At 46.5% G+C, this 68901-nt stretch overlaps 5 protein-coding genes across 9 annotated transcripts in view; 2 read left to right on the forward strand and 3 right to left on the reverse strand.

Moving 5' to 3' along the window:
* Window positions 1–3965: 3965 nt before the first annotated feature.
* On the forward strand, window positions 3966–16915 carry TCTN1 (tectonic family member 1). Of its 4 annotated transcripts, none has more exons than XM_065646484.1 (15): window positions 3966–4173; window positions 5507–5627; window positions 7471–7601; window positions 7845–8011; window positions 8426–8513; window positions 9368–9477; window positions 11462–11482; window positions 11903–12028; window positions 12593–12718; window positions 13097–13179; window positions 13505–13645; window positions 13923–14079; window positions 15151–15276; window positions 15617–15761; window positions 16356–16915. In XM_065646484.1, the coding sequence occupies exons 1-14, from the start codon at window positions 3984–3986 to the stop codon at window positions 15758–15760; spliced, it is 1731 nt and encodes a 576-aa protein (XP_065502556.1). In that variant the 5' UTR covers window positions 3966–3983; the 3' UTR covers window position 15761; window positions 16356–16915. The 4 variants fall into 4 exon arrangements, with proteins under 4 accessions (XP_065502556.1, XP_065502552.1, XP_065502553.1 ...); XM_065646480.1 differs by having other exon boundaries at window positions 3984–4173; window positions 16654–16915; XM_065646481.1 differs by lacking the exon at window positions 15151–15276 and having other exon boundaries at window positions 3984–4173.
* A 55-nt stretch (window positions 16916–16970) lies between these two features.
* HVCN1 (hydrogen voltage gated channel 1) lies at window positions 16971–22891 on the reverse strand. 2 transcript variants are annotated; one of them, XM_065646486.1, is made up of 6 exons: window positions 22869–22891; window positions 20915–21144; window positions 20249–20353; window positions 19534–19765; window positions 17783–17895; window positions 16971–17456 (listed from the first exon to the last, which is right to left on the reverse strand). In XM_065646486.1, the coding sequence occupies exons 2-6, from the start codon at window positions 21107–21109 to the stop codon at window positions 17391–17393; spliced, it is 711 nt and encodes a 236-aa protein (XP_065502558.1). In that variant the 5' UTR covers window positions 21110–21144; window positions 22869–22891; the 3' UTR covers window positions 16971–17390. The 2 variants fall into 2 exon arrangements, with proteins under 2 accessions (XP_065502558.1, XP_065502557.1); XM_065646485.1 differs by lacking the exon at window positions 22869–22891 and adding an exon at window positions 22799–22864.
* Window positions 22892–26127: 3236 nt separating this feature from the next.
* Window positions 26128–41503, reverse strand: PPP1CC (protein phosphatase 1 catalytic subunit gamma). Its single transcript, XM_065646187.1, has 7 exons — window positions 41370–41503; window positions 32405–32536; window positions 31083–31313; window positions 29393–29497; window positions 28175–28398; window positions 27791–27925; window positions 26128–27353 (listed from the first exon to the last, which is right to left on the reverse strand). Exons 1-7 carry the CDS (start codon window positions 41422–41424, stop codon window positions 27264–27266), a joined length of 972 nt encoding a protein of 323 aa, XP_065502259.1. The 5' UTR covers window positions 41425–41503; the 3' UTR covers window positions 26128–27263.
* Window positions 41504–60271: 18768 nt separating this feature from the next.
* On the forward strand, window positions 60272–65462 carry CCDC63 (coiled-coil domain containing 63; the record flags this gene model as incomplete). Its single annotated transcript, XM_065646676.1, has 10 exons — window positions 60272–60444; window positions 60577–60766; window positions 61872–61991; window positions 62570–62751; window positions 62983–63164; window positions 63450–63670; window positions 64131–64205; window positions 64373–64565; window positions 64958–65155; window positions 65347–65462. Coding segments are annotated over 10 exons (1650 nt in total), but the record flags the coding sequence as incomplete, so codon positions are not given.
* Window positions 65463–66002: 540 nt separating this feature from the next.
* Window positions 66003–68901, reverse strand: part of MYL2 (myosin light chain 2) — a 3564-nt gene continuing 665 nt past the window's right edge. Inside the window, exons 2-7 of the mRNA XM_065646416.1 lie at window positions 68464–68553; window positions 67706–67781; window positions 67243–67347; window positions 66483–66558; window positions 66352–66400; window positions 66003–66229 (exon numbers count right to left, since the gene is read on the reverse strand). Coding sequence (XP_065502488.1) covers window positions 66131–66229; window positions 66352–66400; window positions 66483–66558; window positions 67243–67347; window positions 67706–67781; window positions 68464–68553 — 495 coding nt within the window. The 3' untranslated portion in view covers window positions 66003–66130. The remainder of the gene's footprint in view (window positions 66230–66351; window positions 66401–66482; window positions 66559–67242; window positions 67348–67705; window positions 67782–68463; window positions 68554–68901) is intronic.

Consider the following 68901-nt stretch of genomic DNA (forward strand, 5'->3'; position numbering starts at 1 on the left):
CTGCTCTGAGTTAGTTTTAATGGCTGCAAATAAACTGTTTAATCCAAAGGATATGTGTCCATGGGCAGAATCTCTGTCATTGTCCCACTGCAGAGACACATGTTGACTTTGCGAGTTTATTCACTCAGATTTGCAGATTCGTAGCTACGTTCAGGACAGATATTGGTGTGCTGTTCTGAGAACTCTAGTGTCTTTTGTGCTGAGGAACAGCAGTGATTTTGTATGTGTAAAAGTAATTAAATTATTTAAATCGCAAGTAATTTTAAAAGGGAAGGGCTATGGTAAAAGTTATACAGTTAAAAATTTTAATTTAACTGAATTATTAAAATAAGCCTGGATGAGAGAAACTGAAATATAAATAGGGCTTTTTGCTTAGTCTTAGCATTTCATAAAAGACATCTGCATTAGTTTTATTGGTGTTTATAATCAGCTACTTCCCCTGTACTTGATGGGACTTAATCCTGCAATGTTTGGATTGCAAATGCCATGCTCTAATGCTTAAACGCACATCAAAATCTTGATGCTTAAAATATAATTAAAATAGTAATACAGTAAATCCCTGAACATGTTTTTTAATAGACAGCAATCTACTGCATCTTAAACTGCTTGAATTTTCATTTTATAGGACCTCCCACATGAGGATTGCAGTGCCCTTTTTAATTATGAATTAACTCATGTTGATAGGATAAATTTAAATCTCTGTGATGGACAACATGCATAATTTATTTATGTCCTGATCTTGTCCTACACACTGTGGAGTTTGCTCTTTGGAACCTGCTTCAGAAGTCTAACACAAGGGTGTTTCTTGTGGAGATGGGATTATCCAAATGGTTTCTCTTACACTCAGCTTCTGTCTTGCCTTTCTTCTCTGTAAGACAAAGGTAGTTGTTTATTTATATATTTCTTTATGTTTCTTTCTGCAGAGACTTACTGCATTCTGTTTGTATGTATTTCTGGAGATGCTTCATTACTTTATTGAACTATCACATCCTACAGTTAAGGAATTCAGAGTTAGTCACTTTAATAAAGAGGAAACTGAAGTGACACAACAGCGATGTTCATCTTCTTCTTCTTTTAAAGCAGGTACTGGGGATGGGGTCAGGTGAACTGTGGGTCCAAGTAAAGCCCTAAATTACTTCTGGAAAAAAAAAAAAGTCGTAAGAAAAACATATTAATTACTCCATACTTTGCTATTGAATGGTTACCCGGTTCTGTTCTATTTCAATGGTAGATGCAGTAAGAAATAATACCTCCTTATTCATCCAGCTCCTGCCCACATGCATTCAGGGAGCAATCTGTGCTGCGGAATAGCTCGCGGATTTCAGCGAGGCTTGGCTTTCCTCTAGGAGTTGGGTCCCCTGTGCACCATCAGCTTTGCAAAGTAATTCTGGATGCAAAAAGAATATATTAAGTTATGTTTTCCCTTGTGCATTGTCAACAGCCCTCTCTACTGATTTTATATCCATCAGAAATGTGTAAACTAACAAGCAGGGATGCTTAAATATTAATTATCTCATCACGCTGCTGTTGAACAAGTGATACAGAAGACAGAACAGGACCAGTGATGATAAACAGTAAATTAAGCACCACTCTCCCTCCAAGCCTGCAAACTAAATTCCAAGTTTCAAAATCTGCAGGACTTCTAGGCAGGAGAAACTTCTTCATCCTTGTTAACTGACCATACGTGGTACCAGGAACAGATTAGTCAAGGAAGTTCAAGGGACTAAGCCTCACCCAGAGAGATGTCTGACCTCCAACCCACGGCAGCGAAGGACAGAGCAGCCACGGGCTCCAGTTGTTCCTTCCTGCAGGTTTGTCCCTCCCAGCCGGGACAAGCACCACAGCAATTAGAGTAAAACTCCAGATTCTGTTTTACTTCCCCTCAAGCAAGAGGATGTGGAAACTTCACTCACTTAATAGTGACAAAAGTAGAGCTTTACTCACCTTTTAACTCACCTTAAAACAAAAGCTGCTTTTACTTCGAACTGCTCCCTGCCTAAGGCCTCCTCCTCTTGAAGCTGCAAGACTTCCAACTCTGCCAGCAGCAAACACATCCTCAGCTGATGGCTACAACCTGTGCCAATCTGCTTGATTACAAAGGGCCAAAGACACAAGAGTTTTCAGAATAGTGCACCAGTATCTAGCCTGAACATAGCTAAAAAGACACAAATCTGAGTAAGCTGGCAAAGTCAACATTTTTCTCTGCTGCGGGACAAGGAAAGACACTGCTCTTTTAAAGATCCCATAACTTCCTCCAAATACAGGCACACCCTCTCCTCGATGGCTGCTGCCAGTCCTGGTGCAGCCTTAGTGAGAAGAAAAAGAAGGAGCCCTATGATGTCGCTTTTACAGTAACTTTTCAAAATGGAAGTGGACTGGAAGTTACTGCTACTCTTCAAGCCTGAAGAAAACCCCCAACACCAGTAACATCATTTAGGAGCCGTGATTGAAAGGAAATGTGTGAATGCTTCCAATTGAAGCAAAATAATCTCAGAAACAGCAAAGAAACAAAGAGACTAAACACATCAGTTGTTCCTCCCCAAGGAAGAAGGTAAGTACAGTAGCTCTGAGTTATTTTAACAGAAGGAATGCAGAAGGGAGACCCAGGTGAGACTATTATTGGATGTGACCACACAGAGGTCTGAGGTACAATGCTGTACACTGGATCCTCACCTTCATGTCACCATGTCCTTAGAAGAATGAGGAGTTTCCAAGGAAAAGGATGATTCCAGGACTTCCACGTGATATCCATCCTGTAACCAGCTCAAATGACCTTGGTAGCCTTGTACTGTGTGAGGCAGACAACAGTCTGTCTCGCATAACTCACCAACACCTTTGTCAATAATTGGCTCTTGTGCAGCAGAGGACGGTGCGAAGAAGTGACAAAGACACTGTATGCACTGTGGAATTATTTCAGTTTTCAAGAGAAGCAGCTGGACCATTCACCAACATACTAAATCTGCACGTCCGTGTGAAGTTGCGCTGTTCAGATGTTGTGACTGGCACAGGGAGCAGTCAAATGTATTAAAAGAGAACATGCCCTCTTGTGGTCTTAAAGCTTTTGTCAGCTTCCCTTCACGACAATAGGAATGAACCTGGTCAGAAAAATAAGAAACACTGTGCGACGCTGTACTTGTCGGCTTGATGCAGGAACAAACATTGTAAAGTTGCTTTTGAACAGATAAGGCAGAACACAAACTTCAACAACTTTAAAACATCATCTCTGGTTGGAACTGAAGCCTGGATGTGAACATTTGTATGATAACCTCAAGGAACCTTGACCACTCACTCTCTAGCTCAGTTTTTCCAAAATAGTAGAAAAATACCTGTATATACGGTAAGATTACTAACAAGATTGATGAATATGCACACCGAGTGTTAAGGACTTGTGGCATTTTCAAAAGGACAAAGAAAATGGTAAGACTTTGAAAATAAAGTTTAAAAAAGGCAGATTACTAAAAACAGAGTTGCAAAAATACACTGAACAAAGGATTCCGTAGCTCACGAGGGGCCATTCCCCACATTTGGTTTTTTGTGTATAGCCCTCCAGTAGCATTTTTGCCCCAAAACAGGTACGTGGCCTACACTTAAATCCCTACACCTTAAACCTTCTCTCGTCGCCCTTGGGCTGGTACTGCCGGGCCACTCGCTCCGGGTTCCCGCCGCGCTGGGCTGTCTCTGAGGGGACACCTGAGAACACCACGATGGCGAGTGGAGTGGCCTCACAGGAGGCCACGTCCAGCCGAAGGCCCAGTGTGTGGCCTCACCCCAAGCCGCCCTCCGCTGAGAGGGGCTGAGGGAGGCGGGAGGAGGCGGCCACGCCCGGCCGCAGCGCTGCCCCGCCAGGCCCGGCCTCCCCGCACCGCCCGCCATGCTGCCCGGGCTGCACACCCCCTCCTTCCCGTCATGCCCCGCGGCGGGCGCGCCCTTCCCGTGATGCTCCGCGCTCCCTAGTAACCGCACCGTTGCTAGGGGCGGCCGCCATGGCGGCGGCGCTGAGCTGCTGGGCCCCTCTCCTCCCCCTCCTGTTCCTGCCGCCGCTCCGGGCAGCAGAGCCGAGCGCCCAGCCCGCCCCCGAGCCTATGGCCAGCGCGGAGGGCCCCGCGGAGCCACCGGAGACCCGCGCTGCCGCCTGGGCGCGCCCCCGCAGCGGGCCGGCCCCGGTCACGGACGGTGGGTGCCCGGCGGGGCGGGGGCTGCGGGACACCGGCCGCGCTTCCCGGGCCAAGGGAAGCCCCGCTCACGGCATCTCTCGGGCCGCCGGTCGTCGTTGGGCCCTTGGTCCCCCTCCGGCTCCCATTGCAGCCACCCGGGGCGGGGACAAGCTCTGTGGTTACATAGTGGTGCTATGGCAATATTGATCACAAGTTACTGTGCTATCAGAAGGTGTTTCCCGCTGTCTTCTGCTTGGCAGGGATTCTTTTATTTAACTTTTGATTTCCCAGAGTTGTTGCCGTCGGTTTGGCTCCCTTAGATCCCTTGCCAAATTAAACATGGCCCGGTGCGTTTCTCCTTAGGGAAAAGAGACTTAAATCAGCGATCCTAGAGACATAACTGCACAATCTAATCATCCGTGTTTAAACTTCTCTTGTTTACGAGGTGAACTAAGGATTCCAGTGCTAAACTCAACTAATGGAACAGTCAGAACTTCAGAGATTCCAGGAAATGCCTGGATACTGTTCAGATGGTCAGAGAACAGCCAGGAGGCTGTACAGAAGTGGGCAACAGTCAAGTTGAAATGAAAGAAGCACTGGTTATGAAAATAAACCTCCTTTGATTGTCCTAACTATGGAGCATTGGTCTTAATTTTCTTCTTTCTGTGCTATTCTTAAGTCTAGATTTATTATAGAACAGCAACTCTCAAAAACAGTTCAGTAGAGTAATCTGTTCTTTAAGTTTATAAACCTGAAAACCTAAGAATGTTTTAAGAAGTTGCTGAACGTATTTTATCAAGACAGTTTACAGTATTGCTAGCGGTTACTTTCTGTATTATTACAATATTTCACAGTATCTAAAGACAGAGAGAAAAAACAACTTTGAAGAAGTCAACTATAGTTATATTTTCCTGATGTGCCAACATATTACTGGACCCTGGGACATGCTCGATACTTGAAACATCTCACTGCTCTATCAAAATGTTTCTTTTTAATTTCTTTTTGCCCAATAAGCTGAAACAAGCAGATAAGCATACCTTGTTTGTATTTTTTTCCCTCTGCAGGGCTGAGTATATTTTCATAACTTCAAAATTTTTATTAAGTTGCCTTTTTAGATTTCAGGGAACACATAATCAGATTTTAGCATGCTCTTGGTTTTGTTATTGTGTTCCAAATACATTTGCTAAGTAGCAGCAAAGACGGCTTTTAAAAAGGACTTAAAAAATAAAATACATGAATTTGGATATAGACTTTTGACCATTGTCAAAAGCAGGGCGAGGTGAAAAATGGAAGTGTCAGGGAACATGCTGTACCGTGTAAGGTTCTAATTCTAATTTAAATCTCTCCTCCAGTTGCCAAGCTGTGTGTTTGTGATCTGTTGGTGGCACAGTGTGATGTAAATTGCTGCTGTGACCCTGACTGCAGCGCAGCAGATTTCAGTCTCTTTACTACGTGTTCAGTTCCTATTGTCACGTAAGTGGATAAAAAGCTATAAGAAATAAATCCCGTTTTATTTGCTGAGTGTATTTGTAAGGGCTCTGTGCTCTCTTACCAATTCCTAACCCTTCTCCTCCTGCCAACCCTCTCACCACTCGTTCCTGCTCAGGCCTGTAAACTTTTGGCTCCAAACAGCTAAAACAGCAAATTGGCCTCTCAGCCCAGTTTCTCACTCACTTATTCCCCATTTCCCGAACTTGCACTCCTTGTTTTTTCCCTGTTTCCTTGTGCTGGCATCTGTGGGTGTGTAGGTACTGATGCTGGGGAAAGAATAATGCACCTTTAGCCTTTAATCAAAATAATGCAGTGTCTGAAAATTAAGAAAGCTGATACCAGGGGACCAGCTGGCCACTCCCATAGGTCATCAGCGTTTTATCAGTAACCTCTTTCATGTTAGTTTGTGATATCAGCTAGAAACTTGATCCATTTGGGGCTTAATGTAGCAGTGCAAGCATCGTTCTGATCCTAGTTTTCCAAGTCAGCATCCCAACCTGCCGCCTCACTGCCAGTCTGTCACTTTACAAACAGTAAAATGTAACATATGAACAAAGTAATGCCAATGGTTGTTTCTTTGCTGTTTAGTTTACCTGAAAACACCTTCACCCAATTTCATTTTCTCAAAAAGGAGTTAAGAAAGTTCACTTCAAAATCATAATTAAAAAAACCCAACAAAAACCTCTCTGTGACTTCTCAGAACACTAAGTACAGCTCTTCAACCCACCTTCTGTATAAATTACGCTAATCTGAACACTAGGGTTTATTCTTGGAGCTTTGAAATTTGAATTAGCAGTCATCCCAGACTGAGGTTTCTTATTGTTCTTGCACACAATGACTACTGCTATCCATTTATAGATATTTATATATATATATATATATATATCAGAAAGGTCTAATCAACGCCTTCCTGAGTGACAGTTTAATTCTCTCAGGTGACTATTCTGTCTTTGTCAACTAGAAATGCATAAAATCAAGTTGTGTTTCTTTCCTCAAATTCTTCTGTGTAAAATATTCATTTTGCATGAAAAGTCCATGGGATTTTCAATTACTGCAAGTATTGTGGATCTCATTTGTACATCTAGATTTATATACATTCGCATAATTGTGTTAGTTACTGAAAGGGTTTGACAGATCACAAGAAAGAGGCTATGTGGTCTCTGAAACAGCAGAAAAAAGGTGATTTATGATGTGATCCTGCTAACAAACGATTCACCTCATGGAAAAGTTTAACTCCATGCTTAAAAAGTAATTTCTAAAGGTCATTTCACTTCTTCAATATCTGTCCTTGACTGTTTTAACTCCGCCTAAGTACCAGTTTGCCAAGGATCATCATTTTGTATTTCTGGCATGTAGGACGCACCAGTTCTCTTCAGGGTATGAACTGGCACATTCGCTGCGCAGCCGTCTGCAGTTCTGCTGTTGGTGAGGAACCCATGGCTCATCCGCAAATATTTTTCCTGCATTGGATGGGTTATTTCACCTCCCTGTTTCTCACTCTGCCATTTCATTTACATGCATCTCAAGTAGGACTTTTTCCCCCGTACCCCTCAAAGTGAATTTTATTCCAGTGTTCACAAAACTGACCTTTTTTCCTGGCCTACATGCCATTACATTACCCTAGAAGTCACACTTCCCACTTGTGTTGTATAAATAAAAGTGCTTCTGAGCTGTACATAGCCTGTGGTACACCCGACACAGCATAAAACAATATAAACCTTCTAAGGAGGCACAATTGATGCTGCCTCAATACATGAAAAGAACTTTAAAATATGGTCAATACTAATTTCTAGTGACTTACTGATTTTATTATCGTTGTTTGCAGAGGTGACAGCCGTCTTTGTAGTCAGAAAGCTGCTACATATTCACTTGATGTTGAAGCAAATCCACCAGAAAGGATATTTAAATTAACTGACCAAGTCAATCCCAGTGTTTTCTGCATTCATGCTACAAACTGTAAGTGGAGTTGTTTTTATAAGCTCTTTAGGTACCAGAAACAGACTAAAACTAAAAGTAACTCAACCTGTCAGAAAACTGGTTATTCTGTATGTTCACAGCCCTTAGTCCTTTCACTTGTAAAACTAAGGGGTTTTTTCTGTTACTGAGTTTTTAACAACTCCAGAAAAAAAATTTTTACTAAATACCATTTCTGTATGTTTTATCCTAAAAGTTATCACATTTTTAAAAATGTTTTGACAGATAAACAAGCACTCTCCTTCAGGCCCCCTGAAATGCCTACTTCTGAAAATTTTGATCTATTGCTTAAACGGTTTGGAAGTGCTGCTTTCAGTGCTAAGCCTGACAGCTGGAACATGAACACAGATGCTCAAAATCCTTCTGATGCAAATGAAACGTATAGATATGAGGTAAATAATTATATGACTCATTTAGTATGAGGTTCCATAAAAGATCAAGGGAATATTGTTTGCATCTGCTCGTAAAAATAAATAAACAAACAAATCACAGTTCTTCTGGAAAAAGCAAACATTATTTTGATCTTTAAATACAGAAATGTAAAAGTAAGTGTAGCATTTTGTGTTAGCTTATTTAAAAGTGAACTGCATTTTTAAGATCTGTGAAAAATAAGCAGCTGTTTTGCTATTGTAAACATAAAGCTGTTAGCATTGGCTTAAGAACCGATGCACATAGTATGGAGTATTGACAGATAGAGTAGAAATAAATACTTCTTTTACGCAGATTTATAGTTAATACAAGTGCTCTAAAACTTTCCATGGACCAAAACACACCTACATACTTGAATGTGTTGCTTTATTTCACAGTACGGTGTTCCTATACAGACAGCGGATGCATTTCTAAGACTTCCTAGTCCTGTTGTCTCCTCTTGGTGCTCCGACGCAAATCCTGCAGGTTGGAAATTGCTTTTGAATTCCAGTTTATTCGCTTTAGAGTGTTCTGCTCTGACTTGAGCTTAATCAGTCAGTAAATTTGCACACGCACAAGTGTAAATTCAGGTAAAGATTCATGAACAAACATTTTTCAAATAGCTTCTGTTTCTCTGGGAGTTTTTTAGACATAGGTTGGAAGTTGCATTGCATCTATATTAAACATTCAAAGTTAGATGTGTAAATCCTTGAGAGTCTTGTTAATGAGTTGTTTATCCAACAGTAAAACATCCTAATTGGCTTAATAAAATAATACAAGGGTGACACCATGAGGGAAGAGGGTATTACACAAAGCAAGACCTCACTGGGCAACCTTTTGTAAGTTGTCCCTCTGGTATAATGAGGTTCCTTTCATAGCCTCAGTGCAACTCAAGTCAGACATGCTTGCTTGAGCTGTACATTTTAACCTTTCATACAATTTTCTGAAAATCTGAAGGGGGGTGGGGAAAGCAGCCACATCCACAACCACACATCTGCATTTTCCAAACCCCACTGTTATTATTAAATATGGCATCATAACTATCATGATGATGATCATAGGAAAAGTCTCTTGTGAAAGAAAAAAAAAGTCTTATGAGATCTCAAAAATGAAGTAATAAATCTTCTAGCTTTTATTAAGCTTCTGTTGTTAAGAAGTAAGACTTTTGACTCATAGCATTTCTGGAGAATCTAAGAAAGTATCATTCTTCACAGCTCACATAAAACCTTATCTGCAATAGAAATCAGGTTTACTTTTGCTTATACTTGAGGTTCTTATATTTCTGCTTTTCATAATTACTCTTTAATTTCATTCAGTAATACTTTGTGACTTTTTTCCAGGGTTTTTAGTAAACCAGGCTACAAAATGCACTAGATCAGTAAGCGTGGAAAAATGTAGCAACATTCAAGCAGTTAGTATGCTGTTCTATATCAACTCCAGCATTTTAGCAGTAAGTATCATTTGAAACAGTCATATAGCTGACTGTTGATATTACATATCTTTTTGTGTCCCCAGAATTAAGTAACTTCTATTTAATAAAGGATATGGTGTTTTATTTGGATTTTTAAATCGTGGGTTGGGGAAAAAGAGAAATATCTCTGTATGTAACAGACTTCTATGCAGAAATCCTTTGGAAGTGTTTTTACTTCAAGCTTGGGTAACAGAAGCATTTACTGTTTTCTGCTTAGCCAGCAAAAATAATGGTCTTGAAGAGACAAGCTTGTGCTGCTGAGCTAACGCTTGCCGCAATGGCAGCAGTTTTATGCAAGTCTAAGCTTTTTCCAAGCAGCCTATTACCAGAGTGCCCATTTCTAAGAATTCTGGGTTTTAAAGAGTTGGCAAACATTTGTACTTAAAGAAGAGCCTGTAAGGTTTAATCCTCTGCGTATATCCTTTTCTTACAAGCCTAAATTTTTAACAGCAAGGTGCAAAGCCTTCCTTATACTCCTCAAATAACATGAACTTTTACCCTACTGAGAGCAAATTTATTTGTATCCAGCCTACTAACAAATCCAGTCTATGGTTATTCTTCAAAACTAAACTTACTTTTTCATTTCTTTTTTGAACTGGAGGATGATGCCTTATGTGTAAATAAACACCTTTTATAAATATTCAGAAAGACAAACCATACATGGAAAATTGAAACTGAAATACAGAATACCTTATCCTGGTAGCTCCTTACTGAAGGTTGTTGAAAACCAGCATAGTCTCCACTATTTAAATAGATTTGATTTACATAATTATTTAAATTAATTTAATTAGTACTCTATAGTGAGTCACTTCTTAAAGACCCTTCCAGTCTCCTCAGAGATTCCAAAGCTATCAGCAATAAAGGAAACCTGCTGAATACTTCACATTCTCACAGGTGGGATCATTCTGATTGTTGAGGACAAATCAGCAAAGGGGTGCTCGCAGGTGTTACCTTTTCATCATCCTGCTGTGGAAGAGGTAGGGAAAACTCTCCCTCAGAAAGGCTTTGAGTGTTTCCATGTGCACCCAAAATTAGAGTTCTGGGTGGCTGCAGAACCAGAAAAGAAAAAGCATGCCTCAGGACAGACTCCGAGCAGCTGAACGTTTTTGAATTGAAAGATGAATTCTCCTTCATCAGTAGGACCGTACATAACACGTTACCCATGTGCTGCTTGCCAGTTCTAATGGCCCAGCTTAGGAGAGGTCAGATCTCTGTCCAAAGGACATTGGACATTCAGGAAGGACCAGATGCAAGAACTGGAGAAGGCTGAATAGACGCTAGAGATGGTCTGTAGGAACCAACCCCCTTCCCAAAGGCAGCTGAAGATGGGATGTGACAATGGAAAAGTGACTTGGTATTGGGGACAGGGCGGTCACCCTTCCAGTGCCAGCAGGTGGAGCTGGCAGCAAAAAAAACACATCAGCCCAGGGAATCAAACACTCATTGAGGAGTCACAAAAATAAAACTTTTGACAAAATGCTGCTCTGAGTATTTTGCAGGCCTGATTGATGACCTTGGCTTGACGTTTCTGCCACAATAACAGTCATGCCAAGCTGAGATCCTTTTCTTGAGTCGCCTTTCTGATACATTTTTTTCAGTGTTTCTGAAACACTAGATTCATCTACTACTTATTGCATGCATGGTATATTTATTGGGAATGTAGTCAAAGCTTGGCCTGATAGAAAATTATGGAAGGCACTGAGAAATTTTCCATTTACTGTCAGGGGAAGAAGAGTCTTGGACTGTAAGACTTTGCCTACTAACCACAAAGAATAGCAGTTATTTTCACCCTGCCTGGATACTGTAGTGTATATCCAATCACTTCCACAATGTAAAAGTTATTGTAATGATAGAGAGTTAAATAGACAAAGCAATTAAGCTTTAACAGCTTTATTTAACTGCTACTTGTAATAGGCCATATGCCTTTGCTATTGTTTGAATTTGTTCTTTTATTCTCCCCTAGGTGCCCAAATCAAGTCAGATGGTAAGTGTCCTTCTAACTTACCCGGAACAACGTGGGGCAAAAGTCTTACTCAATTATAGTTAGAGAGAGTTTTTCACTGACTTTGTCAGAACAGGGACTTTATCCTTAACCTTTGAATTAAAAAATTTCTATAATTTGCTATCAGTAGTGATACTTAGCAACTCCAAGATAACATGCTACCTGCAAAGATTTAAGCCTGATGCATTCCCCTCAAATAAAACTCTCTCTTTTTAAGTAACTCTCTCTAGTTACTTAAAAATAGAGCTGTTCATTGAACTTCAGAACATAGCAGTTGTTCAGAAGATTATTGCCTGCTGTCCCTGTGGAAAAGAACCTGGAGGGGTCACAAATATAATAATATGGAAAACGCCAAAAATAATTATACACAATATTCAGAAATGACATGAATTTGTTTTTCAGGTTAATATTACTGTCCAGTCCATAGTTGTCCAGTCCCTGAATGGAATGCGGACTTTACTTAATGGGAGTGATGTCCTCAGGCCCCCTGTGACTTTGGATGAACTGTGCATAAATATAGTTCTTGGGGTAGGTATGACAGTTCTTTTCTTCCTCATGTTTGATGGAAAGCACGGATGCATCAAATATTTTCTGATTCACAAATTACAAAGATGTGAGAAGGGCCTTGCACAGTTTTCATATATTGTGACATCTCCAAAGCGAATGTGACAGGAGAAACGCTGACTTTGGGATAAAAAGAGAGTGTTTTGCAACAAAATAGTAACTGTATGCAACATAACACAGAGACAGGATGAAATCCTTTTCTATTATTACTGTGCATTTATGGCATAACAGACAATAACATGAGTTTAGAATCTACATTATGCTTGGGAGAAGATGACTTCGGGCACAGGGGTGGCACAGACGGGACTACACAGTGCAAATAATCTCAAATAGGTGAATGTTGGGCTTGTGCTTAGAAAAGGTTTATCAACTACAACTGAGGATATAGTATATCTCTCCCATGTAGCTGGGTATTTCTTCAGCAAGGAAGAAAACGATACTTACAAAGCTTTAAGTTCCTTTTTTTTTTCCTAGTTTCATCCTCTTTTGTATTTGTTCTAATTAATATCTAAAATGTTTAATTTTCAGGTGAGTTATCACATTACATACACAGATGCAGGAGAAATAATAGAAGCAGCTGCTTCTTTTGTCTTGGGGGCAATTACCAAAGAAGCACTTTCAATCCAGCAGAGCTTTGACATCAGCTTTACTCAGGTAACTGCTGGAGATGTTACGGATGACTTGTTGAAAGACGTTTAATTACAAAACTTATTAAACTTGAATCAGAACAATTGTTAGCAGCAAGGTAAAATGTAACTTGCCCTGGATACACAAATGAGGCAGCATTTCAGAATGGGGCAATAAAGGTCTCTGAAGTCTGTTTTTCACGTTTAGAAGCGTCACCTTGTGACTCTCTAACTGTATCCAGTGAAAGCAAAGCCTGCCCCAGTGCTGGAGAACTGTTATAATCTTACAGTCTTATTACTATCATTGTTCCAGGCAGTTAATAATCCTAAAATAAGTAAAATATTTCTGTGTTTTCCAACCATTTCAGTACAGGATAAGAGCTAATTTTGTACTTCTGCATTGCAGGTAAATACAACGCCAGTTCCCCTCAGTGGTAATCCCGGTTACGTTGTTGGGCTGCCTCTCAGAGCGGGCTTCCAGCCACAAGGATATCCTTTCCCCACTGAAATTTTGTTTGCAGCACTTGTTCTGATTCATCTTCACAAACACTTTCTCGCATGGATATCTATAAAATGTATCTGTTCTTCAGCAAAAGTGTGGGGTTTTGGCTGTGTTTTAGAAGTAGCGAATGACTCAGTCCTGACTGCAGTCTCCTGGGACTGTTTAGTGAGATAGATTTAGACTTTCATTGTACACTCTAGTGCTTCTGCACAGTTTAAGAGGAGTTGAGCTATTATATTTTAAGGCTATGATTAAGGATTCTTTCTTCATGATATACATCAAGTATTGAATTTCACTTTAACTCTGTGTTACATCTGGCATCATTCAGAATACTAACAAATACAGTCAACTTACCATTCTGCAAAGTACATCCAACCAGGACTGCCTGGCAGCACAGGGAGCCAGAACCCCAATATTATTTGGTTATAACATGATATCAGGCTGTCAGTTACGGTAAGAGGACTTTTTTTTTTCTTTAGAGCTTTTTAACCTTCTGACAACCCTTTCCATTAGGATCTGTTCAGGTCCTGGGACATTTATACTGCTATAGGAGTATTTCATTATAAAAAATGTCATTTAATTAACAATGGTCTTTTCTCTTGAAAAGATTATGTACATTAGCAACTGTAGCCAGAGGGCTTGAACAGTCCACGAGTGCAAGGAGGAATTATTACTGTGCCAAAGCAATACATATTGCTTTAACTTTTTTTCTTTTTTTATCCTCTGGAAGAATTACTGCAGCTATGAAGTGCCAGCCTTTGACTCAGACCCTCCTAGATTTGCTGAAGGGACAAAGCTTTCCTGAATACGTGGCGTCATTTGGCAATTCTCAAGCCCAGAATGTACTTGACTGGGTGCCGATAATTCACCTCCGCACCTCAGAACAGGTAAAAGTTACACCGCTACCGCCACCCCCATCGCTCTGACTGTCCTTTCTCCCGAGAGCTGTACCTGTGCTGCAGCATCAGCTTAGGTTTCTCAGACCTATGGGAAAAAAAAAAAAAAGCAGAAACAAACTGGAGGAAAGTCCTCCTGGAATATTCACAAATGAGGAGTTTCACTCTTGCTGTAGAAGACAGAGTTTACTTTTAATCAAGCTGGTATCCAGGCACCTCAGTTGTGGATCAGGACAGCACGTTAGGTACAAAATGAGTTTTAGCCACAGTGTAGAGCTTTGCTTTTCAGATTGGATGAAGCAAAAGAGGCGAGGTTGAAAGAGTGAAGTAATAGAATCAGTGTTTCTGCTTGGTGCTCTTATGCCAGGTTAAAGTAAGAGAGCAAAAATCCCTTAAAGCATAGAAACAGTATATTTGAGTGACCCAAACACTACATTTATTCTTAACACCATCTGAACTAGCCCTTTTCCTCCCGCTGCCGCTCAGTCCCTGCTGTTGGTGGCAGGCAGTGCTGCTTGGCATGTGCTGAATGACAGCAACTCCTCAAGAACAGCTTGTAGATTGGTTTCTTGCGTGCTTTTGCAACAGTGAATTATTCCTGTAACCAAAAACTTGGCAGTTCAATAAAAAAAAGCCTAAAAATATTTGAGATTGCAAGCTTCCTACTAAAAAGAGCCAGCTCAGCACTAGCCCTAAGAAGAAATACCTACAAATATTTAAGATCGTAGGCTCCAAAATTCCGCTCAGTGGTATTACTGAAATAAGTCTTCTACTAAAAAGAGCCAGCTCAGCATTGTCACTAAGAGCCAAAGTCCTGCACGGGTAGAACAGTCCGGGTGAAGTGCAGGTACAGAGTTGGTTTGTCACCTACGGAGAAACCACAGGGACACCCCCGAGCCCAGGCTGCAAGCGCCTTGTCCAGGGCCCAGGCAAGACGTAGCTGCTCTGGTAACCGCCTGGAGCGAGCATTCGGGGGGCATTCTGCCATTCTAATAAGATGAATAATTAACAGGGTTGCTTCTGGCCAAGTCAGACAATGAAAGAATGTATAACCCTTTTCAGAGCGCATGCCAAATACCAATATCTCTTGAAATAGAAGTGAAGTGGACTAAATACGGATCCCTAGTCAATCCACAAGCCAGAATAGTGAATGTTACGGCAACGATCACTACTACCACATTGAAGCAGGTACGTAATTAAATTACAGGGTTTAAGATAAAAAGAATGGCTTGTTTTGCTTTGGTATCAGCTGTGCAGCAGTGACCCAGTTAATCTCTTTATCTAAAGGTGGCACTTCATATTAGAATGTATGACACACAACCCTTTCTGTTCCAACTCAGACAAAACTGTGGGCTGTTTGCCAAAACACACTTCAATAAAGATCTATACATCATTCATTAAGAGAAGCATGGAACTATATATGAGAAAAAACTTTTACAAATAACAGCTGAAAATATAACCCAGTCCAAACAAAGCAGTTGTACAAAGAGAAGACTGAAGCTAATGACCATTTTTATTTTCATTGCAGCTTCCCCCAGGAAGGGAAAGGACTATTCCTGTAACAAGTTCTGTTGTGTTCACTGATATTTCTTCACCTGCAGAGCCAGGCTATAAAGCTTGGCCCACCATTAACATCAAGTTACCCTTTGATTTTTTCTTCCCATTTGTCTAAGGTAAGCATGCATCAAAAAAAAAAAAAAAAAAAAAAAAGCCATATTTCTGCCTTTTTCTGATTTTTAGTTCATTTCCTGAGGAAGCAAGCTTTATTCAGCCACTGTGATGGGCCATCAGTTCCTTCTAAACTGTAGACACCCTGGGTTAAAATTCACCAAGGGAGAAAGGGTGTGAGCCTTAGTGAGGGTTCTCAGAAGTTTTAAAGCAGAAAAAAAAAAACCCAACACATTAAGCAGAAATTTCCCAATTATACCTCCGCCGAAAGGAAAAAAGGTTGCAGGATGAACGTGATGGTGGCTCTGAGTGGCCAGTCAGCACACGTGCAGCCTCCAGCTCTGAAGCAGCGCTCGTCCAGCTGCCTGCGGAGCAGCGCGGAGGCTGGAGGGGAAGGGAAGGGCACAGGGACACAGAACGCTCCAAAGGAAAGTAGGTTTCATCATTCTGTGAACAGCAGAGCTAAATTGTTAATTAAAGTAATTGTGCTATTAGATGTGGCCTCTGCTTTATCTGTTTTCATAGATTAATAAGCCATATATTTCTAGCTATTTTTCCCAAACCACTAATTAATTACTTTTCTTTAAAAATCTGAACAGTTAAGTTATGCTTTCAGAAAAGCTCAATGACCCTTCCAGCTGAGATCACCTGGACACACCTGCTACAGCCAACACCTTTCCAAATTCCCACTTACTGAATCTGACACTTCAACTATGAAATAGTCTCACCCCAGGGACCTTCTAGTACCTGAAAGAGTTGACGTTGTGTTCAAACACCAGCCTGGTCTTTTAGAATACACTTTCTAATGGTTTTTCTGAAGTCTAACTGTTCCCAGCAGTCCACTCACCTACATCTGTTCTTACATATTATAATTCTTTTAATGTGTTGATTTATGAGCTGTGGAAGCAGGAAGAACTTTGGAGCCCAGGAGGCCACAAACAAACACTTGAACTGGAAGTAGAGATGAGAGAACACGGTATCAGAATTCCATTCTGCTGCTGAGAACAAGGCATTGTCTGATGAAAAATGGCATGTGTTTGCCTCTGTTTTGGTCTCGATTTGATCGTCAGCTAAAGGAGTGGTATGTTGGTATTTTTGAAATGAAGTTTTATAAATAACAAAGTGGCACAAGCAGCAACAGAAATGAGGAAACTGCCAACAATGTGAAAAGAATGGTTGGCAAAGAGAAGTACTCATGGCGAATGGTCAGCTTGGAGAGAAGAAGTGACATATTCAGCCTCGCTTCTTATAATTTGTACTGCAAGTTTCTACAAGATGTTGCAAACAAAGAACATTATCACAGAAAAATTCAGTTATTTTAAATCTGGTACTGTTGTGGATGTACAGCTTGTAAAGATGTGTCTTTATTAAATTATTTTGAAGTTTTGACTGTACAACTGTACAATAAACGTCTTATGAAATCACTGTTTACCGGGAGCATGCATGATTAATTTTCCAGCAACGTTTGTTTTTGCAATCCCAAGATCTAATCTAAGTGTGGTCAAATAGAAAAATGTTTACAGACAACACTATACAAGAGAAAGCAAAGAGACAGGAAAACCTTTCAGGTCAAACTGGTAGATTGCTACACTGCTCTCTCCAGGGCAGACATCCCCACCTCGAAAACTGGCCTCCTACTTTTGCTCGCTGATGAGTCCGTGCTGTTTTAGTATCTTGTTAAGCCTCTCAATTTCTTGCTCCTGTGGGAGACGAAAGTCAAATCATTAATATAGCTTTTATGTTACAGCAGCAGGAAGATCTGTGGGAACCTAGGAAACTATTTTAAGGTATCTCATGCTGCAGTAAAACAGCACAACCTGGCTAAAGTAAGTAGGACGGAGGTGGCCGTCGTTCCTTCGCAAGAGAGGCGGCGAGGGAAGCACGGGTAGGGCTGTGGTTCTTCACCCCCCCACTTTCTGGTGAAGAAACTGAGCTGACAGTGGCAAATCTTGCAAAAGGAGCCCAGGCCAGATTGTCCAGGGGAGCAGCCAGCGGGTAAATCTTTTAATTTAAAATGTTTTCTTACCTTCTCTATACAGCTCTGTTCCAGTTGTTCAACCTTTGTTGCAAGTTTCAGGTTTGCTTGCTTTAGCTTGGACACTTGTTGTTCGGAGCGGGTCTTTACCGATAGAATTATTCCTGTGAAACAATTCACAGCGGATTCGTTTTACAATGTAAAACAGCCGCTAGCAGGAGGCCGACGGTACACAGGGTCTGTACTCAAGGAGTTAAACGTGTCCCTCTCCAGCTCTGCTTCTGTCCTCTTCAAACCACCCTTCCCAAGCACTTTCCTTAATGAGGAGAGTTTTAAAGCAGCCCCCCCTGCCCCAGGATTCAGATACCAACACTGCTGGGAAGTGCAGTCTGGCCTCGGAGCTGAATTAATCAAACTGTCATTCAAGTCCTGAATTTGAATCGTCCCTTGGCAGAGCCTGGGGGGATGTAACTGGCAGCTTTGTTGCATATTAGCCGGTTTTGTGTAACCGGGAGCTTTGCTGTAAGGGCACAGCCTGGGGCACCAGGCTCCTGTCCCTGCCCTGGGGCCGGTGGCTCCTGCCCATGTCACAGGACGTGGCACATCAGGCACATCAGCGGCTCCTGACGGTTTTGGCTTCACCTCACACGCCGTTTCTCATTACGGCGGAGGTGTCACTTCTGCACTGAAACATTCTGAGGTTATTACATGTGAAATTAGCCCCCACAGCAAAGGTGTTTCCTTCCCACCCTTTTCCAAGGGGGGGAAAAAAAAAAAAAAAAAAAGCTCGGTAGGATCAGCAAGAACATCACGTTCTTCCTACCGGACAGAGCTCTCCGCCGGCTGCAGAAAGAACCGCGTGTGCGAGGGCAGGCACTGATGCGTGCCCGTGTTTCTAGTTCTACAGGCAGCAGGTTTGGGGTTTGGGGGTTCACTGCTCTGCAGACAAAGCAGCGATGCTGCTTATTTGCATTGGTAACATCAGACAGTCCCCACCTGCCTGTAACCCAGTCCCTGTGGGTCAAGAGTGACTGAAGGCAGTGAACCGTGCCTGGGTTTAGCCACGCAGCACCCCAAGCTTGGGGCAGGTTTTCTTTGTCCCTCTGTCCCTCCAAGCGGATGGGCATGGAGAGAAACCTGGGTGGAAACCCAGGAGCACCCAAGGATAAGGAGAGTTACTTGTAAACACAACACTGCTGCTCTGCTGTAAAAATGAGGTTCCTGCGGCTCATGCAGCTGCACACGAATCCGGTTTCTCTCTGACTTTCACGCTGAACTAAAAAGAGCCCCAAGCTGCTCTCATGCCTTCCCCATTCCTGGCCAGTGCCACCGATCAGGCACGTTCTCCCCATCGCAATGGCAGCGGGGGGCTGCAGGTGCCGGATTCGAGCCCGGCCATCCTTTCCTTTTGTCCCAGCTAACAAGATTTACAGCTGCATCAAGTGCAGAGCACTCACCCAAAGTGCACTCGTAGGCCCAGGACGGCACTTGGGCTGAGGTTTCATGTGGGAATTAGGGATAATTCCACTGCCACATTTTTCGAATCTCAAAATCCTTTCCCAGACAAGGCAGAAAGTGTTCCCAGCTACGGTCATTTCAGAAGTGTCTGAATTTCCATCTATTTGCAACTATTTATGGTTACAACAGCAGAGTCAGTAAAGTCTTGCTGGGAGAGCAAGACCCTGGTGTCTCGCAGATGGCTTTGAGAAGGGAACAAAGATGCCATCCCAGATAATTCAGGGAAGGTTGGCAAATCCAGCCCAGGCACAAGGGAAAGCTCCCGACCGGCCGCGCACACCTACCGTTGATAATCCTGGCCACGCGCCACAGCCGCAGGAGAATCAGGAGCCCGATAGCTTCAAACTCGTGCTCCCGGAAGACGAGGACGACGTCGAGGATGAAGGACACGATGACGACGATCCCGTCCAGCACTTCAAACTTGTGGTGGAAGAATTCCCAGCGGTAGATGAAGACCTTGAACCCCACCTCAACCAGGAAGATGGTTAAAATGGACAGGGAGAGATAGTGGAAAACCTGGGAAAAGACAGTGTGAGTTTAGGGTCAGGAAAGCCCCCTGTGTGCAGGTGAGCAGGGCAGGTTGGAAAAGCTCCACCGCTGCAGGGCACGTCTGGTCTGAGTCTACGAGGGGGAGGACTGGGGACTTTCCTCCTGCTCTAAAGGACAACCAGAGCGAGCGTGGCTGGGCAGCCAGAGGCTTTGGGTAAGCCGGACCAGGAGATGAGAAGATGACTTGGAGAAGGGTGACGAGAGCGATTCAGCTCTGCCACAGCCCAAGGAAACACGAAGCTGCTGCACGGACCAGCATAAGCCAGGTTGGCTCCGCACGCTGCAGGGCTGTCACACGCGTCCCTGCGAGACCTTTGTCCGTGTGGCTGCAGCCGCCGGCTCAGCAAGGCTGACGGTCCAGGTCCTGCCTGCCCAGCCACCCCATCTAGTGGGCTTTGAGCCACCGAAGAGGGAAATCGTGGTTCGCGTTGACATTTCCCTGCATTTTACCTTTGGGGTTATATTATATTTGTCCGGATGGATGATTTTCAAGTCCATAAGCAATTCCCCCAGGACCAACAAGGCATCCAGGATGACCAAGCAGACAACCAGGATCTGTTGGAGGAAAAGAACCGATGATAACCCCTTCCCAGCATGGACGGATCGGCAAGAGGAGCTGACGCAGCTCTCACCTAAACACGCTCCAACCTCCTGCATCCCCAGTTTGGCTGGTGGTATTTCATGGAGCTTTCTGTTGCTCCCAAACAGGACCCCCACTCGAACAGCCCCCGATCAGTGGGGTATTCTCGCAAAGTCTTGCCCTTACAAAACCGCTCAGCTCCCACCAAACCTGGCCGTTTCCCACCATTTGACGTGGGGGATCTTGGGGAGCAGGAGCCGTGGGAGAGCACGTGCCCCCAGCCGCGCTGTGCTGAGCGCGCACCGAGGCTTATCGCCGCTCAGGAAACATCTGCACCGGCTGCAGAGCGGCTCGTTTCCAACAGGACGGCCCAGCTCGGAGGCAGCAGCCGCTGTCGCAGGCACCGTGAGCGCTCAGGAGCTCGGTGCTGCTCCCAGACCACTCTGAGCTCCATCCCGCATCGCCTCTGCTGTCACAGGCGCCTTTGGCCGCATCTCGCTCTCATTTCCCTTCAGTCTGAGTGTGTTCTGCCTCACCTGAAACCTGTGGGAGCTGAAGAGCCTCTTCATCATGATCTGGAAGGAGACATGGCTCCTGGTGGGCTCCAGCTTGATCTCCGAATCCGGCTGCTTCTCCCCAGCCTCCTCCTCCTCCTCCCATTTCCGATAGTCGTTGCTCCATTGCACGGGGTCGTCCCCCACCACTGTGAAGTGCTTCAGGTACCTGGACATGGCTCTGGATCAAGCTGGCATCACCTGGCCAGCGTCTGAAGGACAAGAACAGAGAGTCAACTTCCTGCTCGGGACTGACCAAGGATGCCAAATCTCCCCCGTTTCACCACAGCAAGCGTGACAAGAACGTGATGCTTCATTCAGATGCAGCTGGATGGTGTGGATGGGCCCTGCTGACGGGAAATTGCTTAACGGTGGTGCTGCTTGTTTTGCATCACCTCCCACGGTGCGACGTGGAGTCCCCGCCACCCGCCCCAGTGCTGTTTGCACCCCGTTGTGCTGCTCTACAATGAGGAACTTCCCCACGAGGTATTTCTAAACATCCCAAAACAAAGCATCAACTACGGGAGAAAAAAAAATGCCAGGCCTTATCTCGCATCTTGTGATGCAAGAGGAGGCAGCTGCCGATTTCCCGTTGGAAAGAGCCATTGTGTTTCTACTAGACACTGATGGATGGAGGGTATCGGTCAGAAGCTGGATGCGGGTGATTTCCTCTCCTTCATTTGCTCCCTCACGCCCCACCTGTCCGGGCAGGCTGCTGTTAGCAACGCCCAAGCCAAGCCTCCCGCTGCGCCCCCAGAGCTGCCCTCGTCCCTTCGGGTGGCCGCAGCTGCAGCCCAGCTGCCCCTGGGCTAACTGGGGCATCACCACCCTCCAGCCGCACCGCCAAGCTGAACAACAACGTAGTTTCCCTTCGCTAACACCCAAGACCCCTATGTTTTCAGCCTCCACAGGCAAAATACACAGGTGAACTCTCGTGTTTCATCGTGGCCGGTGCGTGACGCCGTCCCGGCACACGGCTCCCCCATCTCCTCTCCCGCACCCCCAGAGCTGACGTCACCCTTGGGCATCCCAGCCTCAGCCCGTCCCTGTGGGCACCCAGTGAGGACCAAGCCCAAACCTGCGGATGATTCCAGTTGCGGCTCGGCGCTGAGAACGGCTGCAGGGAGAGGCTCCGTCTGCGCCCGCTCTCGTGTTCCCCTGTCGCAGCCCCACCAGCTCACCCTTCCTCTTTGGGCAACCTGGCGAGACTGCCTGGCCCACAAACCCGCCCCAAAACCGCTACTGCCGCCGGCAGACAACTGCGTCCCCATCCCCAGCGGGGCTCTCCATGCACCCGTCCTTGGCCAGAGCTGACCCGGGGCTCAGCGCAAGCCGCTCTTGGCCCACTGGAGCTGCCGTGGGTCTGCCCGTGCCCCCCGGCTGCTCCCCCTCCCCTCCGCTCCCTGCAAACGGGGGTCTCTGGGGGTCCCGGTGGGACCCGCTCACAGCAGCGGTGGCTGCTGGAGGCCACGCGGGCTCCGGACCACTTTGTCACCCGCTGTAGGGGACAGTGACGGCCCCGCGCTGCTGCCCCAGCGGCAGCACCTTCGTTCGCAGCCGCCGGGCGCTGAGTGGAGCCCCCCGGGGAGCTGCCCCGGCCGTGGAGCCCCCGGCCCGTTACGGAGCAGCCTCTGGGCTCGCCCGGGCCGCGGGGCCCGGAGCCGCCACCGGCGGATGGAGCGGCCGGGGCTGCGGCTGGGGCTCCCCAACCTCCCCCGTCCGCGCCGCCGGCCGGAGCGACCGTGTCGGCTCCGCGCTCCCGGAGCGGGACGGAGCCCCCGGCCCCGGCGGGACCCCCGCGGGGAAGGACGTGGCGGCCCCGGGTGGGGGCCCGCTGCAACCCCCCCGCCCCAGAGAGACACTCACCGATCCAAACCCCGGGAGCGCCCCGGCCACTCCCCGCCCGCTCGGTCCCGCTCCCCCCGGTTCCCGGTACCGTGCGCGTCCCGGCTGCGCCCCCCGCCGCCCTGCGCCTCCCCCGGCGCCGCGGGGCCGCTCCCGGCCCAGCCCGGTCCCGCCTCCCCCGGCCGGCCCCGCCGCCTCCTTTCCCATCGCGCCCGGAAAGGCGCCGAGCGGGTCCCGGAGTCCCCGGGCCGGGGTCCGCACTCCGACATTTGCCATTTTCGCAGCTTTTTCACCCCAGGCTCGCAGCGATACGCCCCTGAGCGGGAGCTGCCGGAACAGGACACGCTGGATAGAGTTTAAACTTTTTTTTTTTTTTTAAGACTTTTAAAAATCATTCCCCTCAGCCCACCGGGTAAACCAAGCGGACATCCAGGACAGGCACGACATGAAATCATGAGCCGCTGCTGAGATTAGCGCTCGGCTGCTGAGCAGGGGCACAGATTAGTCCCACGAAGTAGGTGGAGGTCCAGGGATCAAAAGGATTACAAAAGTGTAAACCCTAGAAATTAGGCCTGGATTAACCTGCCTCCATTTACAGGCTCAGGCTTTATCAGGCAGCCTCTTCTTATTGAGGGTTCCCCTTGCTTTTCAAACACGAGCTGGTTTTGGAAGTGCCCTGAGCAAACTCAGCTGCAGAAAGGATCAAGGACGCATCTCTATTGCATCTCTAAGACAAACCTGAAACATTTCCAATTCTTCCCTAATTAAGAGGTGTATCTCAGCTTTTACACTTTTAAAGCCAAAATACATTTCTTGGAAAGGGTTTTCTCCTGGAGACTGCCTAAAACTTTTCGTGGAACCTGGAAGTTTTCTATTGCCTCATCCCACAGTGCACAGGCCCGTCCCCATCCTCCTCCCTGGGGTGATGGGGACTCAGCATCAGCAACACCCTCCCAGAGCTCTGAACCCCTGTCCCTCCACCATCACCCCAAAACACCTACTTGCAGAGATCAGCCCAGTGCAGGATGAAGGTGCAGTCCTGCAGCAGCACCAGGGAGGAGTTTTATCTTGGGAGTTTCCAGATAATTGAGGCATTTTGGTCTCAGCTGACTCCAGTAAACACCAACACAATCAGCTGAAGGTGGAAGGCACCACCTCAGGACTAGAAATGCAGATGGCAGATCTCCTGAGAACTCAGCAGGCCTGACCCCCTTGTCAGTAAGAAGTGCAGGTTTTAAGGAGAAAACTGCCAGCTTCTGCTCCCCGTGAGCTGAGTTGTCTTCATGCTCCGTGGGCTCAGCTGGCCCCATGCACAGCTGCTGAGTGGAGCTACCAGGGTGATCACAAACATGAAGCTGCATTGTCAGAACTTAAATAAAATCCCAATAACCAGTGTGTGCCCCCTGAGCTCTGAGGGGCTGTACATTAACCATGGCTGCAAGGCAGCATGAAGCACTTAGTGAGGACCAGGCTGGTGCCCAGTGCGATTTCAGGGTGAATCCAGCGTTACGGGGCTGGAGCAGGGGAGGCTCAGCTGCCTCATGCCAGGGCCTCACCTCAAACCTCTTCCCAGGCTGCCAGTGGGCTAAGCTGCCAATTTCTACACTTCATAGTAACAGCACAATTTTTCACAAGCCAATTTCTTCCTTATATCTGACCTATATCTCCCATTTTTCAGTTTAAAGCCATCGTCCCTTGTCCTGTCACTACACGCCCCAGCTCTCTCAGCCTGTCCTCCCAGCAGAGCTGTTCCAGCCTCAGGTAATTTCTGTGGCTCCTCTGGCCCCTCTCCAGCAGGTCCACGTCTGTCCTGTGCTGGTGACCCCAGAGCCGGACCAGCGCTGCAGGGGGGGTCTCAGCAGAGCGGAGCAGAGGGGCAGAGCTGCTGGTCACACTCCTGGTGACGCAGCCCAGGATACAGCTGGCTTTCTGGGCTGTGAGCGCGCATTGCTTGGTCGTGTTGAGCTTCCCATCAACCAACACCCCCAAGTCCTTCTCCACAGGGCTGCTCTCCATGCCTCCATCCCCAGCCTGGATTCATACTGGGGGTTGCCCTGACCCAGGGGCAGGACCTTGCCCTTGTTGAACCTCACGAGGTTCACATCTGAGCTTTTGGTCACAGTTCATAGCAAGACCAGCAGCTCTTCTTTCCTTCCTGCCTCTGCGGTGGAGCAGGAATCTTTCCACCTCCGCTTCCTTCCCCCCAGCAGCTGGGGAGTCCACGGGACGTGAAGCAGCCCGGGGAACGCAGCCAAGCAGAAAGCGCGGCCCAGAATAGGCACATGTGTTGCTGAAACCGCATTTGAGGAGAGGAAAAAAATACAAGTCACAGAGGAAAATGGTGTGACATGGTGACACGCAGAGCTAATGGTTACAGAGATGGGTCAATGCATTCCTTCAGACACAAGTCAAATAAAAACTGGTTCCATATGCGCTCTATTATTTGCCAGATCAATAGAAGACATGTGGGTGACTATTTTACAAGGAGGGAGAAAAATTATGGAGCTATAAAGAAAACCACAGATGTGGTGAAAGTACATTTGTGAGAAAGCCTTCAGCAGGCAATTGTGAACACTTATCTAACGAGCTCAATCAAGAGTTACCAAGAAGTGGTTTGGTTAATCAGCTTTAGAGGGAGGAGAAAGAAAAAAAAAAAAGGCTTCAGAATAGGAAAAAGGCTCTTTGATTTGGCAGAGAAATACATTAAAAATCAAAATCAATGGCTGGGGACTGCTAAGATGTTACATTATTGTCTAAAGAATTCAGCTGACTCCAGAAGTGAAGGGAAACTCAGTCAAGCAGGACAGAGCTGGTGGCTTCTCTGAGCAAGGCACTTCTTCAGAACCAGACTCCACCAAGCCCCAGAAGCTCATCACTGCAGCAGTTTTAGAACAGGCTGAACGAGCCACCTCGACTCTAGAAATTGCCACTTCATTTGACTCAAATCTCAGAGTTTTTTCCACAAGGCACACGAAGGAACAGATCAACTGCCCAGAGCTGCTGTCACCCCTTGGCCACCACCTCAACTCTGCTGGTGCGCACCAAACCTTGCTAGTGGGAAAGTTTACTGAACTTCCCTTCCTCACCAAGAATTTGCAGTTCTTTAATTAGGAACCAGAAGAAATTGGTCTTGTCCTCAGCTACAACCCTTTTAAGTCAACAGACCAAACAAAGCAGCACCTGCCTGAAGTGCTCCGGGAGCTCCAGGCCTGCACCCTCCCCATGTTTAAGGGCAACATGTGCATTAAAGCTCCAGAACTGGACCTAAACCCAACACTCCTGTTTAAAAACCTTCCTCTCATGCTTGTAGCTCAGACAAATCCAAACCGAGAATTTGTGGGTTTCCAGAACAATTTATTTCTCTAAGTCAGGTCCTCTGATAGCGGTAGTGTATATGTTGTGATAAACCGACACCGAGAAGATTTAACAATTTCTTCATTTAATAAGTGATTTTCACTACATGGTATTGTACACTGTTATCTGTTCAAAAAAGATTAACAGTTTTTAAAAAACAAGATTCTGTGAGAGATTTATATAAACTGGTGATCAAGATCGATGCCTCTGGTTGGCTTATCAAGCTGTTTTCTAGGTTTCTTTGTGAAACAAAGTCTTTAGGCTAAAACGCACAAAACCACTCAGGACGATCTAGAACCATTTCCATCACTTGCAGCTTTCTGACGCCACTGTAAAACCGTCCACTTGAGTGAACGTATGGAAACTGTACAAAAACGTGTTTACTTTTACCATGAATAGAATTAACAGCAGAGCGTTTCTGCTTGCTATTTCAAGTCCGGACTTCCTTTTATCTCCAAGAGGAGGGTGGGAATGGAAAGCCCTGCCAAACCAGCGTGGCGGGTCGTGTACAAACAGTTTTCTAAGCGAACTTTGGCTTCAGGAAAGAGACACAAACACTTAAAATAATGGCTTTTAATTGTCATTTTCAGTATTCGGAGAGGGATGTGTGTCTGAATTAAATATACATCATACCAGTGATGCAAGGTTGAAGGTTATTTCTACTGTTGACAGCAATAAAACTAACTAAAAGAAAAGCAATCCCTTTAAAACAAATTTCAACGTAAAAAAGTTCACAGTGGTTTGTATAAACAGCATGTAATTTCCAACAGTAACAAATCTCTACTCTCGCAGCACACTAGTGCCCTCTTTAGATCCTAAAGAAGAAAACAAGCATTTACACTACCCATTGTACAGATTCCGAAAGTCAGTTGTACAATTACCCATCATGACAGGAGAAGATGCTGTGGAGTGTACAGCTGTAACACCAACGAAATGAAAACTTCCAGCTCTTCCTGGGAGGGAGAAAAGTCTTTCATTCGCTGTTACAACCAGCAAATGCCATTCATCAAATCAAAAGGAAAACCACAAAACACGTTATCTATTTTGAGCAAGCTGAACAGTACACATTACAGTTTTAAAAATGGAGGTTATATACTATGATACAAGTCCCAACAAGGCAGCGCCAAAGTGACTACTTCTTCGCTTGTTTTGTGATCATACCCCTGGGAGGCGTGACAGGTCTGCTGGAATTGGGTTTCTTTTTCTCTGCAGGTTTCAAAATCTGAAAAGATAGTTCAAGCCATTTAGCAAAAAGTTTTAGCTTTCTTAACATCCATTAATTCACTAGTAAAGCACTACGCAGCTCATCTGGACTAGTCATAAACATGCCAAGAAATAAATCTGTTTTCTTCTCAGAGCTCCATCAGGGCTTAGAGCAGCTGATCTGCGAGGCTGTGCCAATGGACACAGGCTAACAGCTGATAACTGTGCTCAGACGATTTAATTCCAAGGTAAAACAGTTCATCTGCTCACACGGGCAAGGGCTTATCACATTTTTGAAGGCATGCGTGCAAACATAACCCTGTCTACATGCGATATCTGTAAAGACCTATTTGAAAAAAGCATTATGGTTCTGGAAAAGTGAAGTATCAATTTGAAACAGAGAAAATGTAAAGTGTGACTACACAAACAAGAAGGTAAAATCTTCAGATACTATACCTGAAAAGAACACATTAGAGTTTCGTCCACACTCATCATGGCACCCGCATTATCAAATTCTCCACAGTAATTTGGGGCAGAAAAGAGAGTTACCAATTGTCTTTTTGCAAAAAACTCATATCCATCTTCAACAACCTTTAGAGAAAAAAGCAGAAATATTAGACTGGACATCTTCCTGCCAAGATGCAAAGCAGCTTAAACAGAGCCAGTAGCTGAAAAAAACTAGCAGATATTTAAAACTTGGGTGGACAAGATCCTCAGCAACTCGGGCTTATGCTGGTTTGTCCTGTGTTGAGTACATGTGTGTAGGGTTGGACCAGATGACCACCTCAGGTCCCTCTGAACCTAAATTATTCTATGGCTTAACGTACAAAATTAAGATACCTGATGAGCTCGACATATGAGATCCAAATCATGTTTGTGGAGAAACTTAGCAACGACTTCAGCACCAAATGTGAAGGACACTCCTCTGTCATTTTCACCCCATCCTAGGACATCCTTGTCAGGGTCAGACCAGAGGAGATCACAAAGGAGCCCTTGATCTGGTACATCAGTGGGGCGCATAATTCTCCTGATCTGTTCCATCGACTGAAGGTCTGGTGACAAGCCTGTTCGGAGTTAAGACACATGCAGTCTACACTTCAGTCCAACTTTGTAAGACTGAGGTATTAATGCAAGACAAAAATAACTTGTATTCAAACTGATTCACCACTGCAATTTTATGTAGTTCAATGGCAATGTTAACCGGCATTTTTTTAATCCAGCATTTGTTTTACAGCTTTTGTAACAGAAGACGAGTGACTTTCTAGAAGATTTACTGGGAACAAGATAAGCAAAGCCATTTTCACATTTTACAGGATTACAATAATCTCACTGTAATATTTTGCCAGTGTCTGTTAAAAGAGCTGTCAAGTAAAAGAGGCATTACTACTAGAAATTACAGGGTATGTTTATTTAAATGATCAGGCCCTAGTAAGATGAAATACAATATCAAACAGACTTTGTACCATTTTTCACTGATATGTCTTCCTGGGCAACTTTAATTACTTCCAGGAGATGAAACATTTAAGGTGTAATATGTATTTTATTACTTTGAAAAGTTGCATGAAGCAGGTATCACACAGCATAACAGAGCTGATTTCTACAAACAAAACTCCAAAGCCATCGGGTTGGACAGGGCTTTGAGCAACTTGAGCTAGTGACAGATGGCCCTGCCCATGGCTGGGGGATTCTGCTCAACCATCTTTAAAGGTGCTCCAATGCAAACCATTCTATGAAAATATGTTCTCAGAATGTACATAAAACTCGTAGTAATAGAAGCCTAAAAAGACCTACAAGGATTTTGTACGCAAAAGGAGACACTATTAAATGTGCTTTTTGGTAGAAAACGAAAAGCAGACAATTGTGTCTGAACCTACAAAACTAACGGCTCAATGATTCACAAAACTGACACTAACCGAGCTCAGCCTTACCTCATACCTCAACCAAAGCAGAGAAAAATCCCTGAAGTTTTGAAGCCTCAGCAACATAAACATGAAATTGCTATGACTGATATTACAGTACTAGAGTTTCTGAAATGTTAACTAAGGAACTGTTACTTACCCCCATGACAGCAGAATATTTTCTCATCCACAATAGCTGCAATTGGTAAACAGTTAAAACAGTCTGTGAAGGTTTTCCACAGCTTAATATTGTATCTTCTCTTACCTAGAAGACATTTTGGAGGAAAAACAGTCAATATGCTTTTCCAACACAACCACAACCAACATATCATGGCTGCCTTAAGTTACTAAGGCTTGCAAAAAGTTAGGATTAAAGTCTCTACACAGTTTATCTTCACTGATATCCACTGACATATTTTATTGCTTGTAAGAAAGTTGCAAAGGTCTTTTTCAGCATGGCAGAGTGCTCTGAAGATCACACAAGCCTGTTCGACAGAATGACATTCCACTGTTGGCAGCCAGACTCTCCAGGCCCAACTGTGCTTTGGAAAATCATCCCTTGGAGAATTTGGTCCATTTCAGAAAGTTTCACCACTTGCTTTCTTCAGCAATTCTTGGAAAGCAGATTTTCTTTAAACTTCTACTAGTGCTTTACCACATAAAGTCTCTCTAGGCAAAGAAAAAGGACTGCAAAATGAAATCGAGGCAGTTTTGCTTTTCAAGGGACTCTCTCAACAGATATGAACCCTGAACATATTTGTGATATATGACTAAGCCTGTGATTAATCTCTGAGGAGTCAAATTCAAAATACCACACATCTTTGTATCCTCGTTGCAGGAGAACAAGACATGGCGAGTACATATTGTAAGCTACAAGCCAAGTATATTCCATCATGGATGTCATGAGAATGCTTCAGTGCACAATTAATTTAACAGTTCTATCTGGATTTATTAAGTCACATCCCTTGAAACATGAACATACACTTCTACTTCACAGCAAAAAATTGTTATCTTAAGGAAAAGTCTATGTATAGTCTCCATCACAATAGACCTTAACACACTCTGCAGTGACAGAGCTGGCACGTTAACCGCACAGCAACATTGCCTTTGTTCAAAGGAGAAGGAGCACTCATGATGCCAAAAAAAAAAAAAAAAAGCGTTATTTCCTTATTAAAAGGCTGATACACTGGTTCAAGCGACAAGTTTTGGAGCTGAAGCCACCTACTGAAAGAGCGAGTATCTGGTGCTCAATCCAAGTACGCATCACACCGAAGGCTTCACTCTTGCTTTGCTCCATTTATGAAAAGAAATATTGATTTTGGCCAAAGCAACCGCACACAATACAGCAGGACTGCATCTGGAGAAGGGTGAAGTCTTTTCTTTTTTTTTTTTAACATTACAAAGCTACAAGTATTTATATAAGTAGATTGCAAGCACTGTAACATAATCACAGTGAAGATCAGTCCATTCTCCAAGCTAAGTTCTAACAAAAATATACATAATCATCCCTCAAGTGAAGGAAATGGAGGTGGACTTTTGTAAAATACATCAAGTAAAATCTTCTCATCCCTCACTAGGTGACTTTAAGAACTTTAACAATATGTACCAGTGACAACTGTTTGTTAACGGCCAATAAATAAAACTGCCTACTTGCATGCTGCTTTGTACTGTGAGGATCAGACTCCAACAGCATCAGGGCAAGTACACATTTCCCTTCCTAAAACAGGCCCTGGGCCCCCCTGAAGTGTGCAAAGGTATTTACAATTAGGAAAGAATCATCTGACACTGCAACACTGGCACCTCCTACCCTGCTTTCCCAAGCCAAAGATGCACACGTCAGTACCACTTACATTCATCGTAAAACCCATAAATTCTATTAATGCTGGCACATTCGTGGTTCCCTCTGAGGAGGAAAAAATTCTCTGGGTATTTAATTTTGTAGGCCAATAGAAGACAAATTGTTTCTAAAGACTGTTTTCCTCTGTCGACATAATCACCAAGGAACAGGTAGTTGCTTTCTGGTGGAAAACCTCCATATTCAAAGAGTCGAAGCAAGTCGTAGTACTGTCCATGGATGTCACCTGTAAAGAGTATTCAGAAATGACACATAAGTGACCCTTTGCTACATGCTTTCATTGATTCTAGAGAAAGAACAAATGAATGGTGCTTCATAAACAGAAAAAGCTTGCAATTAGATACAGCCTACAACATACTTAAAAAATAGTTTATCTTAGTGCATATAAAATTACTGCATTCCAAAGTTTTACATCTATGCAATGCAATGCCTAACTGCACGAAGATGAAGTGAGTAGCTACTTAAAAATATTGTGTGCAAAACAAAACCAAGATTCCATGAAATCAACTTAGAGTGTTTAAGTGAAAATCTGACATCCAGTTAAATCTTTTACTTGACTAGTGGCTATGAGATCAGGAACCTTTACCTCATTTTTGGTATTTCCACTGAGCATTAGTAATATAGATGGAAAACTGACCACTTGGAGAATTTGCTTTCCTTTGTACCATCTCTGGTATTTTCCTGAAACACTCAGTAATTCACATTCTAGCAGTGAAGTTGTATTGAAAACGAAATTGGTATTTCTGCCTTTGGTTTAAATCATGGTTTTGTTTCTGACAAGCAGAACACTAAATCATGGTTCTAGACTACCCATGTTATAAATATTGAACAAGGTACTTCAATTTGATGTAAATCCCCAGTGTTAAGAGTAGGATAAAATACGGTTTGCTGGAAGCTTTTTATAAAGTGCCTTTATGGAGGCTTTTATTTTGACATTTTTCATTCTCTTAGCATAGCTAGACATGTATATGTGTGCAAAGTGAGCACCACTGTGTACAAGTACAGTGAAACCACACTAGAAAGTAATTCCAAGAAAGAACATAAAAATTTAAGTTCCCAGCAGGATTTTAAAATACTGTCAAACCACTGTTCAACTCTGAATAGCAGCTACAATAAACTACTGTAGTTCTCCTTTGTTTCCCCTTGTTCAGCCATGACCGGGCCAAACATTATTTAATTGATACAAAAACTCCTTTCCAAAACTTCATGTGAATCCCTTCCCCAAGAGACCTGGTGAAAGTGGACCAATTACTTTTTGGGTTTAGATTATTTTGGTCCCCACTCCCTAAGCATCAAAACAAAAGTCACGGTACTCACCGCATATTTTCAGTGGAGCTTCAAGTTCTAGTAAAATAGGCTGACTGAGAAAGATTTCTCTGGATTTCAAGCACAGTCCTCTAATTTCATTCTCTTGAAGTTGGACATTTTTGCCTGGTTTTGATCCTCGCACTGTTGGAAGGAGTCAGAAGTCAGTTATCAAAATCAACAATATGCCCAGTGTTATTTTAAGAGCCTGACTAAATGCCACTGTAATACAGAATGAGAAGATAACAGGGCAATATCAGTCTGTTGAGGTGAAACTGCACTGCCACATTACCAGAGAAAGGGTACTGTGTTCTGTTTCAGCTGTCTGTTACTTTCATTTAACAGAACTCATGGCTCAACACTTCCCCCGTTAAATGTCACATTTTAAATAGCATCGTTTTAGTTCTATTTAGTTATAAACCCCATCTTGGAGAATATGACTGTGTATATATATATTCTTAAAATGAAGCGGTTATACACTTCTTCTCTGGAAAGCTGTCTAAACCTGAGAAAAGGAAGTCTCCCATTTAATTATCAACATCGTAGCTCAAATGTACAAGCTTCCCTAAACTCTCATCTAACCTTGCCCAAGGCAGTCTCTAAACAAACAAGACTACAATACCAACAAATACTGTACTGCCCCATTCTACACTGCAGTTAGCAAACAGAAGAAAAATAACCATACGATTAGAAGGTCAGAACTATATGCAAAGAAGCATTTTTGGATCACAATGACAAAACAGCTTGCCTTACCACTGCCTTTGAGCACAGTAAAAGTCAAGCCAGTAGGAGATCCATCTCCCAGTCTCAGACCACTTCCCCCATACCAATCAGGGTTAGGATAAGACTACATAAAAATTTGCAATGATGCCATTACTGGTAAAGCTTATTTTTATTTGGTGTCAAAACCACTGACAACATGGAGCACTTACAAAGCTGAAGAAAACAAAACAAACAACCCTGTAGCAAATTCCAGTAAGATTATGGAATAAGAGCAGTCATCTCCTGCAACATAACCCATTGGTTTAGCAGCATGAAAGCTGAATGACCTCAGATGCCTGGAAACACTCTGACAACACCTCCAGAAATGAAAACACTACACTAGTAATATTGCCTGGTCAGGCTGCTTACTGTGTACAACTCATATTGCACTGAGACTGAAGAATCTATGCCCTTATCCAAAAACACTTGGTCTTTAGTTGCAAAAAAAAAAAGCAAGAAACAAGCCCCAAACCCTTTCAAACATAAGAATCTCTGCAATATTATCTTCCTGAATTCCTAAATAACCTTTTAGATACTATTTCAGTCTAATTCCCTTGATGCTGTTTAACCTCAGAGTGAGAAATCTGGGAGCTACAGATGACTCAAATCTCTGTACTGTCACTGTGGGCCTTGCACTGTATGAAATCCAGAAATGAGAACTGCAGTAGGAAAGGCCGAGAAGGGTGGCCGGGGACATGTTTTAGGAAGAGTAAGAACAAAAATAGTTGTGTTCCGAAGAGTTTACGATTTCTTATTAGCACAGAAGTTTCCTACTTTAGTGCAAGCCTCTGATCAAGAGCAGAGAACATTGTTGAGTCAGCATGCATCTTACCAGGGAAAGAATAAAACAGTGATTGTGTAGTATCCATCCACTGGATACAACCTCTACCAGCACTTAACAAGTGTTGTTACCAAAACAGTTCTCCCCTGCACACTGACTCCCAGAGACCCCAGTCACAGTAGCACAGGCTGCCCTGAAGAATCACTGACAATACACTAAAACACACCACCTTTCCTCAAACAAGCTTCAAAATTAAACTTTTGTTCAAATTACAGTGTATACTGACAGTGACATAACTGTGGGTCAAAAGTCTGATGTTATCTTTCAGGCGACCCATGCTCCTTTATTATTCACTGCCTATGTGTTATCACCCAACACCGACATTACATGGCAACACTGGAATTACTGCTAAACTTCATGTCTTCCATTAAAATATTAGAAGTAATGAAGCATATAAATGAAAGTTAAATCTTTGTCACAGCAGTTTATCACGCATGAGGCTTTTCATCCAGTCATTTTTTCATCCATACAGTAATTTTCCAAACGCTCCTGAGCAATGAACAAGTTATTTTAAATGTCAAATATCCAGAAGCAATAAAAACCAGAAATGTACAGAATAAAGTGATGAGCTGGATGAATTATGTTATTTCTCCCCCTACTCTTAGATTCTACAATTCACCTTTGTTTCTGAGATAATAAAATTGACTTGTATTTAGTTTCTGAGAAGCCAAAAGTGTAACTTTCCCCGATTTGGTCTTGTTAGAAATTGCTAAAAAACAAACTCTGTATATCTCACATCCATAACTTTAAAAGTATAAAAAAAGTATACAGACTATGTAATATACTTAGTCACTAAAGCTCATGAATAAAGCATATGCATTCATTTTTGCTGAAGATTAAAATCTGAAAACTGTTTCAGATCATTTCCTATGTTTCTCCAATATATTTTAATTGAACCAGTATAATCTTCATGCCATTTTAGTCATCTGCTTGCAGAAAACTTTGACAAGATAAAATGATGCCTTGTTGCAGTTCACAAACTCACTAGCACAGAAAAACAGGATAATTTGATGCAGTTCTGTAGCACGCTGCCTGCCAATGACATTTTGACCATTTTCGTCCAACATGGAATCAGCACAGAAGAAACAAGAGTCTTCAATTCCTTCTAACATTGACCTACATATCCTGGAAAGCTGCAAAAACTATTTTGGCTTCAGAAGAATCAAATATGCAGAAGCGCATGTTGGTTTGAGCAATCTATATTTTTCGTGCAAGGATTTTCTCATCTGCAATGAAAGACCTGGCAAGGAAACACAGGATATTCAGTCTGAATGACTTCTTAAAAGGTTCCTCTCATTGAGTCTTCAAGCTACTTAGTCCTGCTAAGAAAGGCAAAAATAATATACTATGAAAAATGTGTTGTGTTTACAGTTTCTTTTCTCTGCTTTGGAACAAAACAAGGCAGCTTGTAGAGATCAAAGAGTACGATACTAATTGGCAGCTTGGTCATAAAGTCAAAAGAGCAGCTCAATAGTACTGTACATGCTTATTTGTTCTCTCAATGCATAAAAAATAACCTCTCAGAAGTGACAGTCTGGAACTAACAGCAGAACAAGCTAAAGATTAATCAGCTGAGGAAAAAAGTCAGCCTATTTCAAATATTTTATTTATGCTGCACTATTTCCAGACAATAATACATCCCCATACTCCTTTAGGCAGAGATGTTCTTGCTCTTAAGAATAATTTTTTCAAAGTTTGAATTTGAATGTCCAGTCTGGGCAGTTTTTTAACAAGTAAAATGTTCTCCACTGTACTAGTACGAGTTTTGGAAAAATAAGCTCTCCACTGGATGGAAAAGACTCCAGAAAAAGATCCCTCCCTGAAGCCTGGATGATCTCTGCAGTGGTACTGACTTGAACATAGGTTCCAACTATTAAAATTACTGTTACTTTCCAAGACAAGGAGAAAAACTGCTAGGGGTTCAAACACCACATGACATCTAGGATAACTTTTATATATATCATTGTGAAGGATAAATGGCTCAAGAACTGTGGGATCTAGAACATCTGTACGTCACCGTCAGGTGACCACATGCACATATAGTACAACAGATCTGTATACCACATCCCATCAGCAGTGTTTTCCAGTGCTCAGCTAGGTGCCACACAATCCTTTAATGAAGGCAAACGCTACGACATAACAGAGTATATTGCCTCATTTAAGGTTCATATGAAAGAGATGGATACTTAGGAAAAGTATTCAAAAATAACATTATATTAAATGTTACAAGTGATCCAAACATCTCCTTTTCCTTCAGTATTACATTAAAAGAAGCAACTGAAATGCTGTCAATTGAAGCGCTGGAATCAAGTTCTCATGCAGAAAATGTTTTAAAGAAAATAGGCTATCAGCAGGTCAGTTCATTTTTCAGCTTATTAAATGGGTCTTCCAGGTTTACCATATTTTATGTTAAGATGTCTGCAATCCTAGAGACATGTCCAAAAATACTGCAAGTTGTTTTTAATCTTGTTTTTAGCAGTTCAGTTCCTGATGACAGTTTCACATTCAGTTTTGTACCAAAGGCACAAAGGGAATAAATAAGTTGAAAGTGGTTGATGTAAAAAAAGGTTTTGCTTTACTGTAGGCACAACTAACTTTGATCAGATTATTTCCAATTCAAAATTGAAACTGAAAAGCAACTCCTCAGGGCCCAAGCTGCCAAAAAGAAAAAAGTTCTAGTCTACTTTTAATACGACAAAAGTTCACAGCAGCATTATCAAACAGAAGATTCTGCATGACTGCAAAATTTTCATATTGTAACATACTTTAACACTGGAAAGAGCTATACAGCAACAGGTACTCATGCTGATCACAAATACTCAGAGATGATAAATTCCTCCACTTCACTGACTGGGCAAACACGGAATTTAACTGACTTATTTCAATGCACAGCAGCGACAGGAATCTAATCCTCATCTTCCAAGTGCAGAGCTCCTATTTCCCATTATTAGAAACCGCTGCAACACAGCAGGAAGCTATTAACATTAAACTACACAAACTATGGAAAATTATATGGTTTGAGGTCAACAAGTGCTGCTTGTCTATTAGAAGCTTTACCACAGTATCACGACTCATCGACAAGTGAAATCTGACCACATTTCAGATTAACATCTGTCAGAACCAGAGACTTATCTAAGTATATGAAGCTACACAGTCAACAGCCCTTCAGACCCTATCAATGCTGTATTTAGCAGAACGGTGAAAGGAAAAATTAAAGAACCAAATTCCTAAGAAGTAATTTTTGTTGCAAGCAGAAGTTTATCCATGCTCTTTAGATCAACTATTTTTAATAACTGGATGATCCTCTTTCCCCATTTAAAGCAAATTAGAGATAATTTCTCCTTGACAGCTATAAAACAGACCTTACTGGGAATAGAAAACTGGGGGTGTATAAACAGGAAAGTTTGAGGACTTAAGAGTCTTTTTGCTGATTTTAGTGCACTAGCCAGGATTTCAGCTTTCAGAATGGCTACCACCATTCTAGCCTCACATGGCTTTATCTAGAGTAGCCTCCATTCATCATTTAGTTTTCCCTTAACAGCACTTGCAGAGGCTGCAGTACAGAAAAGATTTTCAGAAACAGACGTCAACTCAGGTTCCACTTAAACATGTTGAAATTGTGTTATTTTACCATGTTATTCATTATTACCATGGTAAGACTAGTACATTTCAATCTTGTTTTCTAGATACTTTACTCTGAGCTCTGTTCTGCAAAAAGCTGCCAATGAACTAGACGAAGGAAACAGATAAAGGGCTCAAGTTATAAGAACAACATCTGACTCGACAAGGCAAGGAAGCCACGCTTACACTCGGGGAATCTCGGGATTTGTCACTCATTCTTTGCCCAGAGCTGAACAGGAATTCTGCCATTTCCTGGATCCTTTTCCACAACCACACAGATGCCACTGATTTTTTCATCTTGCAGGGAGCTTTTCTAGCATCTTCTTGTCTACCGGCAGTTCTGACTTAACAGACACGCGCAGCGGCAAGCTCAGAACCATGAAGTTACTGCTTACAATACTCCTAGGAGAGTAATTTGCTCTCACGCATGCCCCTTCTTCTTCCTTAGTGAAGCAAGTTAGTTCCATAAATATTCAAGCTGTTATCTACTACCAAGGACACTTAGGAAATATTTCAATACTCAGTGCAGGATACTGTCATTTAGTATACTTCAGAAGCCTTATTCTTGTGAAAATTGTTGTTAGTACAGTTATTAAAAGTGACAAAACTAGACAGCCTGTACTCATAAAATTGCTCCTAGCAGAACACAGCCATCATTACTAAAGAAGGCTACAAATACAAATTAAATTATAGCAAAAAAAAAAAATATCAGTACATTCAATGTTTTCATTGAATGGTTTTCCAAGGTTGAGAACAATGTTACAGAAAAATGTTTTTGTGACATTTCAATGCCAAAAGGCTCTGTACTATAAACATTCGGAGCAAGACTCTTCAAATATTTGCTTTAGAATTAGAAGCTAAAGATATACTTTCAGGCTTTTTAAAGAACAAATTAATAATTTCAGCTAACTAGCCTAATGTGTGCAGGAGAGTATCAACTACTACAAAAAAGTAAAAACCCCTCACAAATCCATTATTAATACCTCATATTAAGAACAAAAGCGAGAGTAATTTATTATTCACCCTTTAACCATTCTACCTCAGCCGTTCGACTAGATTCACTACTCGTGTAGATCTCGGTCTCTTCCATCAGTGCAATGCTAACGCATATTGTAAAACACAAATACCTGCTTAGCTGTATTTTCTCATCGATTTGACATATTTCATCAAGTATCTCCTTAATATTTTGGTTTGTTACCTTTAAAAAGAAAGGGGCAATGACCCCTGTTCATCTCCTTTGCATTTTACTAGCAAAATCACCAAACATTAACTGCTACAAAAATATTTAAGTATACAGTTTAAAGACAGCTGTAATGAAATACCAAATTGCTCTAAAAATTACAGCTTGCATAAAGATTTGGGCAACTTAGTTTGTGAGTAAGCTGATTATTTAAAGAGATTTTGGAGTGTTTTCATACTTGAGTATGATTTTAATCTGTGTGCAGCCTTGTCTGAAAAGGATATCACTTGAGACAGAGTTCTGGTACAGACACACCAGACTTTATATAACTAATATTATACAGTTACTCTGCCAGAATCGCACTGAAAAATAATTTCTCATTTGCTCCAAATCTAAATAGGATGAGAATTCTTACACATACTTCAGATGTTTTTTTCTCCATTTAATACTATGCAGACCTCCACTTTGGAAATTCAGTCCTGTCATCCACCCAGTTGGACCTTAATCTTTTCAGGGAAAGGATGAGTGAAGAAAATTTTAAACAACTGACGAGAACGGCATTTGCACAGTAATTCACACAATTTAGCACTTTATCAAAAATGCAGTGTTTGCTAAAATACAGTATCATTTTGCCCTTTCTGGAAAAAATGTATAGAAATGACAGACTACCACAAAGGTCAATCCCTACTCTGCCTTGAAAAGATATTTATAACAGACATTTAATAAGCAACAAAAAAGCACTAGCATAGGTCACTAACACCGGCAATTGTTTTAAATATTGAAAGACAAGCATTGCCTCAAGGAATCCAAAATCCCAGCTGAAATGTCAATGAAGGAAAAAAATTATTTTCAGTTCTGGCAGCTGATGCAACCTCAGGTAACATCTTTAGTTGCATGGACCATTCTTTAGAAGATCTTGTCAATAAACCTTCTGAAGCCTGATTTATGAACTCTCATCTTCTCCAAATGTATAATACTGATATAAGCTCAGTAAGAACATAACATAACATACTGATGCAGTACTTCTCACTACTTTTTTAAACTTTAAACAAGAGAAATCATTCAAAAATCATTCAGCTCTCTTTCTAGGATTATCTTATTCCATGTTTTTGATATTAAGCACTTACACTTTGAGAAAATCACAATAGCTACACTACGGAAAATCAAGTAAGAATTGTAACTAATACCTGCAGTAAAACTGAGCATGTATTAATATGTCGCCAAACATACAACATACAGGACCTGACATCTACAAATTGTACTACTGGACTTTCAGGAAAATCCTGGTCTAAATTTACAAAGGGAAGCCTTTAAATAATTGAAACCAGGGCAGTTTAAATTGGTAACAGGCAAACCCCAAAACGGATCAGAGGAAAAGCCCTATCTACTTTTCCTTATTCTAGTTCAATAATCCCCTAATACATCTATAGGATTTTTAACTCCAAATGATGTCTAGAGTAGCATTATTGTTCCTCTGACCTTTTGCTATCCAAGCCATTACACAAGCAACATCTTGTAAGAAGGGTGTAATACAGCTGAAAGACATTTCTTCACCATTTGTCTCAACATCTCAGATGACTCTGTGCCAAATGGAAAAAAGTTAAATCCCTGACCAAGCTCTTCAAGCGTAAGTCCTGATGAGATGCCTGTTCTGACATATGTGAAATAAAGCTTCCTTCTCTGAATAATTATCATTTTCTTTGATCCCTGGAAGAATATTCGGCATTGGCTACTTTGCAGCCTTTTGCCTTAAGAAAGATCAGCCGACAATTGTAGCCCCGTACTGATCCCTGCAACCAAAGGGATGATGCTGAAGACACCGCCTGCAATTTCCAGCTTTTCCTTTGATTTAGAAACTCCCCTGCAACTCTTTGCAATCCAAAGCACTAGCACCACAAGACAATAAGCCCTTCCACAGACTGTCTGAAACACCGAACCCCAACCCTCTATTCACACCTAAAAAAAGCCACCATATGTTACGAATTAGGAGCCGAAATCCTACGGTAGCGTTAGCGCAAGCGGCTCATCACAGCTAAAACCACCATAACCCGAAGTCTCCTCCCGACTTGCCGAAAAGCTGCCCCAAGACTCTTTAAACACGCCAGGTCTCCCCAGAGCCCAGCCAAGCACAGACCCCGTGTGCACATGTGGAAGAAAAAAAACCACTTTTTTTTTTTTTTTTCTTAAACGCTTTCCTACGAAAATAATACTAAATTAAGCATCTCCTTAGAGGAGGAGAAGGGAGGCAGGCGGCCGGTCCCAGCACCGGCCCGGGGGCGCGGAGGGGCTCCGAGGGCACCGACAGCTCGGGGACACACGGGCTGAGCTCAGGAGGGAAAAGTTGGGGCCGAAGGGCTGAGCCGCCCGGGGCGGCGGCGGAGACGAGCCCCGGGGAAGACAAAGCGCCTCGGCGGCCCCTCCACGTCGGTCCCCCCGGGCGGGCGGGACGCGGCGCAGCCCCCGGCGCTGCCTGAGGCGGGACCGCGGAGGCGCCGCACGGGCGGGCTCCCGGACACCGGCCCGGCCGCCACCCACCCCACGGCCACTCGCCCCGCGCCTTCCCCGGCCCTCACCCTCCAGCAGCCGTTGGATGATGCTGTCGATGTTGAGCTTGTCTATATCCGCCATCGCCTCTCAGCGGCCGGCGGACCCCTCCCCGCGGCACCCCTCCCTCCGCTCGCTGCTTGGCCGGCCCGACTTCTCTCCTCGTTCTGTCTCGTTTTGCCCCCTTCCTCCTCTCCTCCCCGCTCGCCTTCTTCCCTCTCTCTCTTCCCCCCCGCCCCCCCCTCGACCGCCGGTCTCAGCAGAGACCCAGCACTGAACAAAATGGCCGCCGTCTCCTCAGCGAGCGAGCCGGGCGCATGGATACTACGAGCGCGAGGCGGCTCACCGGAAACCCTTTATAGGCCGGGCGGGAAGAGCGGGGCGGTGAAACGTTCCGTCTCGCGGAATCCTTCCGCTCGCGGGAGGTTAAATAGTGCGGCGCTATCGTAGGATCATTTTGGTTGGAAGAGACACTTAAGATCATCGAGTCCAACCACAACTTAAACGTAGCTCCGAAATCTGGGGGATTTCTGCAGCCTGAGGAAGCCCTTCAGCTCCTAGGCAACTTCAGATACGTTGCACTCCCCCTGAGAATCCCTTAAGTACGAATGTTCAGCACCTCAGTATCCTTACTGGGCCCGGATGGAGGAATTAGCCTAATCTTTCAAGAGCATCTTGCTATTTTATTTCACACTTCTGCTATTATTTTATACTACATGTAGGAACAGCGCGGCTGCAAGCAATTACACAAGGTTCAGCTTGTAAATTGGGTTGTGTTTGCGAGGGAGACGGGCTGTGCGGCCCCTTCCCACTGCTCCGTTTGCATCTCTGATTGAACATTGCTTAATTGCTTTATTTACTCCTACTTTAATTTGCAGGGATGGCTGTGTCAACCTCCTTCCTCCCCATCTCCCTCCCCCGTGCGAATTGCTCCTGCTGTCCGTGCCGGATTCCTCCTGCCGACAGTTATATTGCAATATTCATAACGACTTATTGCCGCGGTGGGGCCAGAGCGGAGCTCGTGAGGGCGATAAAGCAAAGGGCTTGTGATCCCAGCACACCTTAGATCTGCTGGGAGGAAGGAGATCAGAGGACGCAGACTCCACACAAACCTCCAGCGCTCGCCCTTGCAAAACGCGGCTTCGACGCTCGACTTTGCCGAGCCAGCGCTACGCTAATCTTAGTCACGCTGGTGTAAGCCCGAAGTAACCCTGTTGAAGACAATGGAGTTACTTTAGATCTGCTTCAACGTAACGGCATTTACAGATTTACATCTATTTTTGTGCTGCGCCTTCCCAGGGAACAGCCAACCCCCCCCCGCTCTTTGGCACTCAATGTTTTCTTTCTCTTTCAAATCCTTTCTAATTCTGCCGGGCAAGTTGCTCTCTTGGACTTAGCCGAATTATTTAAAAAAGGGAAATTGCGTTTCCAGAGGAACCTTCCTGGCCTTGTTTTCCTTGCTGGAAATCTCTTCATCTTATCTCATCCTTCAGCTGTTACCCCCTCTCCAGGGACGTGTCCTGCGAGGATCTGAGCACCTTTGGTGGGTGCTGAGTCCCTTTCATTCCCGTTAATGCTCTGGAAATGGGGCGGAAGGGGAGAGCTCAGCACCTTCCAGGGCATGACAGAGGAGATGTACTCGGGAATTCACTGGAAACGCCATATTCTGGAAGGCGAAGAATGGTTCTCACTTGCTGAACCACATCAGGCGAGGTCCAAAGCACCGTCAATTCTTGTTAAAAGAGCTGTAGCCAAGAGGGCAGGAGAGAAGTGACAGATAAAGGCGAATCTGTTGAGGCTCCATCATCACCTCGATAACCAGCGTGTCTTGCAGCAGCTCCGTGTCGCGACAGCAGCCGCCGGCGCTCGGTGTCTTGTTCGGAGGGGGCTGTATTTTTGCACAGGGCCTTTTGCATCTACATAAAAAATAAGGGCCCTTCTGTGGCAGCAGTAAACTCTGTGATGAGCCAGAGCTATTAAAATGCCACCGCGAAATTATCTTTTTAATAAGCTAACTTTGCTGGAAATAACGAGCCTCGCCCCACAGCAGCTTCTCTGATTAGAAAAGGGACCAAGCCAAGGTGTTCTAAACATCCTGAAACTATTTTGTTCTCCGGTGTTGCTCACAACAATGATTTATTTCTAGAGGGGGAACAATCAGGGAAATCCCTTTGTCCTTAAACTCTGCACACAGGCTTGAAGCATTCAATAGTTTCAAAGCTTACAGTTCATATGTTTTCCCCTTCTTTCTATTTGTCTACAATTTGCATTCTAGTTTGCTAAATACACAATGATGTATGGTTTGTCTCGCTCGCAGCTCTGAGACCTTTGTGTCTTCCTTTCCTCTCCCAAAATGCCACAAATAAATCACTGCTTTGGTAACATTCCTTGGAAGCCTCCATGTAAAATATCTTTCCCCACTGATTTGTCCCCACTCTCTCACGCGCATGCCACTTTTTTTTATTGTACGGTTGCTCATAATCCAGCTATGTTTTAAAAAACAAAAAACAAACCTGCCTACCTACGGGAGCAAAATAAGGAGCGTTTCATTATTATTCTGTATATATATATGCATAATATATGCACACACATATATATGCTGTGTGTATAATATAATATGTAGATACACACACATGCATGTGTATATATATGCAGATAATAATGAAATGCTCCTTATTTTATCCCTATATGTAGGTGGATCCTAAGAAATGCGAGTCACCCACACTTCCCCTCGCCTTAGATTACATATTTGCTAAGTCGGTGAAATTCAATGTGTTTGTGTACATTTGAAACAAAGATCTCCACAGGCTGTTCAAACACTGCAAAAACAAGAACCGCTGACTCGTGGGTCAAATGTTATTTTTCCTAACACGATACACAGCCGTGATTTAAATGTTTTCATAACTCCTACTGTTTGCATCCAGATTTCCTTGTGTTACAATCAAGATAAAGCTTTTATGCATGCTTCTTGCCTCTGGTGTCTAAAATAATTTGCTGACCCTCAAATTTCAGATGCTGCGGAGTTTTGGGGGGAGACGGTGTCAATTTGTTGGACAAAAGACGAGCAGCTGGAACACGCTGCAAGGCTCATTGGAAGATGTCGGGGTCCGTGTCCTGTTTGGAAGGGATTTGATGACGCACGGGCAGGTGTTTTCTTAGTGTCGGATTTTATTTACAAAACACACAGCGCAACCATCTCCCTCCAGCACCAAAACCTGCAAACGTGGCGAGGAGCTCAGGGCTGGACGCTGCGCCAGAGCCTCCAGCTTCACCTTGGGGCTCACCAAGGACTCCAACCATGTGCAGAAGCTGAATGAAACCCCATCCGCAGACACGTAGCAGCAAGATCCCTGCCAGAGACATTAGTTACACGCTCTCTGCTCGCCGTTGTACCTTACACACCGCAGCCAGGCCTTGATTTCCACTGAGCCGAACGTTTTGCAGTCTCAACAGCTGGTTTCCATCTGAAAACTCCCACCAACAGAAGCCGTCAACAACGACAAGTCCATCTCAAGTTTAAAATCACATTTTTGATTAAAAATGTTAAAGGATTCTGCTCAAAAAAATCTCAAGATGGGCTCTTTTGACATGGGAGAAATGTAATTTGCCATTCCTCCTCTCCTACTTCTTTTTATTTTAAATTTTTTTTTTTTTTGGTAAAAGTTGATGTACTTCACGGGTTTCTGCTGAAAGGTGTTTTCTAATGGAAAAATGTTCTGTTGGTGAGTTTTGGAAGGTTCATACTGGCAAAAATGCTACCAATAAAATCCTTCTCATATAGAAATGACCTGAGTTGCTTTTTTTTTTTTCCTAACATAGTAGTGACCACAACAGGATTTTTCCTGCTATAGCTATTTAGATTAAGAAAACAGCACATTCCTCTTGCTGAATTTTTTACACGGATCCGACTTTCAAGGCTAGACCAGACACAAGAGAACTACTCAACTGATGTGTCCTGCCCCCGTTGAGCATCCCTGGGCAAGCGTGGCAGGGATCTGCTCCATCGCTTAGAAAAAGAGGAGAAATGGGGCTAGAGGAGACTTTGTCCTACTTTAAGTGGAGAACAGCCGTAGCGGATCAGTTGACGCTGCTTTGGCAAGGAGTGGAGCCCCCGGCTTCCCCTTTTCCGTCAGGAATCTCTACACTCCGCCAAAACCCGAGTTTCATAACCGGCTCAAAAGCTCTTGCAGGTTTTCACGGGGCTCAGCTGAGCTGATCATGGAGCGGGAGAGAAAAAATGTACATGGCAGCCAGTGTTGCATATCCAGCAAGGGGCTTTTCAGCACTTCTTCAGCTGGTTCATGGTGGGACAAGCGTAATTTTGCCTTTTCTCGTTGCTGGGCGAGGGGAGAGGTGTTGGGGAGCAGCGCGGCTCTCGGCACGGCTACCTCGGTCTGCTGGGATGGGGCTACAGAGGGTGTCATGGTTGAGACGGACAAACGACAAGAGGGCTGGGAATCGTCCTGTGGTTTGGAACATACCTTGCAAGATGGGGAGAGGCAACGGCTTCTCAGAAAGACTGAGATATTTTTGTGTAGCTTTGGCTTCATGTGGTGGCTTGAAGAAAGCACTTGGTGGATGGTCATCGTTGCATTGGCCAGAAATGCCGGTTTGCAGCCCAGGACACGGCCGGCTTCTTTGCTTCCTCTGATTTTACCCCAGTGTGACTCTGCTTCATGGATGAGCTGCTTCTCTAATTAAAACTGATGAAAAAGGAGGACCAGGAGGGCTGCCGGGGGAGTGAGAAAGTGGAAATAAGATGAAGGTCTCTCGATTTGCTGTCGGTCAGACGGCTGCTGTGTCTCTGCGGACCCCAGTGAGAGCCACATCACTGAACACAAGATGCAGGAGCAAGAAAGAGAGCCTCCACGCACCCTGGGGATCCCAAATTCCACTGGGGATTTTGAAATGTGGAGAAAATACGTGGGAAATCCCACCTGCAGGTGCCTGCAGGCCTCTCGAAGGCTGGTGCACCGAAGCCTTCCCAGGCCTGGGACAGGGAACAAATGTTCAGAGGGCAGTGGCTTTGCTGGGCCAGGTTTTATTTTCCCTTGTGCTCCTGAAAATCCAGAACAATCCCACTGATGGCTCTCGGGCACCTGGAGTTTCTGCTTACATGCAGCGTTTGGAAACGTGGTCCACTGTGGAAGTAGCTGCCACGTGTGCCTGTTTATTTGTTTCTGTTCTCACCTCCTCCTTGCTGCTCGCTGCAAGCAAGCCTGGCAGATTTTCAGGAGCTGGGCTGCTCCTACATAATGTTGCACCAAAATCGGTACAAAAAGATTCGGAGGAATCTGTGGCTGGATTCACCTTTGATCCCTGGATTCCCTTCTGGTTTGTCTGCACAGCTTGTAGGCTTGAAACCGATTTAACTCTGAAATCCTCAGCCTGAGTCGCACTGAGCTGTGTCCTCGGCTCCACAGACCTGCACCCGTGTCCAAGGGGATGCTGTGGGGTGGGCAGCGTTCACTGCAGCACCCACGGGGCTTTGGGTGCTGGTGTGAGCTGGTTTAAAGCAAACGTGACCTGGGCAGCTGCAGTCGCATCCCCAGATCGCAGCACAGACAGACCCGAAGCGACAAAGCTGGGCTCGTTCCCACACCAGCCTCCAGCCTCTGGTGGTAAATCACCAGGGTTTTGGTTTGGTCATGGTGATAAATCTAAGGGCTGCAAATGGTAGTGTACACAATAGTGGTTTTTCGCCAATAAATAGGGCTTTTACGTCAATGTTTCCATACGCACCTATGCTGTCAGGTGACAGGTGAGACGGGAAAGTCAGAAACATTAATCTGCGGAGAAAAGGGAGCCCTGGAAACTTGCCACTTTTGTCCGAGTCTCTGCTCTCCGGGAACTTGATTTTCTCTTTCTTTCCCACCATGTTTTACTTCACGTGATTTCTGTGCCTTTTAAAAATAGATGCCTTGGAGCAGGGAAGAGACATGCCATGAAAGGCCCTACAGACTGGGTGAGGATCAGACCGAACCTTCTCGCGGCACCTCCTGATGCTCTCAGTGATTCAGCACATGCAACTTGCCCAAACCTGCTGCAGGGATGGGTCCCCTCCCATTGCTCAAGAGAAGGAAAAGCAATTTTGAGGCCAAGAGGCAGTATTTTAGAAGGAAAGTAGTTTGTGAAAGAGCTAATCTTGCTGCAAATTTAACTTTTCTGAGACGAGGTTTCTAAGATGGGGATGCTTCACCCCAGCTCCTGCCTCAGTGACCCCTCATCTGCCGAGCTGTCCTGCCTTTGACACATCTCCCAACGAAACCTCAAACAAGTGTTGGGTATATTTTTTTCTCGGTAGCATGTAGGTCACTGGAGAGCCTTAGGGACCTGACAGCTGACATTCATCCTTGATTTCAAATCCGTGCGTCAAACTTTCTGGAGGCGATAGGAGTATAGGAGTGCAGTCGCTGGTGAGACCGATTTGCCTTTTGTGTGGCTTCAATTAAATGTCTTTCTCAGCATGGGATAGTTTCCAGATCTTTTTTTTTTTTTTTGATAAAATAAACTCTTTTATTTAGATATATATAGAAAAAGTCCCACCTGGCTTTTTGGAAGGGTTTCAGCTGGAATGTAACACATCCCATATTCTTCTATAAAAAGGTGAGCTGTATTTCTCACAGCTGAACTTTTCTGCCTTTTATAGCTGCGATTTGGCACACGCGAGGTGTGAGCGGCGGCAAGGTCGCTGCCCTTCCCCGGCCGAGGAAGGAAAGTCGCGGCACATGCTGGGACCAGTGATATGGGGACAGCTGCTGAGGACAAGCATGGAGGGGGACACGAGCTGTGGGGCTGAACCTCAGACCTGCTCATCACTGGGGTCTGCGCAGGAGCGCTGGGGTGACTCGGGGACCCTGGGAGATGTGTGTCCTGGCCGCTGCCCTGCCGATGGGACGCCTTCACAGCCGTGACCTCCATGGACCTGCTCCTTCTCCCAGCCTTTTATTTGCTTTGTATTCACCATCTCTCTCTATTTTAACATCAGTGTGAGCACAGGCAACAGGTTTAAACAAGGCAAACAGCCACCGCTTCCTCTGTTTTCTTTCTTCCTGCACCTTTTTAAATCTTGGTTGCTCAAATGACATTTTCCAGACCTGGGTGTCCTCCCCGTCGTGAGCCGTGCTGCCTGATGTGCCCTGCGCTGTGACCGGGTGCTTTGGTCCCTGCTGACAAGGAGGTAGAAAGCAGCAGCTCTTCACTGCAGTGTTACATTGCTCGGCTACAGATGCATTTTAATTTAATTATTTAATAACTTTAAATCAAGATTACACACTTATTTTTACTTTTACCAAGGGTGCACGTTGCAGTCTCTTCCCAGCCCCAGCCGGTGAAGCGACCTGTCCCATCTTACCCAGACTTGCTCCTTCCAGCAGCATCAGCGGTGCCAGAAACACTCCAGGAGCTGCAGCATCTCAGCCCAGGAGTAACATTTGCATGAGAAAGAGGGAACCGGTGAAGAAATAAAGTCCAAAGGCTGAGTGGAGTGAGTCACTTGGTGAAACTGCGGTACCTCTGCTGAATTCCCTGGGGCTTAAAACCAGGGCGCAAGGAGGGGCTGGAAATCCCAGGGTTGCAAGCGACCAGGTTGATGAGAACATACTTGATCCTTGTGGGCCAACGAGTTTGTTTCTGTTTGATGTTTTTTATTGTGGTCTGATTAATATGGCAATTGTCCTGTGTGCTCAGGCTGGGTGACCGTGCACCCCTGCACTGATCTGGAAATGTATTTCAGGCTGCGGGGTGTCCCCGGCTCCCCGGGGTTGCAGCAGGAGCACAAAGTGATGCTTTAAATCTCCTGCTCACTCCTCCGAGGTTCTCCCAAGCACAGCTTTTAAATGCTGTGCCAGCAACCGCTTGATTAATTAATGCTTGTTTGTTTGATGAAGATATTTGGTGATGCGAATGAAACTCACCTCCCAGGGTGGAGACGGTCTCATGCACTGAAAAGGGCTGGACGTGTATTTTTAGTAAAACACTATTTTCAGCTCAGGATTTGAAGTTTCTGGTCATTTCCTTGTCCCTTTCTGAGTCACACACCACGTCCTCTCTGTTGTTTATTGCAGATGTTGAAGGTTACAATAACGTGGGAGTTAAGTGCTCGGCTTTTGGAGGGAGAAGAAGAGAGGAGCAGGACGAGCTCTCTCTGCTCATCGGCACCAGGCACCTGAACTTATGGCAAAACTTCAGGGAGCGTCAGTTTGTGTATATTATTATAGAAATAATGTATTGGAAAAGGCATGTGGCAGGGTTTAAGGCCATTCCACATTATTGCTCGGCTCAGCCGAAAGAGGTGAGGGATCAGCGCCATTGTCCTGGCCTGGATATGAGCACAGCAGGGCTGTCTGTCCGTCCGTCTGTCCATCTGCCTGTCCAGCCAGGGCTCCTGTGGCTGGTCCCAGGCCCCCGAAGCCGCAGGCTTGTGGGGTGGGTGAGCACTGGGTGTGTGAGCCAGGGTGCCCTCCTCTACTGCCACTTCAGCAAATATTCCTTAATGTGGCTTCTCGCCTCTGCCTGCAGGCAAGGATTTAAGCCAGAAATGCTGTCAGTCTTGTTTGTCCTGCCAGCATCAGCTCACCTTGGAGGTGTCACCTGCAATGGTGCTTAACCCATGTTGCATCTCCCGAGTGTCCCCAGGGGGATGCTGGTACCTGTCAGAGCTGTTATCCTAAAAGCTGGTACCCTGGTGTTTCCCTCCTCACCCTTATACTCCAAATTTCCAAACTCTTCATCAGTCAATAGATGTTCAAAGCACCGAGAAGCTTCAACCCAGGGATGAGACAGGGATCTGTGAGCTGCTGGCACGCTGGGCTAGTGCTGCGGTGCCAAAAGGGAGCAATGCGGTTGTGGTTGGGTCCCCTGGCAGGACCAGCTGTATCCAGGAGGATGCTCTCTGCCAGAGCAGGGGAGCTGCTGGAAAATCTCCCTCCCAAGCTCAGCAGCACCAGTTGGCTGCAGGCGGCAGGAGCAGGATGAGCTCTCCCCATTAGGACACGTGCTCTTCCCGCTCCAGTGGCTCCGAGCTCCACTTGCCGTCGCTCAGAGAAAGGGGACGTGTGTAGGGATGAGTGTGTGTGCCAATGCGGGACCTTCCCAAAGCATCAGGCTCTTGCAGATCCAGAGAGGACCAGACAGGCTGTCAGGAGCCCTGAGCATCAAATCCGCTGTGCAGCCTCCAGAGCCTCAGGGTTGGGTTTCTTCTCCCTGGGGGTGCAGCCCCGGGTGTAAAGCCCCTGTTTCCAATGCTGCATTGCCTTACCCACTACCAGCCTTGGGGACACCAGTGTGTTCCAGAGGGATGGGTGGATCTCCCTGCAGAGCCCAGCTGGGCAGCGGTGCCTGGCTGCCCTCCCTCCCCATCTCCCCCTGGGGTTTTCTGAGCCCATTGGACCATTTTACAACCCAAAAGAGGATTTCCCCCTGGCGAGGGCTGCATCTGTGGAGTGTCCAGCTACCTCCTTTCTTCCTCTTGCAGGAACAAAAAAATTGACATTTTGGAGCTGACAAGAGTGTTTATTGCTTAAGAGACAGTGTGGTGGCCTGGGACTGGGGGATGGCACACCGTGGGGTTTTAAAACCACAGATGAGTGCCCGATGGGATATTTTGCCAGCTCAGAAGGACATGGGAGAGGACTCTGTGCTGAACCAGGGAATACACTGCACGGGCAGGTTTCTAGAAGCAGCACAAATTGAGCTGGTAAATTATAAAATGCCACACTTGAGGTCTGTTATATAACGTCCCTTTACAGAACCTGGGAGCTAAATATAAAAGAGAATTACATTTTGGGCTGGTGTAAAATGATGCTCCAGAACAGGTTTGTGTGGGAAGAAGCACTTTGCAGCGCTGCAAGAATCGGAAAGGCTTTTGGGACTCTGGGTTTGCTCCCGCCTCCATCACTTGTTTTCTCTGCAACCTTGTGAAAAGCGTTTACTCCCCGGATCTCAGTTTCCCTCTCTTTAAATCAGGAACAATAAAACCTTAACTTCCTTGCAGCTGCGTTGTCAAGATTAATTCATCTTTGCAAAGTGACCTGAGAATCTATAGAAACCCGAACAGTGTATCATTATCCTGATCTAAACTGGGTGTATAATATCAGTGGGCCAAACTTCCCTCCCACACTGGAGGAGAAGGGGTTGTGTCAGCATAGCTGAGAAAAAAATTCCAGTCACCATTCCTAACCAAAAAGTCCAGAAGAGAAAAGCCTTTCTGGGCTGAGATTGTTTTGTTTTCCTTGAGGAAATTCCCCCCTTCATTAGCTTCAAGCAGAAGGATCAGCTCCCACACAAATCGGCTCATGCTGAAGTGTGGAGGGGGTTAATGGGAGCTCATCCTTCCCCTCTGGATGGTATTAGTGACACTGGGCTCCTGCAGGACCTGCTGCCACCATCACCAGCTCCTGCCCCTTGCAGGTGACAAAGCCAGGAGCATCTCCTGTGGGAAACGCAAACAGCAGCGGAGCAAAGTAGAAATGCAGAGAGATGCTGTGTGTGATACGATGTGTATGTGATATGTTCGTGGCATGATCCAGCCTGCTTCGCAATGTTTTTGGCCATTTTGGCCTCCTTCAGCTCCTGCCCTCTTTCTCTTCAGCTCTAATTTCACCACCAAGCCCAGCGTGGTCCCCAGCGTCCTGCCCTGCTCGGAGGATGCTCATCCTGTCCCTGTTCTCCGTGAAACGCTGGGAACAGCCCAGCCTGGCTTCCTTCTCCTCCCTCTCTGCACTCAGAGTGAAGGTTGCAGCTGCTGGGCAGTCACAGAAAAGCTCGGTGGATTTTCAGGTCAGGTTTGATTGCTCAGTTTGGGGGCCCAGGGGATCCAGGTACAGCCTGAAGGATGTCGGAGGAACGCTTGGCAGGGGATGGCACTGCTGCAGCCTTGCTCCCACGGTGATGGAGGAATGCAAAGATTAATCTAGGCTCAGCCTAGTTCAGCTTCTCCCTCAGCCTAGAGAGAGCAAGGTGCAGCTAATGGAGGGTTCCCCAGCCAGGGGGACCAGGGAGCAGCTCTCCTGGGCTCACGTCGCTGCTGATTTCCCCTGTGGAGGTGGCTCATGCCCCATTCAGGGGTTGCCTGCAGAGAGAGGGGGAGACCACTGCACCCCCTGTCTTTTGCTAGGATGCAGGTGATGCAGAGCATCGTGGTCCCTAAGCAGAAGCCAAAATGGGGATGTAGGAGCTCCGGGAAACCTCTTCACCCGCCTTGCAGCCCTCCCCACTGTGCAGCACCTGTCAGGAGCTGTGTTCTGCAGTTCGTGCTGGGCTGCAGAGCCGGGACCTGGCCAAAGTGGATGTGCAGCCCCTCCAGGTATAGTGTGTTGTTTCTTAAAACCACCTGATCAGCAAGGCCTGATCCTGCGCCTGTGAAATCCATCTGAATCACTGGAAAAAATGGTTTCTGACAGGATGGAGATTTGCAGGGGAGTTGCCAAGCAACTGGCACAGCTCTGCCACCTCCTGCTCCTCTCCTCCCTCTGAGCAGTGAGCAGGCAGGGGATGGCTGCATCCCTGAGTGCCTGCATCCCCGCATCCCTGCGTCCTTGCGTCTCTGTGTCCTTGCATCCCCACATCCCTTCATCCTTGCTTCCATGCATCCCTGCATCCCTGCATCCCTGGCTGTGCCACCCTGCCTCCACTTGTCCATGGAGGTACGGCCGGGAAGGGCAGGGACCACTTGCTGCTGGTGGGACGGGACACTCCTGGCAGGTGGGGACAAGCACTCCTGCACGCCCGACCCATGGAAAATCACCATCAGCAGCAGGGTTAGAAACAGGGTCTCTCTTCCAACCCATCTCCAAACTGTGCAGCTTCCTTTTGAACTAGTCCCAGCAATGTGTGCTAACACACTGAGCAAAACACCCAGGGGGACTCATTATAACCCAACTTTTATTAGTGTCATCTCTGCATTTCCTTGGGAGTCGCTTCAGATTTACACTGTTGAGAGAAATATGCAGCCCAAACCCTTGGGATTTTCTTTTTTAAAGCTTTAATTTAAATAAATTCTTGAGTAACAATTGCCTGTTACAAAAATCAGCTGATGTCCCTTGTAAGGCCTTGGACCTCTGGCGAGGGGCATAAAGCAATGGCTGTCAGGAGAGGAGGCAGCTGATAGTTCTGATCTTGCAAAAGATCAGTTGCTGAGTGGCAAAAAACAGCAAATCCAGCCAGCTCACAGAAATGGCAAATGGACCAGGCTGTTCAGAACAATCTGTTCCTTCTCCAGAGAAGGACTCGGTGCTGGCAGTGGGCTGGGAAAGCGGCTATTCTCGGCGTTGAGCTGGTCTGAAATTCTGCTTCAGAAAAATGGCAGGGCCAAGAACAGGGTAATTACAAGGACACATGTCCTAAATCAAAGAAAAAGGCTGTGAGTGGCTTTGCTGGGCTGACTCTTTTATTTGTGCTGAAGGAGCCCGTCTCTGCCTCGTCCCACGGACCTGCTCGCTGCCGTGTCCACGGCTTTCTGCTGCGGCAGGGAAACCCTGCCGATCCACCTCGGGTCGTTTGTGCACTTCACCATCTCCCACCATCATCTACTTAATCGGATATTGTCACTGAGCCAGAAGAAAAACAGTTAATACACCCAGTTTCTTGCCTGGTGCCACAGTTGCTGATGGAAGAGGACATTGCAGAGTACCCAAACCTCTTCCATAAAGCCAAAAGTGGGGAGACAGAAAGGTCTGGGAGTGTACAGATCAACATGGTGCCAGGCTGGACCTGGGGTGCAATTCCTCCAGGCAGATTTATTTCCATTGTCCTGCTTTCCTTGGGGCTTGTGAGCTCCCCGAGGATCCTCTCCTCTTGTGCCCTACCCAGGGATCAAGTGGCTCTCATCTGATTTGGAAAATTAGAAGATAAAATGAATGCAGATGGTTCAGAACACCCATACAGCAATTTAATTAATTGCCTTTAAATGTTAATTCAAAATAGTTTCCCTGAGTGATCTTGTATAAGCAAATCCTCAAGCTGCCTTAAAGCACTTCCAGAGCATCTTCAACTAACAAAGTATTCTTAGTCCTGATCAAGAGCATTGCACGGGATGTTTAATTGGAAATAGCTCTTGTAAACCAGGCTGTACCCACTGCACTCTCCTGTGCTGCCCAGCTCTGCCCTGGGGGGTCACAGGAAAGGAGCCCTCCCATGATGTGCGGCTTTCCCAGCCCCAATCACCGTCTCACCCCTCTCCCCAGTGCTCTCCAGCCGTGTCTGGCACGGAGGGTTTCCAGCACAGCATCTGGACCTGCCAACAAGCTTCCCTGGGGGAGAACAGGAGCTGAGAGGTCACGGTAGGAGTTTATCAGCTCGGCTTAGCCACAGCCAAGCGTCTCGCCGGACCTTCCGACCTCTTGCATCGCATAACCCAGGCCTGGGCAAGGCCGCCTCCTGCTTGGGTTTTGTGCTGTAAAATGGCCGCGTCCCTCCAAAACTGCTGCAGGATCAGCTACCCTGCTAAGAACATTACTTTGTGCAGCTTTGCCTAAATCACAGGAAAAAAAACCCACGAACTCCACACAGAGAAACCTCGTGCCTAGTCAGGCAGCTTCTGTGATGGCTCCGTCCTCGAGTCCTCTGTCCTCTTGCTTTAGCTAAAACCTTCCCGCAGCGTATGAGTCCTTGCTACATGCCAGGTTTGACCTCAGGCCAGTGAAATTTTCTGAGGTCTTTTCTTGCTTTCAGATGGCAGCACGTCCTCAGCTATTTTGCTTCTGCATTTTCCCACCTGCGGCGGCAGCTTTCGAGCAGTAATTCAGCACCAGGTACCTGCTGCAGTCAAAGGCATCTGTAAATTAGCGCATAAAGATGAAGCAAATCCATGTTATTAGGCCCTGTCAGAGGGGCTGAGCCTGCAGTGGGAAAGAGTTTTACTTTCCCAAACTCGAGGCCTGGGGAACTTGGTCCTAAAATGACCCTTTAAAAAATACCAAGCGATGCCACGAAGGAGTCACTTTGCTGCTGGAAATCACGTTTCGCTTGGTGTCAGCAATTCATAAGAAACCCATCTGCAGGAAATTATGATGACAAGTTCCTCTGAGCGAAGAGGAATTACAGCTGTAATTCCTCATTGCTGTAATAATGAAGGAGGCAGAGAGCAGCCTCCTTTCTCCTTATTTAATACCCATTACTCTTAAAACTCGTAGCCTTGTGTCCATACAGGCTTGTCTCAGTCCCATCCTGCTACCTAGAGACCATTTCTGCTGCACTTGTAAGAAAAACACACCCAGAGGTGAAAATCAGCTACTTCTGTGCTATTTTGTTATCTGTAATGATGGATACGCACTTGTTATTTCTACACTGTAATTTTTCAATGTGAGGAGGATGTCCTGCTGCAGGCTAGTAGAGTGTCTGGCATATTTGGCTCCATTTTCTTGAGATTTTACGTGTTAAATAAGGGAAACAGCATCAGAAATTTGCAGTGTTGTTTCAAATGCTGGGCATGAGACCCTTCTCTCCAAGGAAGGGCAGGTAAGAAGTGGTATCGCGCAAGGGGAGAATGGTTTGGCATTGGCAGATTAGAAGATGTGTATTTTGAAATACACCTTTTCTCTAAGAGGCACATGGAGCAAAACTCAGGCCAGCTGGAAAAGATTACATGTCTGCAAATCTCAATGTGTTTGCAATGGCTTTAGGACCAAAACTGGTCTTGCCCATCAAAGGCTGGTATGGTTCATGCACATATGAAGATAACCATTGATCGGAGGAAAGAGATAAAAACTGGGTAGAGAGTGTGCTCGTAGGAGGCCATTGCCATGCAAAGTCTCGGGAAGGTGACACCATGAGGCCAAGGTACCACTCCAGGTTCATGTGGTGACATTTCAGCAAAGAGGTACCCTGTGTATGTCTGAATTTGGGACCTCTCTGTATGGTTTTGCCATCGGACCGCTGCCTGAGAAGATCTTTCCTCATCACCAGCTGCCTTAGGACTTGTCAGCATCTCCCTGCTCCTCCCAGCGCTGCTGCTGGAGCTGACGGGAGTTTGATTCTGATTTAATCCAGGTTTTTAGAGGAGGGAAAAAAGAAAGTTTTGACAGTTCCATATATAGTCCTCTGACTCACAGACTTCATATGTCAAACATCGAAGACAGGTTAAGTAGAATTAAGTTCTGGATTTGTTATAAATAGGCATTAAGTAATATGAATGTTTTACATTTGCATGAGAATATGGGCCTGATTCTCTAGTTTACCCCAGAGATTTTCTTTGATGCTCCCAGGTAGGCGACCTCAGATCAGAGCCAGCCCAGCTCTGACCAGCCACCATTTAACTGGACCCGGTGAAACCAGGAAATCATTGCTGAAATCAGGAAGGTTTTATGCTGCTTGCACAGACCAGAATTCGGCTTTTAAAACAGTATGAGCAGTTTTAATTAAACCCCAAATCTGCAGCTGAAGGAATAATTTCTCCATGTCAGTCAGTGCTAAATGTACCTATTAAATCAGAGAAGAAGGGTAAAGATTAAAATTGCATAAAAAGTCGCTTTTCTTCTGTTTCTCCCAGAAGTTAGAAATGCATTGGATTCACACGTTACAGATGATCTCTTACTGCTCCAATTACCGTTCTGCTCAGCCACAGCTTAAAAGTCCATCCAGACAATGAAGTCACCCCAACTCAGAGCAAGTCTGACAGCTGAGCATTGTTTGAGTGAAAACAGTCCGCTTTAGTAAAATAAATGCTTTTGCAATGAGTGTGACAGACACAGACTCTACCAAATCAGATCCTTCCTCAATAGTTTAATTTACTGACTTGTTCATTGCTAAACAATTGAGAATTGGTCCATGGAGAAGGAACCAAAAAGGACAGACAATATGGGCTGTATTTTGAGGCTGGACTGGTCCAAACCAAGAGAAACCAGGCTTTTGAGCTCCTCAGCAGCATTGTTTCTGGAAAAACAATGTCCTGCCCTGCAGCTCGACTGTTTTTCTGAACTGGGAGTTTGGCCTTAGTTCTGCTGAGGGTGAAGAGAAGCAAACTAGAGAGAAAGGAGCTGGAATGTGACACAGCCAGGGCCACCAAGACAAAATGACAACCTCATCCCCAGAGAGGCTGTTATCATCCCATGGAGCTGTTGATCATGCAGGAATAGCATGAAAAGCTCTGGGAACTTCCCTCGGCCCCAGCGGGACCCTCAAGCTCCGGTGCCTTCCCTGTATCGTTCTGCCCTTGGTTGCAATTTTTCTTATCTAATGCCACATTCTGCTTTCTGCCATGAAATGTAATTCCCAATTAAACGCATCCTCAGAGCCAATCTGGCTGTGGATTAGCCTGGAACTTGGTGGCTGGCTTGTTAACTCATCAAAGTCTCCAGGATAATGGGGAGGCACAGCCTCAAGAGCAATGCACTGTTTGGGGATTTTGCTCATTGCCTTGAATTTGTCGCAGCCCTGCAAACTGGGACGCAGATGCCCTTTGCTCACCTTCACCGTTTTTCTGTTGTCCTTCATCCCAGAGCTGAGTAAGCAACACCAGGGCTACAAAACACAGCCCTGCTGCAACCTCCAGCGCTTTCTTGTGCTTCTGCCCCGAGGGATCTCAGGGTTTGCGGAGTCCCTGTTAGAAACGAGGAAGAAATTTATTACGCTGAGGGTGGTGAAACACTGGCCCAGGTTGCCCAGAGAGGTGGTGGATGCCCCATCCCTGGAGACATCCCAGGCCGGGCTGGACGGGGCTCTGAGCAACCTGAGCTGGTGAAGATGTCGCTGCCCATGGCAGGGGTTGGGCTGGATGAGCTTGGAAGGTCCCTTCAACCCAAACTCTTTTGTGATTCTATGAAGGAGCTGGCCACACACTCCAGTTTATGGAGAAGAAATTATCGTGGCTCTTGTGACTCAGACCACTGCTCCTGTGTGCTTCCCTGCATGGACAAGACAGAAGCTGGTGCAAATCATCAATTTGTCCCCTCTGTTGGCTGCCTTAACAGGCTCCGTCCCCAGGGACCTTCCCCCTGGTTGGCAGCGGCAACCAGTGCTGCTCTCCCAACAACAGGCACCTCGAGGTTGTCCTGGTGCCGAGGATGATGGCAGAGATGTGGTGATTGCTGCTTCTCCACGAGCAAAACGGACAGAAACCAGGTAGGAAGCCCAGGGAGCTGGCTGCAGGTCTGATGACGAAGGGGAGGGGAGAACGGCACATCCATGGGCCCAAAGTGCTGCTGGGGACGGCGAAGCCTTGGGTGCTGCTCTCCGGTCAGAGTGAAAGGCTTCGGAGTCACAGGTTATGGGATAATTCAAACACTGCAAAAGGAAGCAAGAACTAGTAAAATGAGAGTTTCTGTTTGCTGTGGACACGTGGCCAGGGACACATTGGAGCGTGTTCTTCAGGGCTGGTTTCGGGGCATGGAAATCCCTTTAGTCCATGTAGTGAGGGCTCCCAGCACTCCCCATGGGGCGAGTGGGGGTGGCAGTCATTCCATGCTCCTTGGTGACGGTCCCCATGGAGAACCCTTCCACTCTGTAGTGTGACACTGCTGTGGCAACCAGGCCAGTGCCCGTTCCACAGTGCTGGGGCAGTGCAGGGCGCAGGATCGGGACCCACTCCCCACCGGGCTGCCATCTCTCCTGTGTGTCCCGCGGAAAAGGGGCTGTTCCTTGGGGACACCCGACTGCTCCCACTGTCCTGTCCCCTGGCTGGAGGGGAATCACAGCACCCTGTGACGGGGTGAGCAGCTTTGGGGGGCACAGAGGAGCCTGGGGGGCTGCAGCAGGGCTGGGGAGACCAGGTTTTGGGGAGGCTGAATCCAGGTAATGTCCCCTGCTTGCACTGCCCGGGGGCTCTGCCCGCCAGGACGGGGGGTCTGACCTTGCTGGGATTTCTATGGAAACCCAGGTATCGAACGGGGTGGAAAGCTCAAACCATCTGTTCTTCCCCTACTTATAAACTCGATCAGAGGAGCGTTTTTCACAATGACATCACTACAAATGTTCCCCTTTTATTCATCGCGCCGCCATCTGTGATGGTTTCCTCATGTGCCAAACACGCGAGCGGGTGCTGAGGGGTGGGCAGAGGGGACACATCCCCTTACTCAAGTTTTGTTTCTGCCTTTGGAAAGCAGACCTGGCTCCGTGGAGGCTTCTTTATCCCCTTCCCGAGACATCTGCAGAGCAACCGGCAGAGTTAGCTGGAAGAAATGAGGCGCTCAAAGGTAAAAACCAAAGTATAACCCAAAGCTGGTGGAAGATCTGCTGTGGGGATCTCACCTGCAGAAGTAAATGCCACAGTGCAGTGAGCCAGACAGGCGGTGGGGAGCCAGGCTGAAGGTGTTGGGTTGTGGTGGGACTGGTTCTGCCTGTCCTCCTGTGCTGGGGATGAGACTGTGGCTTGAAATTTGGGTGTTGGGGGAGGCAGGGTTAGATAATATGGGTCAGCTGAGGACATTGGGTAGTGATGGATCTGCCACAGCTTCAGTGCTTACCTGTTAAGCAGTTTCTCAGCTTGAAGCTACCTTCCCACAGCTGGAGATGTGAGCGCTCCTGGTCCGCTCCTGGGAAAAGGCAGCTGGGTTCCTACCCATCCCCAGCACCGGTGGGCTTGGTTCTCACACAGTCCTCGCAGTTATGTTATGTTGGGTGATAAAAGAGGTGACAACCTGCCCTCCCCCCTGCTGGAGGTCTGCACCCTGTCCTGGAATCAAGGTGTTGGCTGTGGTCAACAGGCACCAGTTTTGGTCACTGTTAACACCTCCTTGCCCTGGGGGGTGGTGGTAGGATGGAGGTGGGTTACCCAAGAGCAAAGCACCTGGTGGACCTTGCTCAGAGGTGCATCAGAAGCACTCACGGAGCTGGTTTGCATGGCTCAGAGGTTTTGGGTGATAATGAATATCTGAGGTGGCAGCAAAGAGCTGAAGGTGGTGACAAACAGCTGGAGGTGGCGATGCTGTTAACCCGCTCCCCTGCGCCCAGCTCTGCTCTCTGGTCGTGTTCGCCCAAGTGACCAAACTCTCTGTCTCTGTGGCAGCGGGGAAGGGCCACTTTGAGGCGGACACTTTCGGATTCCCCTGAGAAGGAGAAGGAGAAGGTGGCTGAGGCCGAGGTCAGGAGGCTGCAGAAACAGTATTGGATCGCAGCAGAGAAGAGGAAAGCTTATGGCGCACACGTGCGGCAGCAGATGCAGGCTCAGCAGTGAGTGCTGCTCAGAAAGGTCCTCCATGCCGAGATCTGGGGGCCCTGGCACTGGGACGGGGAGGGGTAAGGACCTGCCCCAGTGTTGCAGGTGGGTCATGCTAAATGTCATTTGTCATTCTGCTTTTGCAGAAAAGAAACAGAGTCGCTGAACCAAGAACAAAAAGAGGTGTCGTTGGTGCTGAGCCAAATCACGTCCATGAGAAAAGCGATGCTGAGAGGCAGAGATTGTATGGAGCTCCACTGCCTTTTGCAGACCAAAAATCAGTATGATTCTCTGATTAGAGACAGAAAAGCCCTGTTAGCTGACCTGGATGACCAGGTAAGAGCATCTGGAACGTTCCATGGCTGACCAGGGTAGAGCAGAGTCACAAGGTGAGCCCTATGGCTGAAACTCCTCAATGTAAAATGTGTTTAATTCAGGCCTTGGACAATAATGCTGCCTCCTGGCAAAAGACACATGACAATGACCAATGGATAGAGCCAGGCTCCCACTCAAGCCAGCAGCACTGGATAGAAAAGTCAGGTCTGACTCTCCACCTTGTTGTCCCACCAGTCTCTGCAGCTCCTCTTTGATGGCACCCACCTGCCTGGGGTCATGCAACATCCCTCTGCTTTTCCTTTGACTTTTTTTTCTCCTAAAAGAGAGGAAAAAATGGAACAGTTGTGCTGCCTGAGGCACAGCAAATAGAGGAGCAGCAACATCTGAGGGACATCTCATCACTTCTCCTGGTTGGATTTGGCCAAGGATGGGATGGGAGGCCAAGGGAAACCCAGAGCTACAGAAGCGATGGGTCACTGCAGCTTTCTGCTCTGAACAACCCACCAGTGACAGGAGTCAGGGAACACACTCGGGTGGTTTACAGTTGCTAGAGGTGCTGCAGAGCTTTCCACTACAGGCTTAGCTTTCAATCAGGGATCCCTCGGCTGAGTCATACATCTCCCACCTGCCTCCTGCTTCGTTGTTCTCCAACAACTTCATTCTTCTGGTGGATTTATTTCTTCTGGTAGCTCCCCACTTCTGGCAAAAGTTTTCCTCCACTCATTCCCAGAGAGGACTCTGCAGATCCCTGTCTGGCCAGCACAATGCCACTACAAAAAAACCATCCTCGTTGCTTCTTCCACTCGGCACAGAGTGCTGCTGTGCCTTGTTCAACACCTCCTGAATTCCCCTCCAGAGGCAGCTGCATTTCCTTTGTGACACGAAAATAAACCCATTCCTAGTTACAGTTTATGTTTCTGCGTGTGCAGGATGGGATCCTTTGGGATTAAAGCTGCTTCTATAACTGTGAGCTCATTAATGACACGGTTGCTGTAGTTCAGGTCAACAGAGGGTATTTGCTTTGGCTAAGTGTCCTGACAAGAGTCCAGAATGTAGGGGTGGAGATTATACTTTTTCTTTTTTTTTTTTTCCTCTATGTGTGCAGATATTAGAGCTGGAAAAAAAGATCGTGAAGCAAAACCAGATAGCAGTGAAGGTGAAGCAAGCGAACTGTAGCAAAAGGCTGCAAAAGCAGATTGAGAAACTGGAGTTGTGTCTAAATAACGTAAGCAAACATTTTGCAGATCTTTGGAGACCACGTGCAGGGCCACACTGGGGCCTATGCACAAAACGCTTTTTGCACAGAACAAAGGATAACGGTGCAAATGCATTTGGTTGACATGAGCTGCATAAATGACCTGGCTTGTTCTCCTGGCCTGATTGCTCCCAGAATATCTCAAAGACTCCTTCAAGCTCGGTGACCCAAATGCAGCACTTGTGCCATGCCAAGAAGCCTGAAGGTCTGCACCTGCTTAGTGATAAAACCCAGCTGCCTGAAGCCACCTTGCCTTGGACAACGCCAGCTCCAGGTCTCTGCCACAATCATCCTGGCCTGCTGTTGTCCCTCCTGTCTTGGGGAGAAGGATAAAGTCATAGAATCACAGAATCATAGAATAATTTGGGTTGGAAGGGACCTTCAAAGCTCAGCTGGTCCAACCCCCCTGCAATGAGCAGGGACATCTTTCACTAGATCAGGCTTCAGGGCCAACTTGAAATCTCTTGGGCTGTTTTTGTCCCAGCCCTCTCTTTGAGCAGACACCTGAGCCCACACCACCTTCAAGCTTTTTGCCTCCCTCTCCCCAGGTCACTGTCCAATTTGATACCGTCCTAACCAGAAATAACGAGCTCCGAGAAGAGATTCGAAGCCTGCGAATCCAGAAAGCCATTTTGGATAACTTCTACCTGAAGCTCCATAGGAAGCTGGGTCAGCAGAGAAGAAGGATGAGCACTGCCGTTGAGCAATCCACACAAGCCCACGAGCAGCGGTACGTGGCCTTGCAAACACTCTGTGGCAAAATTGGCACGAATGGGCAATGCCAGTGTTGAGTATTGACGGAAAGACAGACCGATTGTGATTTCAGAGGAAGGATTCACCACTCTTGTCTACAGCCGAGTGCTAAGGGTTGGGTGGCTGGTCAGTGCAGGGAGGCTGGTACCTCCAGAGGGATTTACTCCTTGTACCTATGCGTGGTGTAACCTGCTGCTCACTTGTACAGGATGGAGGCTCTGGCAAGGATTTCAGCCATGGATGAAAGGAACAACAAAGAGACCGTCCAGTACAATGTTGAGATGCAGGAGAGGGAGCGCGTCCTTAGCCGGGAGACCAAACTGAAAAGCTTCATGCTCACCAAATGTGTAGATCGCTCTGAATTGGAGGAAGAGGCCAAAAAGATAAAAGGTACCAGATGAGAGAAACCATGTGCAACTGGGACTGCAAACCAGGAGTCTGCAGGGTTGGCAAAGGGGCTGCTCGTGGCACTGCACCCCACTGGCAAGACCTCTCCCAGGGAGGGATCCCACTGTGTTTGCCCCATTCCCATGCAGACTGTGAGCTCCTTGCTTTATTTCTGAGTGAAATAAAGACACCTTCTGCCCCGAGCACCCCACCCAACCCTGCAGAACCCTCAGGGGAAGGCTCTGCAAAGGGGACATGCACAACCCAGGCTCTCCATCTCTCCCTCAGACCTGAAGGAGGCCGAGCGGGCCAAGCGAAACCAATGGGAGAGCATCGAGAGCCGGGAGGTGGCTTACGAGCGTCTGCTGGAGCTGGCGGAGGACCGGAATGTCGACCAGCTGGTGAATGGCTTCATCGAAAAGGAGCAGAAGAACTTTGCCTGCTTCAGCTATGCCTCCGAGCTGAACAACGAGATGGAGAATATGCAGCAGAAGATCAAGGACCTCCAGGTCTGTGCCAGGCTCTTCATGTCTGCCCTTTCTCAGGTGGTGATTTTAGGCTGGGGTGGTTTTTCCCTCTCCCTTGTGTCCAGCACCAACTGCCCACACCACAGCCCAGCTCACAGCCTGCCACATTAGGGGAATGCAGAGAAGTAGCCAAAAATACGACTCCGATAGACAGAACGCTGCGTTCTCAGAGCTAAAAGTGTCTCAATGCTGCCACCGTGTACCCAGCAAAAATACTGCAGGATCCAGGAGAACCGAGAGCTGCCTTGGCCATGTGCGGGGTTGGTTGCAGTGAGAAGTTGTGGGGTCACCTCCTGCCCTCCTGGCCCCGGGGACAGTGGTCCCCAGAGGGGTCAAGTGGCGTGTCCCTGCTTCCAGGGTGGAGGGATGGTCCCCAGCCTCTGTTAAGCAGCTCTGGTGGACATTCAGCCAGTACCCCCTCCATGTGCTTGTGTTTACACAGGATGAAATTACAGGCCTCATGTCGAATCAGGAGTGTGCAGAGAGCAGCAACCTTCACACCCTGAAGGAGCTGGAGGTATGGCGGTCGGGATAACAGCAGCAGACACATGCTGGCGCATGTCCTGAGGAGTCTCTGGATGTCTCCTGGGATGTCTCCAGTGTCCAGACTGGAACTGGCCAGCACTGGAGGGGGAAGGGACAGGAATGGGCTGGTGTGACACGTAGCAAAACCTTTGCTGATAGGAAAAACTAACGAAAGCCACCGAGGAAGCCAACGAATATGAAGAGAGATGCAAAGAGAGCAGCAAGGTGCTGGGCCTTCTCACATCCAACATGGAGGCCCTGTTCAAAGGAATCAACTGTGACACTACGAAGATAACGAAGCAGCTCGGAGAAAATGGGCAGATCACGGATCTGAACTTGATGCAGTTTTTTGGTGGGTCGGAGCTGCCCATCTTTCCCTGCCATGTGGCCTGGACCTTGTATGCCCACCACCCCCTCGCATGGTGTTTTAATTTGAGCTGGTTTTTTGCCCCTTGCCCCATCATGCATGGGTGCCCCTAGTGTGCATTTGGGGGTGTCAAATTCCCAGCAAATTCAGGAGCTAACCTGGCTGTATAAACACCCCAGTAGACCCCCCCAGTCCCTCCCTTTGGCTCTGGGTATGAGACCCAGCCTGGGGACCCTTATCCCTGGGTGCGCAAGCTGCTTGGTTGCCCTGGGGCAATCCATGGAGTCCCACTGCTCGCTGGTGTGATCCCATACCCAGGGGTGGGTTTGGGCAGGGGTCTGGGTGCAGGAGCCCTGTGGGATGATTTCCTCGCCCAGGTGTCTTGGAGGAGAAGACCAACAATCTCCTGCTGATGGAGTCCATCCTGCGCTACACAACGGCTGATGAGTCCCACCTGGACCAGGACATCGACAACCCGCTGCTGGGCGGCACTGGGCTTCTCCGGGGGATGGATCGGGCCCAGCTCTGCCCGTTGCCCCCCGCCCTGGATGGCACCACCGACACCATTGATGCCGGTGAGTGCGGGAGGTGAGAGGGAGGGGCCGTGGCCATGCAGCCAGCCAATCCACAGTTCCCCCGTGGCCACTTGGCCAATCTGCTGCTGCCACCCATCTGTCCCAGCCAATCCCAACCAGCCTGTCCCGCCCCACCGGGTATATAAGGCCTGGGATGGGGGCCGTGACGGGGTGACCATTTTCTTGGGCAGCGGAGGTGCCGCTGGACCACGGCCAGCTGTCCCAGTTGGTTCTCCAGAGCCACGAGAAGGAAGAGGGCAATGCCGCCAGCACAGGCAACAAGGGGAGAAATGACGCCAGTGTGTGAGAACCCGGCAGGGATTAGTTAAATAATTAAATTAGTTAAATAAATCATAGAATCATAGAAACATTTTGTTTGGAAGAGACCCTCAAGATCGAGTCCAACCATTAACCCACCCCTGGCACTGCCCCATGTCCCTGAGAACCTCATCTCCGTCTGTCCAACCCCTCCAGGGATGGTGACTCCAGCACTGCCCTGGGCAGCCTGTTCCAATGCCCCACAGCCCTTGGGGGAAGAAATTGTTCCCAAGATCCAACCTCAGCCTCCCCTGGCGCAACTTGAGGCCGTTTCCTCTGGTCCTGGCGCTTGTTCCTGGGGAGCAGAGCCCGACCCCCCCTGGCTCCAAGCTCCTTTCAGGCAGGTCAGAGATCAGAAGGTCTCCCCTCAGCTCCTGTTCTCCAGCTGAACCCCCAGCTCCCTCAGCCGTTCCCATCACACTTGTGCTCCAGCCCCTTCCCCAGCTCCATTCCCTTCTCTGAATTCACTCCCGCTGGGCGCAGATGAACACACAGACACACCAGCCCAAGATCCGCTCACACCAGCACCTGGATTTCCTCTCGCCAAAAGGCAGTTTAATGTGGGTGCCATTCACTTGTTCCCCAGGGGGAGAGGCAAAGGGACCCCCACATGCGACCTAGAGAGAGGCGATCTCGCGGTGCCAGCCCCGGTGTGGGCTAGTCCTTCTCTTCGCCATGAGTAATGACGTGGACAAGGTTTTTGTAATCCAGGTTGCCAGACATGTCTGGAGGGAAGGCTGCGAACATCTGATCGATCTGCCAGGAAAGAGCCGGGGTGAAAAGGTGGCACAGGAGGGGTTTGGGGCTGGGAGGAGGGCTGGAGGTCTGTTGGGATTGGGGGTGCAGGAGGCTAGCAGAGCTGGGGAAGGAGCTCATACCTCTTCCTGGGAAAACCTCTCGCCCTGCGTCATCAGCATTTCTTTGATGCTGTAAACAAGAGAGCGTGGTGAGCACCAAGGAGGCCTTGGTGGGGATGGCCACCCATGCCCCTGGGCACCCCTGGACTTACTAAGCAGATTTCAGGCCTTTCCCCTCTGGATCAAACACCTTGAATGCATTCAGGATGGTCTCCTCCGGGTCGGCACCTGCGGGTGACATGGCCATGACCATTGGAGATGGTGGAGGAGGAAGGCAGCTGTGGTCTCCTGCTTCCCCCAGCCTTTGGGGAAATGATGGGGGATATGCCAGGAAGTGGGGGGCTCTGTGAGAAGGTCAACCCCACAGCCCTCCGGTGCCGGCAGGGGCTCTTGATGCAGGTGGTGGCAGGTAGAGGAGCAGACGCAGGGTGGTGGTGTGGACACAAAGCAGCTGTGTCACCACCGCCCTGGCAGACGGCATCTATCTAATCTTTTGGGTGTATTTATAGAGCTGCAGGCACAGGCGCTCTGGGCTGTGCAGCCTCCTGGAGATTTGTGGCGAGGCTGCATGCCTTGGGTTCCAGAAGTGATACAGGGTGCAGCCGGACAGGGCTGCTGGGTCAAAGTCACTCTGCAGCCAGTGCCCTGGCCAGGGTGGCCATCGGTGCCACCATTGGTGTCAGCAGGCTCGGAGACACTGCAAGATCTCCTGTCTCCTCTTTCTATGGGGACAGCAGCATCACAGCCTGTGGAGTTTTTTTTGAAGGCTGGGAAACTGAAGCAGAGAGACCTGCTCATACCCCCCAACAGGTTGGGGACACACCAGGTGGTGGCTTCCCAGATGGGACAGAATATTGGTGATGGTGTGGGTTCCCACCCAGGCCCCCCTCCAGCTCCCTGGGTCCCTCTCACCCTTGAGTTTCTCCCCAAACATGGTGAGGAACACGGTGAAGTTGATGGGGCCAGGTGCCTCCTTTATCATCTCATCAATCTCCTCGTTTTTCACATTCAGGCGCCCTAGGGGAGAGCAGTGTTGGGTGAATTGTGGGTCCTTGTCCTGCTGCAAATGCCTGCAGACCTTCAGGCTCTGCTCTGTGCATTGGGGGCTGAAGGACACACCATGGGAGCCTTCTTCTGCAGGTTTTCTCTAGAACCTACGGGGTTGAACCTCTGCTGCTGCAGGAGCTGCTCTGAGTCACCCCTTGTGGGATCTCACAGGTCAACAGAAGTCATTTCGGATCAGGAGGTTTTCAGCAAAAACAAGAGATCCAGTTAACAGCTGGAGCTTGCTTTAATCGGGGCCCACAGCTGTTTTCTCATCTAATAGGTCTAATGTCATCGAAGATTTTGGGGAGGGTCCTAAAAGGGGGCTCACCGAGTGCAGCAAACGTGTCTCTCAGATCCGCCTTGTCAATGAAGCCGTCCCGATTCTGATCCATGATGGTGAATGCCTGGAAGCACAGGAGGAGGGCAGGGGGCACAGGGAGAGGGAGACTTGTCAGCCTTTGCCAAAGCTTTATTACCTTCTTCTTCCTCCCTTTGACTTAAATGGGACAAGGGCACTGTGAGCCCTTCCAGGATGGGGCTCTGGGGGTCCTCACCCAGCAAGGGAGCAAAAACCATCACCCGAACCCAGCAGCAATCCTGGCCCCTGCACCCTTGAGCGATGTGGGGTGATGGCTTCCTACAGCAGCCCAAACCCTAATGCCACACAGACCCTCTCCATGGCCAAAGCCCCCTCGCCTTGGGATGAGACCAACTGGGCAAGACAGCCTGAGCTGTCAGCTCCCCGAACAGGGACCAGTTATCCCTGTAACTGGGATCTACCCAGGACCACGTGCTGACTGTGCAGAGGGTAAGTGAGGAAGAGCTCCTGGCACGGGAGATGTGCTCCTGCTCTCTTGGGTGCTGCTGGCTGCTCCGTGGGGTGTGGGCTCTTCAGAAGCTTTGAGGTGATGCCCTATTTAACGATGTCACCGAGTTGTTATTCGCACTTTTAAAATAAAATTACTCAAAACCGGGCATGCTGCCTCCTGTTGCAAAGCAGCTGTCACTGATCTGAAAGCGCTGAGGAAAGAGCTGAAGGTCACATCGCATCAAGGACCCTCAGTCATTTCTACCAAATCCACCTACCTCTTTGAATTCCTGGATCTGGGCCTGCTCGAACATGGAGAAGACATTGGAATTAGCACCTTCAATCCTCTTCTTGGCTTTCTTGGGTGCCTGCAGGGGTTCAAGTATGTATCACTAATTCACTGGCTTTTTATGGTGTGGAAGAAAAGCATGAAACTACCCTATTCTTAGTTGTGAGTCCTTCACAGTAGCTCTGGGCACATGTGACCCTCTGAGATACTGAGGGGTATTGAGATTCCTGCGGTTCAGTCTTTGCTTTCCTGATGAATTTAGCCAAATAGGTCCAAGGAAAGACGAGCTGGGAAATTGCTTCCGCTCCAAAGGCTACAGCAGGTAAAAGGATGGGCACCGGGGTAGGATCTCCTGGGGTGGAAACCCGGGTTCGGGAGCACTACTGAGGCTGCATGCAAGGGCTGGAGTCATTAGGTGCTTCCTTAC

Source organism: Caloenas nicobarica, chromosome 16 (genome assembly GCF_036013445.1).
Source record: "Caloenas nicobarica isolate bCalNic1 chromosome 16, bCalNic1.hap1, whole genome shotgun sequence".
NCBI classification, from domain to species: domain Eukaryota; kingdom Metazoa; phylum Chordata; class Aves; order Columbiformes; family Columbidae; genus Caloenas; species Caloenas nicobarica.

Excerpts from the sequence above, each read along its gene's own strand:
- TCTN1 (XM_065646484.1), top strand. The coding sequence starts at position 3,984 with ATGGCGGCGGCGCTGAGCTGCTGGGCCCCTCTCCTCCCCCTCCTGTTC. Across the intron at positions 5,628-7,470 it reads TGTTCAGTTCCTATTGTCAC|AGGTGACAGCCGTCTTTGTA; the intron begins GTAAGTGGATAA and ends CGTTGTTTGCAG. Across the intron at positions 13,646-13,922 it reads ATATCAGGCTGTCAGTTACG|AATTACTGCAGCTATGAAGT; the intron begins GTAAGAGGACTT and ends ATCCTCTGGAAG.
- HVCN1 (XM_065646486.1), bottom strand. The coding sequence starts at position 21,109 with ATGTCCAGGTACCTGAAGCACTTCACAGTGGTGGGGGACGACCCCGTG. Across the intron at positions 19,766-20,248 it reads AATATAATATAACCCCAAAG|GTTTTCCACTATCTCTCCCT; the intron begins GTAAAATGCAGG and ends GTCTTTTCCCAG. Across the intron at positions 17,896-19,533 it reads CGTGGCCAGGATTATCAACG|GAATAATTCTATCGGTAAAG; the intron begins GTAGGTGTGCGC and ends ATTGTTTCACAG.
- PPP1CC (XM_065646187.1), bottom strand. The coding sequence starts at position 41,424 with ATGGCGGATATAGACAAGCTCAACATCGACAGCATCATCCAACGGCTG. Across the intron at positions 27,926-28,174 it reads TCATATGTCGAGCTCATCAG|GTTGTTGAAGATGGATATGA; the intron begins GTATCTTAATTT and ends TTTTCTCTAAAG. Across the intron at positions 27,354-27,790 it reads CTCTAATGTGTTCTTTTCAG|ATTTTGAAACCTGCAGAGAA; the intron begins GTATAGTATCTG and ends CTATCTTTTCAG.